The following is a 72,089-nucleotide window of genomic DNA, read 5'->3' on the forward strand; positions in this document are numbered from 1 at the left end:
CATAGACTTGTGTAGATGAAGAGGTCTGCTAAATAAGATTGTTCCAGCTTGACATAAGAAGATGAATTTTCTTCTGGAGATATTCCAATTAGATGGTAAGTTTGAGAGATCTATGGGTGAACTTTGGCATGACACTGATGTGAGATTTTACAGCCTTCAAGTGTCAGAAGTTCAGCAACACAAGTCTACTTATGCCGGCCATGATGGCCATGATCTATGAAATCCCCATCTGGAGGTGCTGACTAAAGGCTTCTACCCAGGCTGCAGCCACTCCAGTAGAATCATCCATCCTGGCATCAACAAAATTGTCTCCACAATGGTCCAGAAGGAGTTCTTAGAGAACAAAAATCATGTGGTTCTGGGTAAGTTAGATGAAAACTGGAAAGAAAACTGGGCACTCATTGTGGGGCTTCTAGAAAGAGAATATGATCAGGAATCAAATAATAATCACATCCTCAAAGTGATTTTAAAAATTAAGAACACGTTGACAGTATCTATTATACTGGAAATAGAAGTGCTTCAGTGCCAAGTCACTTCAGTCATGTCCAACTCTTTGTGGCCTCATGGACTATAGCCTACCTGGCTCCTCTGTCCATGGAATTTCCCAGGCAAGAATACTTGAATGAGTTGCCATGCTTTCCAAAAGTTTTTAAAGAATTTTCTTCCATTGTTAACTGGAGTTTTACCTTCTGTGGCCTGATGATGAGAATAAAAGAAATTCATGCTTATAGATGTGATAAACATCAACTAAAGGTCTCTTCTCTGGGATGAAGTTTCCCAGTGGAGGCAAGACAAGTGTTACTATCTCTTAAAAGTCATGATAGTATCCGTTTCAAAAACAATTTAGCACCCATCTGCTTAATTTCAGTAAAGTGTCATATAAAGAAAATTTAACTGTTTCAAGGATTGAAGAACTCCCAAACTTTTAAAAGATCATCACCATGAGAAAGAACATTTGGACATTCAGAGACTAACATCAGCACCCAAAGATGATATCCAATCATGTACTTTCATAGCAATTTGCAACTACATACAAATATCTGACGTTTTTTGCAACATTCAGTGTAGCAGTACATGTATACATAGACTAATTCTAATATTTAAAAATTCTAATTAGTTGGCATTAGTTTCTTCAATCAAAATTTAATATAAAGATGATTTCTGTTTAATTACATTATTTGCTAATATCTAATATGATACTTTGGCCACCTCATGCGAAGAGTTGACTCATTGGAAAAGACTCTGATGCTAGGAGGGATTGGGGGCAGGAGAAGGGGATGACAGGATGAGATGGCTGGATGGCATCACTCACTTGATGGACGTGAGTCTGAGTGAACTCCGGGAGTTGGTGATGGACAGGGAGGCCTGGCGTGCTGCGATTCATGGGGTCGCAAAGAGTCGGACACGACTGAGCGACTGAACTGAACTGAATATGTAAGTAGTGTTGTTGCTATCCCAAGCACAATACATATAGAAAAATAAAAAGATACTGTCTACCAAGAATTTATACTCTGATGGAAATACATGAATTGCAGATTAGAGATACAAACTTCAAATCAGAAAAGGCACCATCAAAGGAAGATTGGAAACAGGTCGAAATATTGATATCAGTGCTAATAACAAGGGATGTTTCTGAGTTTTCCATAAAGCAAAAAAGAGAATGATTATAAAGAGCTTTTGTCCATATTGAATGTACAGAGTGAAAAGCTATAATGGAAAGGAAATAAACATTAATGAGGTGAGGGAAACTGGACTTTATTGATTAACAAACTAAATAGGTAACTAACCATGTATGTTTATATTTGGAATCAAGAACCAGAATAGTTTTGGAAACAGCAATCATCTATATTTATATTTATTTAAATACAATGAAAAGGCTGTTCTACACATTAAAAGATTCAGAATGGTAAAAATGTGCTATTCGTGCCTTGTACAATTAGGAACTTTAAAAGAATCATACCAACAACAAGTGATATTTAACGAAAAATTCAACTGGGCATGATGATTATTGTTGTATAAGGCCAGTTCCTTAGGGTCATTATAAGCACCAGCTGTAGCCAGTCTTCCTTGACACTGTCACATAAACATACATCCAGTATGGAATACTTATGGGAAGATATGAGTTAAATGAAAAAAAAATTGTTAGAAAACAGATTATTGAATGTGTTATTATTATAGCATTTGGCTTGCCAAGAAGCCCATGATTAAATTATATTTTTTATTATTAAGGTAATATGAACATGTCCTTTACCTTTTTACAAATAAAATGTATTTTTTATTTTTATTTTTTTAATTTTATTTTATTTATTTATTTATTTTTTTTAATTTTATTTTATTTTTAAACTTTACATAATTGTATTAGTTTTGCCAAACATCAAAATGAATCCATCACAGGTATACATGTGCTCCCCCTCCTGAACCCTCCTCCCTCCTCCCTCCCCATACCATCCCTCCAGGTCGTCCCAGTGCACCAGCCCCAAGCATCCAGTATCGTGCATTGAACCTGGACTGGCAACTCGTTTCTTACATGATATTTTACACGTTTCAATGCCATTCTCCCAAAGCTTCCCACCCTCTCCCTCTCCCACAGAGTCCATAAGACTGTTCCATACATCAGCGTCACTTTTGCTGTCTCATACACAGGGTTATTGTTATCATCTTTCTAAATTCCATATATATGCATTAGTATACTGTATTGGTGTTTTTCCTTCTGGCTTACTTCACTCTGTATAATAGGTTCCAGTTTCATCCACCTCATCAGAACTGATCAAATGTATTCTTTTTAATGGCTGAGTAATACTCCATTGTGTATATGTACCATAGCTTTCTTATCCATTCATCTGCTGATGGACATCTAGGTTGCTTCCATGTCCTGGCTATTATAAACAGTGCTGCGATCAACATTGGGGTACACGTGTCTCTTTCCATTCTGGTTTCCTCAGTGTGTATGCCCAGCAGTGGGATTGCTGGATCATAAGGCAGTTCTGTTTCCAGTTTTTTAAGGAATCTCCACACTGTTCTCCATAGTGGCTGTACTAGTTTGCATTCCCACCAACAGTGTAAGAGGGTTCCCTTTCCTCCACACCCTCTCCAACATTTATTATTTGTAGACTTTTGGATCGCAGCCATTCTGACTGGTGTGAAATGGTACCTCATAGTGGTCTTGATTTGCATTTCTCTGATAATGAGTGATGTTGAGCATCTTTTCATGTGTTTGTTAGCCATCTGTATGTCTTCTTTGGAGAAATGTCTATTTAGTTCTTTGGCCCATTTTTTGATTGGGTCATTTATTTTTCTGGAATTGAGCTGTAGGAGTTGCTTGTATATTTTTGAGATTAGTTGTTTGTCAGTTGCTTCATTTGCTATTATTTTCTCCCATTCTGAAGGCTGTCTTTTCACCTTGCTGATAGTTTCCTTTGATGTGCAGAAGCTTTTAAGGTTAATTAGGTCCCATTTGTTTATTTTTGCTTTTATTTCCGATATTCTAAAGCTTTATATTTACAGAAAAATTACAAGAATAGGACAGAGAGTTGCTGAATATCCCATATCCAATTTCCTCTGTTTTTGATGGTATGTTTGCTACTGTTAATGAACCAATACTGATACACAGTGTTACTTCAGTCATGTCCAACTCTTGTGACGCTATGGACCATAGCCTGCCAGGCTCCTCTCCCCAAGGGATTCTCCAGGCAAGAATATTGGAGTGGGTTGCCATGGCCTCCTCCAGGGTATCTTCCTGACCCAGGGATCGAACCCACATCTCATGTCTCCTGCATTGGGAGGCAGGTTCTTTACCACAAGCACTAGCTGGGAAGCCCCGCCGATACATCATCATTACCTAAAATCCACACTTTTTCACATTCCTTTAGTTTTTGCATAACGTCTTTTTTGATATCCAGTATACCACCCAGGACGCTGTGTTACATTTAGTTGTCATGCTTTTTAGGCTCCTCATAGTTGTGACAGTTTCTCAATCTATGATTATCTCAAAATTAAAAGTTTAATTTAAATCTTTTATCCTTAATAGTATATAGTTCCATAAGATTTCACACATGCAGATAGTTTTATGACCACCATCAGAATCAGGATGCAGAATTATTCCCTCAGCCCTCAAATTTCCTAATGATATAAAATCTTTCCTCTAACCACAGTCCCTAATAACCACTGATTTTTTTTCTGTTCTATATTTTACTTATGTCAGAACATTCTATCTTATAAATGGAATCCTATAGTATGTTGTATTTTAATCCTGGCTTTTTTCTTAAACTAGCATTGTTTTTTTTCTCTCTCTCTCTCCCAGTTTGTGAAAGCGCTAGTTGCTCAGTTGTGTCTGACTCTTGGCAACCCCATGGACTGTGGGCTACAAGGCTCCTCTGTCCATGGAATTCTCCAGGCAAGAACACTGTAAAGGATTTCCATTCCATTCTGCAGGGGATCTTCCCAACTCAGGGATAGAATCTGGGTCTCCTGCACTGCAGGCAGATTCTTTACCATCTGAGCCACCAGAGAAGCCCTTCCAAGCTTCTAGCAGCATTCATATATGTATTTCAGCCTTCCATTACTCAGAACCTACTTAAACAGCAGACAGGTACAACACACTTTGATCTGAAATAGTGAATGAGCACACTCATTGGTAGGGAAGGTGGACTTTAATGGTTTTCAACATTTAAACCCCCCCCCAAAAGACAACCATATAGTTTCCCATCAATGTTAAATACACTGATAACTTCCTTCACTCTCAAAAATTCAGTCATGAAGCATTACATTTGACTTTCACAAGTAGATAAGTGACATTATTTGACATTAAACAGATACTCAGACTGCCGGGAGAAATATCAATAACTTCAGATATGCAGATGACACCACCCTTATGGCAGAAAGTGAAGAGGAACTAAAGAGCTTCTTGATGAAAGTGAAGAGGAGAGTGAAAAAGTTGGCTTAAAGCTCAACATTCAGAAAACGAAGATCATGGCATCTGGTCCCATCACTTCATGGGAAATAGATGGGAAAACAGTGGAAAGAGTGACCGACTTTATTTTGGGGGCTCCAAAATCACTGCAGATGGTGACTGCAGCCATGAAATTAAAAGACACTTACTCCTTGGAAGGAAAGTTATGACTAACCTAGACAGCATATTCAAAAGCAGAGACATTACTTTGCCGACAAAGGTCTGTCTAGTTAAGACTATGGTTTTTCCAGTGGTCATGTATGGATGTGAGTTGGACTATAAAGAAAGCTGAGTGCTGAAGAATTGATGCTTTTGTACTGTGGTGTTGGAGAAGACTTGAGAGTCCGTTGGACTGCAAGGAGATACAACCAGTCTATCCTAAAAGAGATCAGTTCTGGGTGTTCTTTGGAAGGACTGATGTTGAAGCTGAAACTCCAATACTTTGGCCACATGATGCGAAGAGCTGACTCATTTGAAAGGACCCTAATGCTGGGAAAGACTGAGGGCAGGAGGAGAAGGGGACGACAGAGGATGAGATGGCTGGATGGCATCACCAACTCAATGGACATGAGTTTGGATGGGCTCCAGGAGTTGGTGATGGACAGGGAGGCCTGGCGTGCTGCAGTTCATGGGGTCACAAAGTGTCGGATATGACTGAGTGCCTCAACTGAACTGAAGTCACATTTGATGAGAATTACATTTCTGAGCAATGATCCTCCTACATGCACCTGTTTGGAAGACTCATTTGTAGATTTGATTTAGAAACCACTTTGCTACTTTCACATCCAATATATTTTTCTATTTCCTGTGTCCTGTTTGTTAGGAGGTATAGACCTTTATCCCAACTGATACAAGTAGCCCTCAGATTTGCCTGTTGCCTTTCAGGCTTCCCTAGTGGTTCAAATGGTAAAGAATCTGCCTGCAATGCGAGAGACTGGGGTTTGATCCCTGGGTTGGGAAGATCCCCTGCAGAAGGAAATGGCTACCCACTCTAGTATTCTTGCCTAGAGAATCCCATGGATAGAGGAGCTTGGTGGGCCACAGTCCATGGGGTCACAAAGAGTCAGACATGACTGAACAACTAACACTGTAATTCTATAGAGCTTTATAGTCAAAGTTCTTAGTTTGCTACAAAACTTAATTCTCAAGTATGTGATTTTAACCAAAGCAGAGCTTACATTGACCCACAGGTATATCTAATTACCTTATTCAAATTTCATGAGATTTAGTTTCTAATTCAGTATTGTGGGCATTCAGCATTGCCTCAACACATATTAGGGCCCATTCCTATCAGATGATGTTTTGGTATATAAAATATTCTTGCTTGTCATTGAGTTAAATATTTCTTTGAGTCATCTTCCAAATATTCAAATGCATTCAGTTTACCTTGAAGGAGTTTATTAAGCAAAATCTATGATAAATTGGCTGGAGAAATAAAGACTTGGTGCTTGTCTTCAAGAAGCTCATAGTCCAGTAAAGAAGAGAAACAAGTAAACAAACAATCTACCATATTTTCTGATGAGTGGCAGATACTTTCAGGGGGAATCTCAAATAAGACACAAAGGTACTTCTAATGTGCTATGTTAGCAGTCACATCCATTTCCTATGTGACAAGTCCCTACACTTGGACTTCACTCATAATATACAGGAAAAGTATTTTATGCAAAAAAAGGAAAATGTGAGCAAAATCTGAGTTTTCAATGTCTGGAATATAGATTGTTGAGAGGATAGAGTAAACTTGAAAAATAAAAGTGATTATGCTATATGAATGCATAAGATTTGAAAGGTACATTGATGGCCTGGATGAACTTGGTGAATACTATTTTGATTTAACTACACATTTCATGGTAGGGTAAACAATTTTTGCATGGGAACTCAGCAGCCTAGGCATAGGTACACAGAAAAATGATGATGGAAAGAACATGATGACAGAGTTTTATGTTAATTTGTTGGCTAGTTCAGTTCAGTCGCTCAGTTGTGTCGGACTCTTTGTGACCCCATGCACTGTAGCACGCAAGGCCTCCCTGTCCATCACCAACTCCCGGAGTTCACTCAAACTCACGTCCATCGAGTCGGTGATGCCATCCAGACATCTCATCCTCTGTCGTCCCCTTTTCCTCCTGCCCCCAATCCCTCCCAGCATCACAGTCTTTTCCAATGAGTCAACTCTTCACATGAGGTAGCCAAAGTACTGGAGTTTCAGCTTTAGCATCATTCCTTCCAAAGAACACCCAGGACTGATCTCCTCCAGAATGGACTGGTTGGATCTCCTTGCAGTCCAAGGGACTCTCAAGAGTCTTCTCCAACACCACAGTTCAAAAGCATCAATTCTTCGGCTCTCAGCTTTCTTCACAGTCCAACTTTCGCATCCATACACGACCACTGGAAAAACCATAGCCTTGACTAGATGGACCTTTGTTGGCAAAGTAATGTCTCTGCTTTCCAATATGCTATCTAGGTTGGTCATAAGTTTTCTTCCAAGGAGTAAGTGTCTTTTAATTTCATGGCTGCAGTCACCATCTGCAGTGATTTTGGAGCCTAAAAAAATAAAGTCTGACACTGTTTCCACTGTTTCCCCATCTATTTCCTGTAAAGTGATGGGACTTCTATTTCCCATGAAGTGATGGGCTAGTTAGCTAGTTAGTTAAAAAGATAAGTTTTAAATCCCACTGTGTGAGGTTAATCTCATGAAATGGGAGCAACACAGTCCATTGCAATCAGTTCTTTGCCATCTTTTTTAATAAAAATATTTTTAAGACTGTCAACACCAGTTTTTAGAAATGAGTCATCCATACTATTGAATTACTAGCGATAACGGAAAGATCTCTGGTAAACTCTAGAAATTCATCTTTCATCAATTCCCACATATGGTGATTGTTTAATCTAGAGCATAAGCCTTAGAGACAAAGTAGAACTAATTCAGGCTTAACTTTTGGAATTGGAATTGGACAAGAAGAAAAGGCAGAAGCAGAGTGTAAAAAACAGAAACCAGAAAATCAGAAGCAGAAAAGAAACAAAAATGAAAAATGGGCAATACAAAATAGAAGTTGCTATCTGGTGCAAATATCAGAACTGACAATAGAGAAAATCCTATTTGAAAATCTAGTTTTGAAAATTTTCTTTGATATAGCTTGTTTGTTTTGTTTTGCCCCTATATTTGAGGAATGCAAAGAAGCAAAAATAAAGGTATCAAAAAAGGAGAAAATTTTTCAGTGGGTTAGGATTCTGTGTACTAAAACATAACAGAATCTAGCGTATGTTCTGCTGATAAAGTGAGTGAAAGTTGCTCAGTCCTATCTGACTCTTTGCGATCCAGTCCATGGAATTCTCCAGGCCAGAATACTGGAGTGGGTAGCCTTTCCTTTCTCCAAGAGATCTTCCCAACCCAGGGATCGAACCCAGGTCTGCCACATTGCAGGAGGATTCTTTATCAGCTGAGCCACAAGGGAAGCCCAAGAGTACTGGAGTGGGTAGCCTAGTCCTTCTCCAGTGGATGTTCCTGACCCAGGATTTGAACTGGGGTCTCCTTCATTGCAGGCAGATTGTACTGCTACTTGCAATTATTCATATAAAATATTCTCTTTTCTATGAACTATTTTCTTAATCAACTAGCTGAATAAAAACTGATTTTGTGTACTAGATAGAAAATTTCAACTTTTGAAGGATTAGAAGATAATAAAAATATAACAAATTAATTTAGTGCTTGATTAAGGCATTTAATGATTCAGAAGGCATTCTATCATGTTCATTATGAGGGATACCAGTTGCACTGGAAAATCAGAAAAAATAACTGACAGGAGACTTTATTTGAGAGGATATTAGCTAAACCACATTTTTGTTAAATTTTTTAGATAATGTGTTGAGGGTAAAAAAGCAAATTGGAAATTTAAATAACTTGCATCTTTCCTGTTGCAAAACCATTTAAACTACTTCATGTATCCTGCCATGTTGCAAATGGTTAATTACATAATGGTTGCCTCTTCTTGACCTTAGATTCCTTAGTTATAAGGAGTGCCTCTTATTTACCATTTTGCCTAATATTGAACTTCAAATATAGATTCTTAATTTGTTGACTGAAAATAATTAGCAAAAAGTTCATTTGAAGGTGATACTGGCCTATTAGAATGGAAGTGGATGAAGGAATTTCTTAGTAGATAAACCAATGCAAAATATTCTATTAATTTGTTTGACCCTCAGCGATATTGTTAAGGAACAACAGTCAGTATGAAACAATAGCAGAAAGAGAACTGATAATGCTTTTTAATGCAATTGGCAGCTAGTACAATGAGAACCTGTGCCACAAATGACTAGTCAAACTTGAATCTGATGGAAGATTCAAGGTAAGTTAACCCATGGGGTAGCATTTTATGTATGAGTACTACAAATATAATCAAAATCTGGAAAGTTTATGGTAAAATACTCAACCCAAAAATACAATGAAATCTAAATTTCTCCAACCTCTCTATTTTTACTTTTAATTCATGCACCTCCATGTTTCCCAGGAGATCTAATTAAAACATAAAAACATGAAAATATTGAAATAGTTCTACAGAAACGCATTTGTTTCTTAAAACACAACAACTCTGTAGAATAATAGATGCTATGTGACGTATCATTAGGGTAGGGTATAGGTCCCCAGCATTTATTAGGCAGTGTTGGAAGGGGCTTGGCATTATTTTGGCAGTTGCATAGTGGGTTTCAAATTCAGGTCTAAATGCATTTTAATCATTAGCAATTTAGCAATTATAATTTAGAAAGACAAATAAAAGAACAACAACTGTTATGACTATAGAAACATTTGAGTATAATTTTGAGCAATATGAATGTTTGAGCCACTTTTGCGTTTGTTGTTAGTAATTTTTATCACAATTATGGCAATAATAGCTAGCATTCCACAGCTATGGAAACTATTACTTCAAAGTGTTGACACATTCATCTTATTTCATTCTCATAATATATCCACATGGTAAGACCACCTCCCAACCATTTCATTCAACTCAGAAGGTCAGAAGTGGGAGCTGCAGGCTTAAAAGCATGCAACAAAGTCCTTTGTGCTTTCTCTATACCCTCAAAGGAAGAGAACAACGTATTAATACTGCATCCATGCTAATAACAGGGAGAAAACATTTTCAAGTTGGCTCCCATTTCTTTACTAAAAAACCTTTGGCTCCACTACTTTATCACTTTCTTAAAAATCTTTATGTTTTCTTTCCTGATACTGGGAATGATTGAAGGTAGGAGGAGAAGGGGACAAACAGAGGATGAGATCGTTGGATGGCATCACTGACTCGATGGCCATGACTTTGAGTAAGCTCCCAGAGTTGGTGATGGACGTGGAGGCCTGGTGTGCTGCAGTCCATGGGGTCGCAAAGAGTCAGACACGACTGAGCAACTGAACTGAGCTGAAATTCCCTCCTATCAAGCTGTCATTTCTCTGTTACTTAATTTATTCATTAAAAAATATTCTTGTATGCCAGTGTGTGCTAAACAAAGATCTAGGCGTCAGCCTAACAGTGCTGGAAGTTCTATTCTAGGAAATGCAGAGCTCGCATTAGTAATTTCTAGCCTCTTTTTCCAACTCATCAAAGCTCAAAATGTGCTATATTTTCATAACCCTAAGCATGAAAGAAAAATCTACTTTATTTGTATTTTATATGAAACATGTTTTAAATAGTAGTGTAAACTTTGTGTCCATGTGTTTCAGTATGTTTTCATGTGGAAACAAATAACAATGAAATGGACATCACTCTTTTCCAATATCTTCCTTTATGGTGGTGGTTGTTTAGTTGCTAAGTCATGTCCAACTCTTGCAACCCCATGGACTGTAGCCTGCCAGACTCCTCTGTCCATGGGATTCTCCAGGTAAGAATACTGGAGTGGTTTGCCATTTCCTTTATGGTAGTTTTTCCAGTAAAGAGAAAAAAAATTTAATTAACTTTATTATGTCTAAAATTTAAGCAATAATACTTTAACAATATTCTTTAGTATTATTAATAATAATACTTTATTAACAAAAGAAAAGTATAATAATAATGCTTTAAAAATATATCTCATACATCAAGCAAAATGTATGTTGTGCATTCAGCATAAAAATATATAGGAAATAAAGAGATATAATATGATATTTTCTAAGGAGAAAAGAATGTACTTTATAATTTTATTCTCTGTCCCACTGTTTCATTGTACCTATCTCTATATATATCAATAGAGCTGACCCATCAACAACTGGGGCTTTAGGAGCACTGACTGCATGGTGGAAAACCCATGTATAACTTTACAGTTGGCTCCCATATTCACAGTTTTGCATCTTTGTCTCAACCAACTTTGTAGTGCTATAGCATTTGTTGTTGTTCAGTCGCTAAGTCATGTCAGACTCTTCATGACCCCATGCACTGCAGCACTCCAGGCTTTCCTGTCCTTCATCATCTCCCAGAGTTTGCCAACGTTCATGTCCATTGAATCAATGATGCCATCCAGGCGTCTCATCCTCTGTCACTCTCTTCTCCTTCTGCTTCAACCTTTCCCAGCATCAGGGTCTTTTTCAATGAGTGGTTTGCCATGCCCTCCTTCAGGGGATCAGCCCAACCCAGGGATCAACCTACATCTCTCATGTCTCCTGCGTTGGCAGGCTGGTTCTTTACCATTAGCACCACGTGAGAAGCCCCATTGTAGCATTTATTATTAAAAAAAAAAAATCCCTGTATAAGTGGACCCATATAGTTCAACCTCATGTTGTTCAAGGGTTCAAGTAGTGATTATGTAAATGTTTGTGTGCATGTGTGTGTGCACATGTGCAAGGGTGCATTATATACGTGTATAGATGTGTGTATGAATTTGTATTTATTTATATACAGACAAGGGCTTCCCAGGTGGTGATAGTGGTAAAGAAACTTCCTGTCAGTGCAGGAGATGTCAGAGAGTGGGCTCCATCCCTGGGTGGGGAAGATCCCCTGGAAGATGGCATGGCAACCCACTCCAGTATTCCTGCCTGGAGAATCCCATGGACAGAGGAGCCTGTCAGGCTGTAGTCCATAGGGTCGCACAGAGTTGGACATGATTGAAGAGACTTAGCACGCACACACTCATACACATACATAATATATAAATGTTCATGCATGCACATTGCATATAGCATATTGGATGAATAAGAATATTTCCACTTTAATATCAATATAGCTAAATCTTGACAATACAGAATGTAGATATTCTCGTATTTGGCCCACATTGTTCTCATTCCTTTTTTATTGTCAGGCATTGTATTTCTTCCCCAAACAGTAACAAATACACAGAGAGTAAGGAGAGAAACAGGAAGAAAAAGTGACTTTACTATAAATCTATTTTTCTACTTCTGACAAAAGTTTTTCGAGCAGAGATGCTGGTGATTGGAGATAAGAGTGAGCTTTTATCTGTAGTTGGCATTTACCTTGTCTCTAGTAGTCCCTCCCTTCTTTGGATCACAAATAGAGTCTATCTAAAGTTTTCTGGATACCTTCCATATCACTACTTCATCCACTAGTCTAAAACTTTAGTTTTGGGAACTGGGAAGTACATTCTAAGATTATTCAATAATACCTGTCAATTTAGGGCCACATTTCTTCATTTAATAGATTAAGGAAACCACAGCAAATGTATCTAGCCCTGATGGATAATAAGTAAATAAGTGGTAGTGATTATGTAAATTCATTGCTATCAGCCTCCAGAAAACATACAAGAATTATTCCTAAGGAATTATAATAATTTAAAAATCTTATTAATATCATCATGAAACTAGGTTACTTTTTTTTCAGAATTTTCAACTTCCCTAAGAATATTTTGATCTTGATCTTGTGTCTTTATACACAGTGATATATAATCCTGTATATTTTCTAAATTTAGCTACATGGTTTAATAAAAAATACTTATATAAAAAGTTCCATTTGTTAATTCAGTAACATAGATCTTTTTAGTTGGATCTTCAAGTGGTCTTCATCATATTCTAGAAAATTATCAGGTATTACATTTTCTGTAAGAGTGTTTTTGTTTTATTTTGCTTTTACCATTGATATATTTATTTATTATATTGGAACCAAATAAGATTCGCACATCATATTTATAATGTCCGTTAAATCCTTGTTTATTCTTTATTTTCTTGCAATATATTTGTTGGGGGGAAAATGGGCTTTTTGCTGACCAGTGTTTTCCACAGTCTATATTTCATTGATTGCACACATTTAGGCTTATTCAATATATTTCTCTGTTCTCTATATTTACTATATACTGGTAATCAGAACTAGAGGCTTAATCTGATTAAAGGTAATATGTTTTTGCAACATTCCTTCAGGAGTGTTGTTGTCACAAGCAGAGACTTTGCCTAGCCCCTGTGTTCACTTTCCCCAGGACAAGGACCTTTTTCTTATTTCAAAAGGCAGATAATATCTGGTTGTCTCTTATTTTATGTTAATGACCATTATGATCAGTACCTGGATTATTCTACCATAGATTTTAAAAATACAAGTATTCTGTGGCCAACATATGCCTCAATAATTAGAAATAAGGCTATAACAACAATGCCACTGATGGCTCTGCAGCTGCTACAGAGTCTCCCCTAATTTGGAGATGCCAAGGGAGAGAAAAACACTTCAAACCACAGCATTTTTCAAGTACTAAAAGCATGTGTGAAGCATATGCTATGTTTAATTATAAAGGAAGAAGAATTAAAACATCATACTAAAAAGTGTGTCAATTTGACTGCTTGAATTCTGTATGAAAATGTCTTTGGACATGTGCAGAAATGGGATGGCTTAAAGGACCTTCCAGTGAAAGACAGCTTAGGGATGTGGGTAAAATAATCTTTACTTGTAGTTTTTATGGGGTAATGAGATGATGCGTAATTGCTATATTTTAAAACCTTTTAAGTGCTAAAATTTATTTATCCATTCATCTATCCATTTAGTGAATACTGAGTTCTGCTATGTGCCAGATGCTAAGAATACAACAATGATCTAATCAAGACAAACAAAGTCCATAGCCTCAAAAAGCTTACTTACATTCTCATGGGAAAGAAAAGCTACTTACAACCAAAGAAAAAGTAAGTGATATCACTTAATATAGTTGCAAATGTGATAGAGAATAATAAAAATCAGATGATGGACTATTATTTAATATCAGGATATATGGGGAGAACACTCTGGGAAAACAATATTTAATGACAGAACTAATGATATAGAAGACCAAAACTTAAAAATACCTGGGGGAGAAGTTCAAGAGGTGAAATCAATTGCAAAATCCTCAAGGTAATAAAAATTTTGGCCTGAGTTTAAACATTAAAATTTGGGGCTAAAAAAATGAGTTAATGATGATGTCATTTTTTGAGATAGTGAAAGCATTAGAATTAAAAGTGAAGGAGAGGGTATCAAGAATTCATCTGGGGAAATTCTCAGTTTGGGGGATCTTTTAGGCATCCATCAAGAAATATTGAATATGAATTTGGCAATTGGAGCACAGAATGAAAACTGGAGATAAATGCTTAAAATATTCCTGATCTTAAGTAGTTAGGATTTAAGAGATTCTAGACATTGACGAACTTTGATAGCATATTCAAAAGCAGAGACATTACTTTGCCAACAAAGGTCCGTCTACTCAAGGCTATGGTTTTTCCAGTGGTCATGTATGGATGTGAGAGTTGACTGTGAAGAAAGCTGAGCACCGAAGAATTGATGCTTTTGAACTGTGGTGTTGGAGAAGACTCTTGAGAGTCCCTTGGACTGCAAGGAGATCCAACCAGTCCATTCTGGAGGAGATCAGTCCTGGGTGTTCTTTGGAAGGAATGATGCTAAAGCTGAAACTCCAGTACTTTGGCCACCTCATGGGAAGAGTTGACTCATTGGAAAAGACTGTGATGCTGGAAGGGCTTGGGGGCAGGAGGAAAAGGGGATGACAGAGAATGAGATGGCTGAATGGCATCACTGACTCGATGGATCTGAGTCTGAGTGAACTCCGGGAGTTGGTGATGGACAGGGAGGCCTGGCATGCTGCGATTCATGGGGTCACAAAGAGTCGGACACGACTGAGCGACTGAACTGAACTGAATTGACATTGAACTTCAAGTCACATTGATGCAAAAGTGTCTCTGACTTTGCCCTCCTGTCCTTACCTTGGTCCCCAGCTCTCGTAATCAGATTCCAATCCTTGTCCCTTTGCCTGAATGCCTAAGCAGGTCACCTGCCTTTTACCTAGACCTTGCCTTAGGAGCAGAGACTTTGCCTAGCCCCTATGTTCACTGTCTCCATGACAAAGACCCTTTCCTAATACACTAGCCTTGCTTTGCTTTAAATGGTGAATCCCCCTACCTCTCCCTATTGAGGACCTTGGGAAGAGTGAGGGAATTCCTTACCTAGAGTTTCAGAAGATAACTTACCTGTAAGTTTAATGTCTGCATTTCGCTAAAGGAGAGCTGTTCTTAAATTCAGCCACCAGAGCAAAGGAGGGAGTGTAGGCAAGAGAATATCTGAGCTGGGGTACCAAACCAAACACCAAAGAGCAAGGAAGGAGAGATTGAAGAACAGCAAGTCAAAGGAGTTGAATGTCAAATTTCATAGACCAGAAAGGAAGACAGAAAGGCTATGTCTTTCTGTAGAATTAAATTTTTTAATAAGCTGCATCATATCCATCTGTACTTTTTATTAAAATGTAATAGCTGTACAATGTTTTATTAGTCTCTCCCATACAATGAAGTAAATCAGATACATGAATGGAAACATATATCCTCTCCCTTTTAAGCATCCCTACCTCCCACACCATTCCACCCATCTGGGTCATCACGGAGCACTGAGCTGAGCTCCCTGTGCTATATGGCATCTTCCGACTAGCTATCTATTTTACACATAATAGTGTATATAATTCAATCCCAATCTCCTAATTCATCCCACTGTATCCTTCCCAGTCTGTGTCCATATGTATAGTCTCTACGTCTGCCTCTCTATTCCAGCCTTGGAATTAAGGCAATGGCACCCCACTCCAGTACTCTTGCCTGGAAAATCCCATGGATGGCAGACCCTGGTAGGCTGCAGTCCATGGGGTCACTAAGAGTGGGACACGACTGAGTGACTTCACTTTCACTTTTCCCTTTCACGCATTGGAGAAGGAAATGCCGGCCCACTCCAGAGTTCTTGCCTAGAGAATCCCAGGGACAGGGAAGCCTGGTGGGCTTCCATCTATGGTGTCACACAGAGTCGGACACGACTGAAGCGACTTAGGAGCAGCAGCAGCAGTATTTCACATGCTAGTAAAGTAATGCTCAAAATTCTCCAAGCCAGGCTTCAGCAATACGTGAACTGTGAACTTCCTGATGTTCAAGCTGGTTTTAGAAAAGGCAGAGGAACCAGAGATCAAATTGCCAACATCCGCTGGATCATCGAAAAAGCAAGAGAGTTCCAGAAAAACATCTATTTCTGCTTTATTGACTATGCCAAAGCCTTTGACTGTGTGAATCACAAGAAACTGTGGAAAATTCTGAAAGAGATGGGAATACCAGACCACCTGACCTGCCTCTTGAGAAACCTATATGCAGGTCAGGAAGCAACAGTTTAGAACTGGACATGGAACAACAGACTGGTTCCAAATAGTAAAAGGAGTACGTCAAGGCTGTATATTGTCACTCTGCTTATTTAACTTATATACAGAGTACATCATAAGAAACGTTGGACCGGAAGAAACACAAGCTGGAATCAAGATTGACGGGAGAAAAATCAATAACCTCAGATATGCGGATGACACCACCCTTATGGCAGAAAGTGAAGAGGAACTAAAAAGCCTCTTGATAAAAGTAAAAGAGGAGAGTGAAAAAGTTGGCTTAAAGCTGAACATTTCAGAAAACGAAGATCATGGCATCTGGTCCCATCACTTCATGGCAAATAGATGGGGAAACATTGGAAACGGTGTCAGACTTCATTTGGGGGGGGGCCTCCAAAATCACTGCAGATGTTGATTGCAGCCATGAAATTAAAAGACACTTACTCCCTGGAAAGAAAGTTATGACCAACCTAGACAGCATATTGAAAAGCAGAGACATTACTTTGCCAACAAAGGTCCGTCTAGTCAAGGCTATGGTTTCTCCAGTGGTCATGTATGGATGTGAGAGTTGGACTGTGAAGAAAGCTGAGCACCAAAGAATTGATGCTTTTGAACTGTGGTGTTGGAGAAGACTCTTTAGAGTCCCTTGGACTGCAAGGAGATCCACCCAGTCCATACTAAAGGAGATCAGTCCTGAGTGTTCTTTGGAAGGAATGATGCTAAAGCTGAAACTCCAGTACTTTGGCCACCTCATGCAAAGAGTTGACTCATTGGAAAAAACTCTGATACTGGGAGGGATTGGGGGCAGGAGGAGAAAGGGATGACAGAGGATGAGATGTCTGGATGGCATCACCGACTCGATGGACGTGAGTTTGGGTGAACTCCGGGAGTTGGTGATGGACAGGGAGGCCTGGCGTGCTGCAATTCATGGGGTCACAAAGAGTCAGACACGACTGAGTGACTGAACTGTAACATTTTTCTAGATTCCACGAGTCAGCCGGCTGGCACATGCTCAGTTGTGTCCAACTCTCTGCGACCCCATGGACTGTACCCCCGACCAGATTCCTCTGTCCATGGAATTTTCTAGGCAAGAATACTGGAGTGTTGCTGCCATTTCCTTCTTCAGGGCATCTTCCTGACCCAGGGATCGTAGCTGTGTCTCTTGCATCTCCTGCATTGGCAGGCGGATTCTTTACCAACGGAGCCACCTGGGAAGCCCAGATTTCACATATATGTATTAATATACAAGACTTGGGGGTTTTTTTTTCTGTTTTTAAAATTCATCCTGTGGAAGGTTAATCCTGTGTGATGTTCCAGGACAGGTTCTGTGGTTCAGTTTTTTCAGGAAACACTACTTACCTGATCACCACTTGGAGCATCCCAACACCTAGTAAAATATTAATAAAATATTAATACATTCTGAAGTTCCTTGAGTTTTGTCCAGAGACTTTTTTTTTTCTTCAGGAAACACCTATTAACAGCAATGTAAATTGCTGAGGAGCAGTATTAAGGAAAGGCTGCTGTAGATGGATCTGTCAGAAGAACTAGTCTATTCCCACATCCACAGCCAGATCAGTCAGCCAGATCAGGCTGTGAAACAGCCATGTGTTTCAATCAGAAGGTCTACAGGCCCTCTCCCTGATGATTTAATTGACTGCTGCCCACTGATTTCACAGGGTGTAATAAGAACGCTGCTAATATAAGAACCCTAATGCTGAGGGCATCCAAGTGAATCACAAGTCCGGTCCATGATGCTTTCACTGAGCACTCTGTCCTCACTAGTTTTCCTCTTTTCTAAACTCCCATAATATTCATAAGCTCCCATAATACTCATATCAGATGGCTAACTATTCAATATTTAATCATACACAGACTTGTATTTCTGGCTCGTTGCTTCTGGTCCATACAGCTAACCATTCTCCACTGTTATGGACGTGCTCCATATGTTTCAGTCACAACAAACTCTCAGAGTCCCTGAGCATCCCTACCTCTGTGCTTTTAAATAAGCTGCTTGAGATATTCTTCTCCCTTCATCCCACCCTGGCCAGTTACTACTGGCTCTTTAAGGCCACATGTCACCTGAACTGCAAAAGTTCCCCTGGCAAGGGACTCACTCTGTGCTCTGTGTTCTCGTGACATTTTCTATAAATCACACTGTCATATTTAACACTTTAAACTTTTCTATACACATCAGAATCTGTGACTATCTCCCATCTCTTGCTTGGAAAGGCAGAACTGTTTTCTTCAACTGTGGGTCTGCTTTGAAAATCTTTTTTTCTCCTGGGATGTTCAACTCCTCCGGAAAAATAAGAGTGAAACCAACTGCCTTGAGGGAAATAAGAGGCTGGTATATCAATAATTGTTGCTTTTGAGTGACTATTTTCATTTTTAAATTAAAATTGTATGGAGAAAGAAGGGCTTTGGTCCATAAATTTTAATTTTAACTCACTTGGACATTCAAAATAGAAGGCATTTTCTTTATTCTTGATTAAACAGTGTGTTCTGTTGTATAAGACTTCACATTCTCATTAGCAGGAAGAATTTACTAAATATCTAAATGAACTAAATTTTAGCCCAATTCAATAATTAATTTTCCTTAAGGAGGAGTTGTCCATCTCTTGGGCATAAAAGTATTCAGTCACTGGAATAGCCTCCAGATCTCTTTTTCCTGTCATCTAAACACCCGGTGGGCTGCAGTCTTTAGGGTCGCACAGAGTGGGACACGATTGAAGTGACTTAGTAGGCACCCAGGCAAACTTGATAAAGAGACTCAATATGCTTCAGGAAGTGGAAAGTAGGGCTTAACTCTGACTTTATGCCAGTCCTTGGATCTTCAGGATGATATATCTTTGGCATCTCTGGTGGTCTCATACTTTACTGACAGAGGTGAAAAGATCTGCTGTGAGTTTGACTCAGAGTCATCTCTCTGGGCTTCAGCAGTAGTTTGAGGGGCCCTCACTTCAACTCAGATTTAACTGGCACTTGTTCCTGGTCCATCCTCTACCTCATCCCTTGTCATGGATACCTACCCACTTTCTCCATTGGGAGATCACTATCCCACCAGTGTTCATCCTCTGAAGGATGCATGTGTGTGTTAGTTGCACAGCAGTATCTGATTCTTTGTGACCCCATGGACTGTAGTCCACCAGGCTCCTCTGTCCATAAAATTCTCCAGGCAAGAATACTGGAGTGGGCAACTAGCCTCTTCTCCAGGAAATCTTCCCAACCCAGGAATCTAACCTGGCTCTCCCTCAGTGCAGGCAGATTCCTTACTGTCTGAGCTGCCAGCGAAGGCCCAAGCTACTGGCTCGCAAGTCAGCATCCATATGTCATTGGAACTGAGGATGGTCTGGCAGGTCAAGCTGCCACTCCTCCCTCCACTAAACTGTGCTGCCCAATATGACTGATGGGACAGAAATAATCGTGAGATGATCTCCTTGCTATTATACAGGGCGTCCCTCACAGTAGCCATGTCAGCTCTCTCTGTGAGCTAGACGTTTATCTGGCCTTTCCATTCTTCTCCGTTTCTTTCCATTCATTTCTTTAATGCCTTAGTTCAAGAAAGTGTCTAACTTTCACTCTTTTTTCCATTTATCTTTTCTTATATAAAAGCTAGTCTGATGTGCCTGTCTATTAATATGCTTAAAGATGGAAACCAAAAATAGAATGTAGACAGACATTTTTCAAGAAAGTAACTTAGATTGAACATAACTGTCTTGCTGAAAAAAAAAAAAATTTTAAAGATAATTGGCTGAATATTAAAATTCCAAATTTTCTCTCTCCTCCCCATATGCCCAGGGACATGGATACCATGGGTCAAGTAAGGTGAAAATCTTGTACTCAAGAAATCTAAGGTAAAAAAAAATCACATTAATATTTGTTGAAACATTTTTTCTGTTAAAAAAAAGTGAATTTTCTCTCTATGGAGAGGTAATCTCTGGACAAATAGCAATGCATTACTGAGTGTTCATCCAATAAATTTTACTAAATACCTACTATGTATTTGAATTGTGTACAGCTTCATTTGGGGGAAATTCCTTCTATATGGGTTATTATAAATATAGGCATATTCTCACCCTCCTACATTTTAATCTTTGGGTCAGATTTAAGCAAAAGAATGAGTAGCAAGTAAGCAATATAATTCTACAAACAGATTTTATTCATAAATGATGCTAGATAAATATTTTTTAAAATAAGTTGAAATACAAAAGGCAATGACCATATTTTCAAGATTGAATAGTGACTTCATTTCACCAATCCATGAACTTATTCTTAGGTCTTCTGCAGTTTAAACTTCTGAAGTTTAAACTAAATTTCCCAGCATCATTTCTGTTTTTCCATCTCCTGGTGCCATATGAGACAACGTTACTCCTTATTTCTTGTTTCTTATCTCACATGAGTGTTTATTCATTGAACCAAGAATATAACTTGACAGGATCTTGTGAGAGCATTTTGTGAAACTACAAGAGAGAACTGCTGCTGCTAAGTCGCTTCACTCGTGTCTGACTCTGTGAGACCCCATAGACGGCAGCCCACCAGGCTCCCCTGTCCCTGGGATTCTCCAGGCAAGAACACTGGAGTGGGTTGCCATTTCCTTCTCCAATGCATGAAAGTGAAAAGTGAAAGTGAAGTCGCTCAGTCGTGTCCGACTCTTAGCGATCCCATGGACTGCGGCCTACCAGGCTCCTCCGTCCATGGGATTCTTCAGGCAAAAGTACTGGAGTGGGATGCCATTGCCTTCTCTGACAAGAGAGAACTAGTCTGTTATTAAACATTTCTTACTACTTTTTACAGACTGAGGACTAGTCTTCAGAAGAAAACTCAAGCATAATAGCTTTCATAGCTAAGAAAACACCTGTTTCTGTGTGACTTACAGGTATTGGCATATACCTGCATTATAATAGAATTCTAGCATTGATAAAGAAAGCCATTAGCTTTCCTCATCTCTGTTTAAAAGGAAGTCTATATGCAAAAAAGGCAACATTTGGAAATGTGTTAAGAACTGATTATATCAGAAAGCATACAAGGTAGTCTAAAAAATAAATTACATTCATGCAGAATTTTCTCATTTCTATTTGATTTGTACTGCTTCCCAAATTGCATCTTCTTTTTTATTTTTAATTTCTTTTCTATCTGTTATGATCTAGCAGTTAGGAATAAATGTTATCTGGTTATGAAGAAACATGTTATTATACAAATTCAGTAGATGATAAATAGGTTAATGGTCATGAGAGTTCACTCATAAAGTAATAGCATGTTACCACCTTGATAATCCTCCTGGAGGTTTTACTAGGGCTAGAGCCAAGTAAAAGAGAGTCCACTAAAGAAGCTCATTACCAAATCAAGGAAATCTGGAAGTTATCCCAAGCAAATTTCTTTAAAGAATAAATGTTTTCCAACTCCTGCTCCTCATTATGAAAAATACACTCTTTGGCTCCTATCCTACCCTTTCTTTCTACTCAGCATTGCTAATTCCATTTCACCCCTAAGCAAATTATTCTTTCAGATTTTTTTAACTATGCTCTTTTATATATTTTCACCTTTGGTTTAGTCACTAAGTCGTGTCCTACTCTTGCGACCCCATGCCAGCCTCCTCTGTCCATGGGATTCTCAGGCAAGAATACTGGAGTGGGTTGTCATTTCCCTCTCCAATTTTCAACTTTTGAGAGGAGCAAATTCTTAAGTAAAAATGGAAGAAAACTTTGACATTAAGTTAGGAAGTTATTGGGATTGGGGCACAGGATAAATGCCTCTGTGCTTTTGATATTACATGATGCACTTGACTATCTACTCTGACCTTATCAACATAAGTCTGGATAATCATTGAAGTTTAACCAAGTAAACTTAGAACACTGTGCTCAGACTCTTTGCCCTCAAAACTAGGGAATCTTTTAGAGAAGACCTACTCAGAATGTGCTCCATTGTCTACTGTCAGTCCCCAAACTCTTTGTGTCCAGACTGTGTGTATTAGTGTTCCCCAGAGAAACAGAACCAATAGGCAATAGATGATAGATAATATAATATTTATTATAGGATTTGGTTCACATTATTATGGAGGCTAAGAAGTTTTGCAATCTGCCATCTGTTAAGTTAGAAAATCTGGAAAGCTGATGATTTCATTTAGTCTGAGTCCCAAGGCATAAGAAATCATAATATAAGTCTGAGTTCAAAACTCTGAGAATTTGGGGTCTACAGTAAAGATTTCATCTGAGTCCAAAGACGCTCAAACCAGGAACACCAATGGTCAGAGGACAGAAATTTTCCCTTATTTCTGATGAGAAACCAGTTACTTCTTTTTTCCTGCACATAAATTACTTTTCTTTTTCTGCTTTTAAGATTTTTCTCAGTGTCTTATCTTTAAACAGTCTGACTATAAAATATTTAAATGTAAATGCTTTTGTTTCTCTGACCACTGTTTATAAAGCTTCTTTGATCCATAGATTAAAGTTTCCCATACATTTGAGAAGTCTTTGGTCATTATGTTTTCAGCTACTTTTTGTACCACTTCTTTTCTCCTCTGCAATTCCTACTATATGGGTATTGCTATGTTTGATGTTCTCCCACAGGTCTCTGAGGCTCTGTTCATTTTTCTTCAATACTTGTTGTGCACATTAAATGATGTTTATACATCTATCATTAAGAGTCTTCAAAGAGTCTTTCTTCCACCATTTGAATATTTTATCATGCTCATCTAGTGAAATTTTCTTTTCAGTCATTATAATTTTTAGTTCTAGTGTTTTCATTTCATTTTTTAAATATGTATTTCTACTTTCAAACAAGTGGCCCCTATCAAGTAATTTTTAGTCTCCATTAACTAATTTTCCCCAAGTATGGTTTACACATTCCTTTTACTTATATGTTATGACCTGTTATAAGTTTATGTCTTGGATAATACATTATGGATACTCAGCTCTGACTTCCTCCTTAAAGTGCGTGTGCTTTTGCTGTTATTCATTTACTTTATAACTTGCCTGGATTTAAACTCCCATGGTGTATAGCCACTGATGTCTATTCAATTTTTTTTGTTCTTATTTTTGTTTTCTTGGTTTGTTTTTTTTTTTGGCTGAGCCAGGTCTTAATTGTGGTTCTCAGGATCTTAGATCTTCGATGTAACATGCAGAATCTTTTTGTAATTGGGTCAGATGAACTCTTAGTAGCAGCATGAGGGATCGAGTTCCCTGACCAAAGATCAAACCTGGGCCCCCCAGGTTTGGGAGTGCAGAGTGTTAGCCACTGAACCATCAGTGAAGTCCCCTTATTTTTCTTTTTTAACCCAGCTCCTGAGAAGTGTTTTTGTTGTTGTTTAGTCACTAAGTTGTGCCTGACTCTTTTGCAATCTCATGGACTATAACCTGCCAGGCTCCTCTGTCCATGGGATTCTCCAGGCAAGAATACTGGAGTGGGTTGCCATTTCTTCCTCCAGGGGATTTTCCTGACCCAGGGATAGAACCAATGTCTCCTGTGTCTCCTTGCATTTGCAGGAAGATCCTTTACAACTGAGCCACCTGGGAAGCGTCTTTATAGCTTAGTGGCCTGTCAATGTTTGGGTAGAGGTTGAGCTTGAACATATTGATTCCATTAGGCTTTTACCTATTACTGAAAGGCTGCCTCTGTGGAATGCATTCAAATTTCAGCCAGTTCTCAAATCTGTCTACATGTTTACTCTCTGCTGGATCATCTGAATCTTCCATGCCCTTGTGCTTATTTCTCCAATCAGTCTGGAGGTCTGTGGAGTTTAGCAGGCCATATTATGGATCTCTTTTTTCTAAATTTCTTCCATTCAATTGATGACTTATTGACATCTCAACCTTGAGCTAACAGACGTACAGTTTTCTCTGTTAATTTCCTCCTCAAATTGTCACTTTTAGTAATAATGTAAACATATTCTAGCCTTCATGCTAAATCAAGTCAGCTCTTTCTGCAGCATGGTCACAGATTTTCAGGACTCCTTGAACCCTGGAAAAACTGTCACTTCACCTGAAGGGTACAAGGCAGATATGAGCAGTCACAGAGAAGAAGGTTGCAGTCGCACTGTCCTTACCAGGGTTCTGGTAGTGTTTTATGAATAAGTGCTTCTCATTTTTTTTGGTTTGCTTTCGGTTTACCTCCAGATCCCTGAAGTGGTCATTTTTTTATTATTCTTCCCAGTTTTGTACTTGCTGAGGAGAATGCAGTTTTTATCTTTTCATGCCACCATACCAGAATTTTCACCTTTGGATACTGAATATAGGTTTCAAATACTTTTTGTGAGTGTATTTGATAATAGGAGTAGGTTTTTTAATATACTCATCAGATTCTGCAAGGGGTCAGTTCAGTTCAGTTCAGTCACTCAGTCACGTCCAACTCTTTGCAACCCCATGAATCACAGCACACCAGGCTTCCCTGTCCATCATCAACTCCTGGAATTCACCCAAACTCATGTGCATCGAGTCAGTGATGCCATCCAGCCATCTCATCCTCTGTCCTCCCCTTTTCCTCCTGCCCCCAATCCCTCGCAGCACCAGGGTCTTTTCCTATGAGTCAGCACTTCACATGAGGTGGCCAAAGTATTGGAGTTTCAGCTTCAGCATCAGTCCTTCCAATGAATACCCAGGACTGATCTCCTTTAGGATGGACTGGTTGGATCTCCTTGCAGTCCAAGGGACTCTCAAAAGTCTTCTCCAACACCACAGTTAGAAAGATGGTAACAGTAACCCTGTATACGAGACAGCAAAAGAGACACTGATGTATAGAACAGTCTTTTGGACTCTGTGAGAGAGGGAGAGGGTGGGATGATTTGGGAGAATGGCATTGAAATATGTATAATATCATATATGAAACGAGTCACCAGTACAGGTTCGATGCACGATACTGGATGCTTGGGGCTGGTGCACTGGGACGACCCAGAGGGATGGTATGGGGACGGAGGAGGGAGGAGGGTTCAGGATGGGGAACACATGTATACCTGTGGCAGATTCATTTTGATATATGGCAAAACGAATACAATATTGTAAAGTTAAATAAAATAAAAATTTTTTTAAAAAGCATCAATTCTTCGGCACTCAGCTTTCTTCACAGTCCAACTCTCACATCCATACATGACCACTGGAAAAACCGTAGCCTTGACTAGACGGACCTTTGTTGGCAAAGTAATGTCTCTGCTTTTCAATATGCTGTCTAGGTTGGTCATAACTTTCCTTCCAAGGAGTAAGCGTCTTTTAATTTCATGGCTGCAGTCACCATCTGCAGCGATTTTGGAGCCCAAAAAAATAAAGTCTGACACTGTTTCCACTGTTTCCCCATCTATTTCCCATGAAGTGATTGGACCAGATGCCATGATCTTAGCTTTCTGGATGTTGAGCTTTAAGCCAACTTTTTCACTCTCCTCTTTCATCAAGAGGCTTTTTCATTCCTCTTCACTTTCTGCCATAAAGGTGGTGTCATCTGCGTATCTGAGGTTATTGATATTTCTCCTGGCAATCTTGATTCCAGCTTGTGTTTTCCAGCCCAGCGTTTCTCATGATGTACTCTGCATATAAATTAAATAAGCAGGGTGACAATATACAGCCTTGACGTACTCCTTTTCCTATTTGGAACCAGTCTGTTGTTCCATGTCCAGTTCTAAACTGTTGCTTCCTGACCTGCATACAGGTTTCTTAAGAGGCAGGTTAGGTGGTCTGGTATTCCCATCTCTTTTAGAATTTTCCACAGTTTATTGTGATCCACACAGTCAAAGGCTTTGACATAGTCAGTAAAGCAGAAATAGATGTTTTTCTGGAACTCTCTTGCTTTTTCGATGATCCAGCAGATGTTGGCAATGATCTTTGTTTCCTCTGTCTTTCCTAAAACCAGCTTGAACACCTGGAAGTTCTGCAAGGGGTACCTAAGCATAAATATTCAAAATTACATGACTTTTACGTGTATAATGGGGCTTCCCCTGTGGCTCAGATTGTAAAGAATCTGCCTACAATATAGGAGACCTGGGTTTGATCTCTGGGTCAGGAAGATTTTCTGGAGTAGGAAATGGCAACTTACTCCAGTATTTTTGCCTGGAGAATTCCATGGACAGAAAAGCCTGTTGATCTACAGTCAATGGGATCACAAAAAGTTCACATGATTGAGTGATAACACTTTCACTTTCACTGCATGTATAATGTAACCCTGAGAAAGTTGAAATTGTTAGTCGCTCAGTCATGTCTTAATCTTTGTGACCCCATGAACTGTAGCCTGTTAGGCTCCTTTGTCCATGGAATTCTCCAGGCAAGAACGCTGGAGTGGGTAGCCATTCCCTTCTCCAGGGGATCTTCCAGACCAAGGTAACACTACAAGGACTCCATAAATAACTGCTGATGAGAGTGGAAGTGAAAGAATCTGGTTAATCTGCAAGTGGGTTTTCAAACTTCTAAGGGAATGAAGAGTAAAGCATCAGAGGAATGGGGAATGCATAAGGAACCCCAAAGCTTTTGGTTCCTATCATCTGGTGAACTTTACCCTCTTTGACAACTCATAACATCCATATCCCAAAGCTTCCTAACTCCAGGGAACAGGGCCAAGGTCTCCATAGCTGATGAAAAAGCTCCCCCAATACACATGACATACAAAGCCTCTTCTCTATTTGATTATTTTCCAGCCAAACTGTAAAGTCCAAATGATGAGACCCAAGTAGAAGAGGCACAAAATGAGGATGATGAGAACATACTCTATTGCTGAAGATGGGTTAAAAAAAAATAGAAAAAAAAAAGTAGTTTAAAGGCTGAAGGGGAAGTGGTTAAGAAGATGGATTCAAGCCTCAAGAACCCCATGTTTGTTTAAATGCACCACTTAGAAGCTGTGTAACATTGAGCACTTGAGTTATTTAGTTAACTTTTTTGAGCCTCATTTTCTTTCTGTAGAAACATTAAGATAGTGGTATCTATTTTATAGAGTCTTTGTAAAGATTAAATGAGTGGATCTATATAAGATGCTAACCATGTTAAGATTTCAGTGCACAGTAACTACCTCATCAGGTCTTTTTCTGGTGGTCTGTACATCTTTAATTGTCAGCTTGAAAAATGGGAGAGGAAGTTCTATGGCATTTAGGAAAAACTATGGTATCAGCAGACACACTTGAAGCACAGAAAACCTTTGGACAGTACACAGAATGCTTGGGTTTTTTATGGATATTTTTCTCTAGAAATTCACTTGCTGAAAATGCTCATCACCTTTGACATCTATTCAAATCCTCTGAGAAAATGAGACTAGCATTCCATGACCTGTGTCTATCGTGCAATCCTTGAGACCTTCTTGTCAAAGGACCTCATTAAATATGAAGATATAAAGAATTTATTTAATCAACTATCTTTTTGCAGTTGGTAGTGACAGAGGGTATAGAATGAGGGAAAGATAAGACTCACAACTAATGCAATCCTTCTTCCAGCCGATAATTACAGAATCTTTCCTACAAACACACATGCCTATGTTTGTCGAAAATATGCACTGTTGTTTCCTATATTTTAGAACTGCTATTCTGCCCAAATAGATAATATAAACAAAGCTTTAAGATTTTGTGAAAAAATAAATAAAAGTAAAAATCAAAAACCAGTCCTTTTATCTGTGTATGTGTTTATTTGAGTTTTTTTTTTTCCTGTGGAGTGGGGATTGTGATGGAATTTTTTACTATTCATTCCCACAATATAATAATTTAATCTGAGTGCTTTGTAATGATCTTTACCAACTCTAAAAGAGAGTTCTAAATAGACACACACACATATAGAGAGAGAGAAAGAGCTTTTAGCTTTCTCTCTTTTCTCCTTAACTAATATTTCTCTACTCTCATGCTTTAGTATTGTGGATGAATACTAAAGTTATTATCTTTTAAGTTAAAAAGGATATTTGCATATTTAATATTTGCTTTCATTTTTGATATAGTTTTAGAAACACAAATTTTATTAACATTGATTTCTCTTTTCTCTTGCCTTTAGCTAATTGTTTAAAATTAATCTTCTCTTTTCTCATGGTATGACTGAAAGCTTTTCTAAAGCAAATTTAAAGTCTTAGTTGACTTAAAACTTATTTTTTACTTGACTTCCTACTTTCATCAGCATTCAGAAAAAGGGCTGAAGTGGAACATTTTAATATTTTGGTTGACAACCTTTCGACCTCTTTTCCTATTTTATAAAAAATCTCCATTGCTTATAATAGTAGTAGAACATGGTGTCTTAACCCTGCCACCAGAAACTGAAGGAGGGTGTACTTTTACCTCCCTGCTCCTTGACAGAAGCATTTGATACTTTCTTAGCTGATTATCTAGGGTTTCCCTGGTGGCTCAAATAGTAAAGAATCTGCCTGCAATGCGGGAGACCTGGGTTCTATCCCTGGTTTGGAAAGATCCTCTAGAGAAGGGAATGTCTACCCACTCCAGCATTCTTGCCTGGAGAATTACATGGACAAAGGAGCCTAACAGGCTACGTACAGTCCATGGGGTCACAAAGAATTGGACACGACAGAGCAATTTTCACTTTAGCTGACTAGCCATTGCCACTAAGTAATCTAGAATCTGGAGCAAGCACCACAGAGATGAGTTAACAGCTAGAATGTGTCCTTTATTGCCATCAAGTCCATAATGAAGGCAGCAGCAATATCCTGGCCCAATCACTCTTGCTGCCAGAATCTGGAATGTTTTATTTTCAAGTCTCCCACCAATTCTGGGTTCTTAAATAAATTACCTGTTTATCTCATATACACCCAGAATTTATTTCTGTTTAGAAACAATTCAAATAACAAAAGTGTTCTTCTCAAAACCATTATAGTGGATTTAATCAAAACACTGCCTAATTCTTAATACTGCTTGTGCAGCTTTATACCTTCATTAACTCACTCATTTGGAGCATTCATTTATTGTACATCACTATGGTTTGGTGTATATATATATACATGGGTTAAGCATGGGTTTTACTATTAGGCTGAGCTTACCTGGTGGCTCAGCAGTAAAGAATCTGCCTGCAATATAGGAGACCACTTCCAATACAGGAGATGCAGGTTCAATCCCTGGGTGAAGAAGATCCCCTGAGAAGGATATGGCAACCCACTCCAGTATTCCTGCTTGGAAAATCCAGTGGACAAAGGAGTCTGGCAGGCTATAGTCCAAGAAGTCACAAGAGTCGGACACAACTTAGCAAATAAACCACCGCCACCACCACTATTAGGCTGGTCTGAGTTTAAATTCTGACTTCAACAATTAATATGTAATTTTCAGTAATGTGTGGCACAAATAAATACTTTATTGTGAAACTCACTGTATAAGAGACAGAGAAACAAGTTTGAGACCAGAAAATGCATCACTAACTCTGCCTCTAAACAACATTATAATTTAGGGTAAATAATCAGCTCTGATCTTATTGACCTCATCTACAAAGAAAATGTCCAGGATGATTTTTCGAGCCCATTTCTAGTTCTAAAATTTTATAATTCACATAAAAATCCATTTCACGTTTCAAAATTGTGACTATATTTTGCAATCATTCCCTACGTGTTTGTATATTTTTGTGCAGAGGTACCTGATGTTTTATATAAGCTCATTTTTTGGTCAGTTCCCCAAAAATACCAGTAACATAGCATTTCATGGAAGAGGTCATTTATACCTAGAGGGATAAGCAGCTTGCATGGCTTCCAGACCCTGCAAGTCTGGGTCTACTGACCACACCTCTCAGAACAATGTGCCTGGAACTTTCTATGTTCCCTTGTGTCTTACCTGATTTGCCTTTAATTGACAAGTGTCAATTTACTTTATATTTCCCAGGGAAACTTCCTTAAGCATCTCCTATCTCTCTTCCTAACCGAGGTTAGGCTTCTCTTGATGGGCATTTTCAAATATTTTACTTTTGTGCAGCAGTCATCCCAACTGTATCTCAATAATCATTTTTATCATTGCTCCATTAAGCTCCATGAAAGCAGAGTCTTGTTATTAATTATATTTCTAGTACTTTACACTCTGCCAAGTCCATAGTGGGTACCCAATTTGTTGAGCTGAAAAAGTGAAATTTACTTCCAAAACAAGCCTGGGTGTCTGATTCCAGCTTCCAGCTCCCACTACTCAATTGTGATGATTTACACTTTAGACATGTATCTTGTGCAATAAAACCTTACTGATATTTGCCATGATTTTGGGTCACAGTTTCTTTCTTTCCCTAATGTCACGGGAATCACGAATGATATATCTTGGCCAGTATCTCAGCCTGCAGCTGCCTTCGCTGTTCTCCCAGTGGCAAGCTCATCCATCTTTTGATAATTTGGGTAGGCTATCATGATTCTGTTTTGGATAATTGATGACAACATAACGTGTAAGGACACCCTGGGGTTATGAGCCAAGACATGGGAGCATTTCCAGACTCTATTACTCTAATTAAAGGAATAACTCTCTAAGGGTAGAATTCACAGTTCTCAGGAACTGGTCAGTGACATTGGCATTTGACTAAGGCCCATGGATAATGCAAAAATGAAAGCCAACATAAATCATCTCTTTATAAGAAAATGAACAGCATTGTCAAGGAAATAAAAAGTGCATTTGTAAGTGCTTAAAGTGCCAAATAATTTGTAAGCTTCCCAAATCTTTGTAAACAACTAGAGGGCCTGATATTTTATAGGTACTCAATCAATGTTACCAAACTGTAGATTGACTAAGATAGATTTACTTAAGAGAGCTATTTCTCTACTATGTATCCCTTACTGATACTAAAGTCTTATATAAAGAGTATTAATTTAATTCAAAATAGTGAATGAAAAGAATAAATGTTATAATAAAAGAAACAATGTCCAAGATACATAAAAATGTCATTAAAGGGCATAAAATGCTTCCAGTCTCCAAGGATAAAATGAAGTACATCCCATCTAGGTGACTAAAATGATAACAGTAAGGTGCCTGACACACGGTGTGTCTGTGTTCATTCATTCATTCACTGAAATGTGATCCTGATATGTTTTATATATCAGCTTAAGAGTTCACTCTCATGGCTCTACCTCTTCCATTCCAATGTAAACCAATGATAGTTAAAATGGAGACAAACAGTAATAAGCTCACAGTCACACTCAAGCATAGAATAAACTTTAGCAAAGCAGAAATGCAGAGAGGAAGGTGGAGACCTGATGGCCCCAGGTCCATAAACTAGCAGAGAGAGCTAGGTATTATCTCACACTGGATAATGGGACTATAAGTACCCATCTAGAGGGGACAATGCCCCTTTTTAAAGGTGAGAGCTGAATTCAGTTGGAAGAAGAACTTGAATCAAGCTATTAATACCAACTGTGATACTACTAACATGACTTTCTGGGTCTCTAGTTTCTGTTAACACCATGTCTGTCTTTTGAACTCCTTTTTGTTCTTATAGTCTCATCATTTTCTTTCTTTTTTTTGTTAATTTTATTTTATTTTTAAACTTTACATAATTGTATTAGTTTTGTCAAATATCAAAATGAATCTGCCACAGGTATACATGTATTCCCCATCCTGAACTCTCCTCCCTCGTCTCTCCCCATACCATCCCTCTGGGTCGTCCCAGTGCTCTAGTCCCAAGCATCCAGTATCATGCATCAAACCTGGACTGGCATCTCGTTTCATACATGATATTTTACATGTTTCAATGCCATTCTCCCAAATCATCCCACCCTCTCCCTCTCCCACAGAGTCCATAAGACTGTTCTATACATCAGTGTCTCTTTTGCTGTTTCGTACACAGGGTTATTGTTACCATCTTTCTAAATTCCATATATATGCGTTAGTATACTGTATTGGTGTTTTTCCTTCTGGCTTACTTCACTCTGTATAATAGGTTCCAGTTTCATCCACCTCATCAGAACTGATTCAAATGTATTCTTTTTAATGGCTGAGTAATACTCCATTGTGTATATGTACCATAGCTTTCTTATCCATTCATCTGCTGATGGACATCTAAGTTGCTTCCATGTCCTGGCTATTATAAACAGTGCTGCGAAGTCTCATCATTTTCTTTCTCTCTCCTTTTCATAAGAGTTTTCCTCTCACTCTTCTTCCCATATCCATCTTTTCCCAAGTCTCACAAAATTCCTCACACTTCCTAAGAGGGAAATAGAGATTATTATTTGACTCAGGAAAATTAAAATTGTGAAAACATTGGCCACAAAAGAAAATATTAGAATTGATGTATAAAATCAATTTATTTTTGTAAAAAAACTTACTAATGAATCAAATTTTGTTAGTAATTTGAGCAAATATTTGCAATAATGAAAATAACTTTATTTAATTGATATTTTATTTTTTACACTTGACCTTTGTTGATTATCTATTTTATATATATGGAAGTGTATACATGTCAATCCCAAACTCCCAATCTATCCCTAAATTTAGTAAAATAAAAATAAAAAGTGTTTATCTATGACATATAGAAAATTAATCAATAAAATAGAGTGATGTAAAGGAATCCTTTCTGGGAAAAGCTTTCTAGATAATATTTATTTGAATTTATACAGTTTAGATTAAAATGTTTCTTTCAAAGCACTCTCAGGGTTAAAATAGTGTCAGCTTGAAATGACATGGAAAACTATCACTCAAGAATCCATAGGAATTACTCAAAACTTAACTTTAGAAGTCAAACAAGATGACCTCTATAACCACTTGTACTTGTGAAACTTTGCTTTTCCTATTTCCCATTACTCCAATAAAAAAGGTTTTTAGTAGTTAAAAAGGCAATGATGTTCTTTAGTAAATCAGTACATTTTACAAACCCAGGCGTTTTATTTTTAAACTCCCACAGCTCAATGGTGTGTCTTGAACACAGACTGATCTTTAAGGAAATTAGAAACACATGGGATTTTGCAATCAGTTTCTCAAGCTGAGATTGTCTCAACTTAGAGTTAACAGAAAAAGCTGGTCTGGATGAAGCACAAGTTGCAATCAAGATTGCAGGAAGAAACATCAATAACCTCAGATATGCAGATGAAACCACCCTTATGGCAGAAAGTGAAGAAGCACTAAAGAGCCTCTTTATGAAAGTGAGAGAGGAGAGTGAAAATATTGGTATAAAACTCAACATTCAGAAAACGAAGATCATGGCATCCGGTTTCATCACTTCATGGCAAATAGATGTGGAAACAGCAGAAAGAGTGGCAGACTTTATTTTTGAGGGCTCCAAACTCACTGCAGATAGTGACTGTAGCCATGAAATTAAAAGACGCTTATTCTTTGGAAGGAAAGTTATGACCAACCTAGACAGCATATTCAAAAGCAGAGTCATTACTTCGGAACAAAGGTCTGTCTAGTCAAGGCTATGGTTTTTCCAGTGATCATGTATGGATGTGAGAGTTGGACTGTAAAGAAAGCTGAGTGCCAAAGAATCGTTGCTTCTGAACTGTGGTGTTGGAGAAGACTTTTGAGAGTCCCTTGGACTGCAAGGAGATCCAACCAGTCCATTTTAAAAGAGATCAATCCTGAGTGTTCATTGAAAGGACTGATGTTGAAGCTGAAACTCCAATACTCTGGCCAAATGATGAGAAGAGCTGACTCATTGGAAAAGACCCTGATGCTGGGAAAAATTGAAGGCAGGAGGAGAAGGGGAAAACAGAGGATAAAATGGTTGGATGGCATCACTGACTCAATGGACATGAGTTTGAGTAAACTTCAAGAGTTGGTGATGGACAAGGAGGCCTGGTGTGCTGCAGTCCATGGGGTCGCAAAGAGTCAGACATGACTGAGCGACTGAACCAAAACTGAACTGAAAAGGGAAAGTAGTATATAATGGAAAGAAAAAAATAAGTTCTCTTACATCTTCATTTCTATTTTTAAAACTGGTATTGTTTTTTAATCAGATCACAATTGCCTGAAAATGTTCATTCCCAGTGGAGAAAATGAGAATGTTTCAACCTTGTAAAGATGCATAGTTGCTCAAGCCAGAGTTGGCTTTCCCTATTGGGGAGATTGAGGTACATGATTCAGTCAGGCCATCAACAAGGCCCAGCTGTGTTGAGGTGTATCCAACACATGTTGGAAGGCTGGGTGCTCCTCAGATTGGTTATAGAGGGCAAAAATTTTCCTTTCAACTTAGAAAAGGAAAAAAATTGCCAACTATTACTTCCATTTAGGAAGTCATTGAATAGACATTCTACTAGTTCTTGAGAGGAAAAAGAAAAAAAAGCCCAGATTCACCCAGAAAGAAAGGCCAGTCATTTCTTCCACTCCATATCACAGATTAATGTATATTCAATAACCTACTCAAAACATCTTCTTCACACTTCAGAGAAAAAAACATAGCCTTGCTGAAAATGCATATGTCTGCAGCCTTACCCCTTTGGGATGTCCTTTTGGTCTTGTCAATCCATTGCTCTCCTTGTGATGTTCTTCTTATCCGTCACCACCCCTCATATCCCAGAAGCAATCTGCATCCTTTTTTGGTTACATTCTTTTTTGTAACACTGATCAGATCAGTCGCTCAGTCGTGTCCACCTCTTTGTGACCCCATGAATCACAGCACGCCAGGCCTCCCTGTCCAACACCAACTCCCGGAGTTCACCGAGACTCACGTCCATCGAGTCAGTGATGACATCCAGCCATCTCATCCTCTGTCGTCCCCTTCTCCTCCTGCTCCCAATCCCTCCCAGCATCAGAGTCTTTTCCAATGAGTCAGCACTTCACATGAGGTGGCCAAAGTACTGGAGTTTCAGCTTTAGCATCATTCCTTCCAAAGAAATCCCAGGGCTGATCTACTTCAGAATGGACTGGTTGGATCTCCTTGCAGTCCAAGGGACTCTCAAGAGTCTTCTCCAACACCACAGTTCAAAAGCATAAATTCTTCGGCGCTCAGCCTTCTTCACAGTCCAACTCTCACATCCATACATGACCACAGGAAAAACCATAGTCTTGACTAGACGGACCTTTGTTGGCAAAGTAATGTCTCTGCTTTTAAGGGAAAGTTAAATGTCTAAGTGAACATATCTTATATGAATCTCTTAATATAGCAATTGTTACTTAGGTAAGGATTGGATTTTTAGTTGTGTTATATTTGTAAGCAAGGTCACTGCTGCCTCATGATGGAGAAGGACATCTCAGTATGTCCAGGTTCTTTCCTTAAGCAAAGCATTTTTATGAGGAATGTTACATAAGTGGAAAATGTAAATGTGTAGATGACTCTTTATAACCTTGTGTGCAAGGTTAGTGGATGTTTTCAGGTACTTAGATAACTGGCTCACAGACAACCATTATTTATTTTGAAAGCAAAAGGTTCTCTCACTGAACATACTTTAAAGAGAATCAAAGACATCTGTATTATCTTTACATCTCCCACAACTGAAATTATCACAATTCTAAGCACATTAATGGAAGAATGGATGACTTACCAGTCAAGGCTGTATCTAACTGCCAAAAACAAAAAAACCTGATAAAATATGATCTAAACAAGTAGAAATTTTATTTTTTCCTCACAAAGACAAAGACCTCCTAAGAAGTAGTTCAGGAATGATGTGTTAGTTTCAAAAAATAGTTCAGGGATGGTGTGATGTTACCATAATGAAACTTACATATCTTCTAATCTTTTTCCTCCCCCATCATCCTTAGTATTTGGCCTCAGGATGGCAGCAATGACACTCTGTCTATGTTATAGGCAGTAGGAAGTGTAAAAGCAAAGAGTAAAGGAGAAAGAGATCTGAGTCTCACTCTGGCTCTCTTTATCTGAAATGCAATAGTTTTCCTAATGGCCTTAACCAGGATTTCAACTTTTCACTTACATTTCATCTGCTAGGATGAAGGTCTCATGACCAAACCTAGCTTTAAAGTAGCAACTGGGGAAATCAAGATTTTATTCATGCATATCGCCTCCTTCCAAATAAAACTGAGTATGAAAGAAGGGCATAAAAGTGGCATAGGACTCAAAGGAAAGAAAGAAGGAAGGAAAGAAGGAAAGAAAGAAATAAAGAGAAAAAAAGACTGAATTAATATAGAATGGGTAATTAAAGATGAGAACTGTCTGGATAAAGATGACTGATGGGTGGGTGGACAGCAGGTTGGAAAAGTATGCTTTAGTATGGCAGAGAAGACCCTTCATCATCTTGTCTCAGAGACTCAAATGTATCTGCATTTTACTGAAGAAGCCATGTGTGTGATTGTTGACACATATATTTCCCCATACCTGGAATGCCCATTTCTTCCTTGTTTGTTACAAAGATTTGCCATGAGGACTCAGTTCAGGTATCATCATATCCACATGAAAGACTTTTCCTGCTCTCTCAGATTGTTGTGTTATTTACCTACTAGAAAGTGAGCTCATTGAGGACAAAAATTGATTTATTTTCCTTTGTATTTTCAACTCTTTTTTTTTCTTTTTTTAATTTTATTTTATTTTTAAACTTTACAATATTGTATTAGTTTTGCCAACCATCAAAATGAATCCTTGTATCAAGATTTTGATGGCTTGTGTACATGCATGATAAGTCACTTCAATCATGTCCAATTCTTTGCCACCCCTGTAGACTGTAGCCTGCCAGGATCCTCTGTCCATGGGATTATCCAGGCAAGAATACTGGAATGAGTTGACAGACCCTCCTCATTTTATGGCTTCAGTTCCGTTCAGTCGCTCAGTCATGTCCAACTCTTTGCAACCCCATGAATCGCAGCACTCCAGGCCTCCCTGTCCATCACCAACTCCCAGAGTTCACCGAGACTTACGTCCATCGAGTCAGTGATGACATCCAACCATCTCATCCTCTGTCTCATTCCTTCTCCTCCTGCCCCCAGTCCCTCCCAGCATCAGAGTCTTTTCCAATGAGTCAACTCTTTGCATGAGGTGGCCAAAGTACTGGAGTTTCAGCTTCAGCATCATTCCTTCCAAAGAAACCCCAGGGCTGATCTCCCTAAGAATGGACTGGTTGGATCTCCTTGCAGTCCAAGGGACTCTCAAGAGTCTTCTCCAACACCACAGTTCAAAAGCATCAATTCTTCGGCGCTCAGCCTTCTTCACAGTCCAACTCTCACATCCATACATGACCACAGGAAAAACCATAGCCTTGACTAGACGGACCTTTGTTGGCAAAGTAATGTCTCTGCTTTTGAATATGCTATCTAGGTTGGTCATAACTTTCCTTCCAAGGAGTAAGCGTCTTTTAATTTCATGGCTGCAGTCACCATCTGCAGTGATTTTGGAGCCCCAAAAAATAAAGTCTGACATTGTTTCCACTGTTTCCCCATCTATTTCCCATGAAGTGAATCACTTACTTGGTTCCAATTTCATATCTGAAGCACAAATGTTATATGTTTCTGGTTAATATGTGTGAAAGAATAGCTATCTCACATCATCTGTTAGAGCTAGGGAACCTACTCGAAACCTTTCTCATTAGCTTTGAAGCAGCTCAAATATATGAAATAATGGTAATCAGTGCTCCAGGGTTACAATTGATAGAGCAAATTTTAAATAATCAAATAGTTTAGAGTCATGAAAAGTAACCAAATGTTCAGAAAAGCTAAGTCCTCGAAATAAGAATAGTGAGCGCTGTGCTGAATGAGTAGATACACGCCTCACTTAAAGAACTTCAAATGCAAGGATGTTTAACCACTGTTCTGGGGAAACAAAACTCACCAGTGGCTAAATTTGATCACTATGCCAACAGTTGGTAACATCTAGCAAAGGATATTATCATTAAAATTTTAGCCCAACGTTCCTTAAAAAGAAAACCTCTCAATCTCATAGACCACATATTATAAACAATCTCAGAAAACATGCTCAAAAAGATGCTTACTTTTACTTCTAATAGAATCCTGGTGAACTTTTTAAGAGAAGTCACTTGTAAATCATGTATCTGGCTCACTGAAATATTTTTTCTACTATTGAGAATTGCTGGATACAAGACAAATTTTGAAAGGCATTTGCAAAATAATATGACATATTACAGAGGCTCAGGAATGATTTTTACTTTTTATTTTTTTCAGCATTTTTACTTCATATTGGAATACAGAGGGTTAACGATGTTGTGATAGTTTCAGGTGCATAGTAGGGCAACTCAGCCATGTCTATACACATCTCCGTTCTCCCCCAAATTCCCCTCCCATCCAGGCTGCCACACAACATTGAGCAGAGAGGAATGATTTGTATTCAATGCATGAATAAATGAAGTAGTGACTCTAATTTAGTTTTTACAACCAGGGTCAGTCATACACTAACTTCCTGGAAGTACATAACATCCCTTAAGTATTTGTTTAGTTGTGAATGGCATTAATGAGTTTAAAAAATGAATTAATTTTTTTAAGTCTGTGGCTAGTCATGTACTAGTCAATCTCACAAACATTCATGGTACCTGTGATAGTTTAAAAGGTTGCTTCATTTCTTTACCTCTTTCAGAAATCACACTTTCTCATGGCCTCACTAGAGTGAGAGACGCTTTCCTGATCCTTTAACTGAATACCAAGTTTTTTGATTTGCTTTGGCTGGTGGCTTGAGGACAAATGGCATTATGCCATCTATGACCATAGGCAAACATTTTCTGTGTTTTCACTCCTTTCTTTGTATCAAAGACATTTGTGGGGGTGGGGGGAGAACTTAACATGTAAAGGTTTAATCAGTTTAAGGAAAGGATCTCTTTTCTTCTTTTATTTTAGATTTTAAGGAAATTCAAGCCACATTTTTAAAAATTCTAACATAAATACTGATACTGGAGTCCCATTAAAGAGCTAATAATACTTTCAGTAAATTTTGTTTCCTATTGAAATTTATTATGAAGCTTTTTCCATGAACCTTATTATTTGACAGGCAAGAGATTATGGAACATAATTTTAGAGAATATATGAAAAATTAATGACCTTAATTTATTCCACATTTTTCACCCTAAAAATACCAATGTCCTCTAAATATTCTGTACTCTTTCAAAAAAAGGACATTAATTCTTCTGTTACATAAAGGATTTTTTCCACTGGCCACTTTGATTCAAAAAATAATTTATGAGGGGAATGGAATTAGCATTCTATGAGAAAAATTCAATACAAAGCATTGTTTATAGGGTATTTTACTCTATTCCTTTCTATAAATTACTGAATAAGCATTATTATTTGAAATTGGAAACTTGAGGCTCAAGGAGTTTAAGTAAGTTGCTCTAAATCATGTAGCTAGGAAAATACACAGGTGAGATTTGAAACCAGAGCTGTCTGACACAAAAGGTTTGCTTATTTAACAGAACTACATCATAATGTCAAAAAATGAATTGGGAATGAAAGGATTAATAAATTTAAAGTAAAGTAAATCACGCCAGAAAGAATATAATCTCCACTGTGAAGTTTTTGGGGAAAGAAATTGGTTAAGAATGAAACTGGGAACTCTCAACTGTATTCAGAAATAAGGAATAGAGGAAGATATTAATATTTGAGGCTTTCCTTGCGTCTCAGTGGAAAAGAACCCACGTACAATGCCGGAGACACAGAAGACATGGGTTTGATTCTTGGGTCAGGAAGATACCCTGGAGGAGGAAACGGCAACCTACTCAAGTATTCTTGCCTGGGAAATCCCATGGACAGAGGAGCCTGGCTGTCTACAGTCCATGAGGTTGAAAAGACCTGGACACAACTGAGTACACATCCACACATATATTAATATTTTGGATGAAAAATTCCCCAGTCCAAGAGGTTTATGCTGATGGGACACATGTTCTCCATCTCCAGAAGTTGACAAGTTGACTATCAGCTGTAATGCTATGTCCCATGGTGCAGGAGACAAGGGGAATCTGGGTGATACCAAGATGTAGCCTTAATAACATGCATCATCCAGTTGAAGAAGACATGCACTTGTACAATTTTTAATAAATATACAGAAGAGACTGGAATGAATTTAGGAATACAACTCTGTGAATGTTCACAGAGCAAATCTTCTAGTATGATCATCACCTAAGTCAAAGTAAGAACATCACCACCACCTGGAAGTCTCCAGTTGGTGTTCTCTCCCTTTCTTTGTCTCTTCCTCCTTTTCAACTACTAACTTTGCTTGTGTAACCACATTTCTGGTTAACATTTCTAGTTTTCTTGAGTTTCATTTACATCGACTCATATAGTATGTTTTGTGTCTGGCTTCTTCACACAATATTATGTTTGTGAGATTTATTCTTCTTTTGTGTGGCAATTCATTCTGTCTGCTGTATAGTGTTGCTGCTGCTGCTAAGTCGCTTCAGTCGTGTCTGACTCTATGCAACCCCATAGATGGCAGCCCACCAGGCTCCGCCGTCCCAGGGATTCTCCAGGCAAGAACACTGGAGTGGGTTGCCATTTCCTTCTCCAGTGCATGAAAGTGAAAAGTGAAAGTCAAGTCGCTCAGTCATGTCTGACTCTTCGCAACCCCATGGACTGCAGCCTACCAGGCTCTCCATCCATGGGATTTTCCAGGCAAGAGTACTGGAGTGGGGTGCCATTGTATGAAATTAAAAAATAATATATGTATCCATTCTAATGTTGACGGCAACTTTTCATAGTACTTGCTATTATTAATAATGCCATTATTAAAATTTTAATACATTCATTTTGGTGCATATACATGTACATGTTTTTTGGATAAGAGTGGGAGTGAAATTATGGGGGGAAAGCATGTATGTGTTCAACTTTAATAGATAATAACAAGCAACTTTTTTCAAGTATCTGTAACATCTGAGCTGCCATAATAGAACAGGAGAGAACCAGTTAGCCCACATTTATGGAAAAATTTGCTATTTTAATTTTTAGTTTGAAAGTTGTGGTGTGTAGCCCCATTTAGGTTTTCATCTGAATATCCCTGCACCTTTGTTTATGTTTATTAGCTTCTTGGATAATACAGTTTTGAAAGTATATTTTCACCTTACTTGAAAATTATTTCAGTTGTTTTGTTCTCTTGGACTTACAGATCTATATAAGTTTTTTAGACATTCTAGATCACTTTGATAGTGACGTTATTTGAAAGTGTTTTCTCCAGGTCTGTGGCTGCATGTTTACTTTCTTTCTTGGGTCTATGAACAAAATAAATTTAATAGCCAAATTTATCAATTGTTTACTTCATGGTTAGTGTGTATTGTGTCCTGTTTAGGACAGCATTCCCTTTCCCCAAATCATGGTGATACTTTTCTGAATTAACTTCTGGTTGCTATATTGCTCTCATTAGAGTTTAGATCAACAATACTTCTAGAATGGTTTTTGTATATTAGATGAGATTCATGTCTACTATGAATTGTAGTCAATTGGCCCAGCCCCATTTATTCAAAAGATTATCCTTCCTGCCACTGCTTCTCAATGATACCTGTGGCATAAATCCAAGCATTTCATTAAACTGAACTCACTTCCATAGATCTATTTCATCATTCTAGTGCTGATATAGGCTCCCCTTGTGGCTCACACAGTAAAGAATCCTCCTGCAATGCAGGAGACCTGGGTTTAATCCCTGGGTTGGGCAGATCGCCTGGTGGAGGTCATGGCAGCCACTCTAGTATTCTTGCCTGCAGACTCCTTATGGACAGAGGAGCCCAGTGGGCTACAGTCCATGGGGTCACAAAGAACCAGTCACAACTGAGCGACTAAGCACAGAGCACTGTTGATACTACACTCTTTAAATACCATATTTTTATAATACACAGGGAAATAAGTCTTCCCATATTTAATTATCAGGTTTGCTTTTTTCCATTCTTCTGTCTTGTGCATTTCATTTTACATTTTAATATTTTTAAATTTTTTAGACAATTTGGAAATAATTGACATCCTTTCATTACTGATTCTACTAACCCATAACATAAAATGTAGATGTGAATTTTTAATATAGATGTATTTTTAAAATTTTTTCTTTCAACTATATTTTATAGTTTACTGTATTGAAGTCTTGTGCCTATTTTATCCTGGGTATTTGAATTTTCATACTACTGTAAATAGTATCATTCAAATAGAATTCTCAGAGTGTTGTTGATGGTATTTAGTTATATACTTGATTTCTAAACATTAATATTATATCTAGCAAATTTGATAAATTCTCTCATTAGTGTTAATAGTTTATGTGTAGCTCCTTTTGGAATTTTCCATGTGTGATATAATTGTCTGCAAATAATAGCAGTTTACTTCTTCTTTGCCAATGCAATATGCTTTCCTCTTCTTTTTCTAACTGGCTGGGAGATTCAGTGAAATATTGAGTACAAGTTGTCATAGGTAGCATATTTTTCTCATGTTTCTAACTGAACACCTGACCATTATGAATCTTTATGTTCTTTTTTAGAGTCTAAGGAAAAGAGAGTCCCTTATGAGTAGTTGTCCAAGAATTCTGTTTTTTTCTTTAAATTTTAAATAAATGTTGAGTTCTTGCAAATGTTTTGCCTAATCTTTTGAGATGATCATTTGATGTTTTATTCAATTATTGTGATGGGCTACATTGATTATATTTTTCAATATTATCTTTCAGACCTGAAATAAACTCAACTTCACTGTGATTGTTTCCTTTTCTTCTATATCACTGGATTCTATTGGCTAAAGTTTGAGGCAAAAATTTTTACATTAATGATAACAGTGACATTGTTTTCTCTTCCTGTAATGCCCTTCAAAATCATGACCTAGTAAATAAATTAGTGGATTTTTTTGTATGTAAAAGGAGACTTTGTGTAATTTTCCTGTCCTCCTGTGATGTTAGGAAGAAGTCACAGTGGCAATCATCTGTGCCACGTATTCTGTTTGCCTTATTTTATGGTTTGTTTTAAATGGGTAGATTTTTAAATTATGGATTCCACTCATTCACTAGATAGTAAATAATTAAGATTTTCTTCTGTGTCAAATTTGATAAGTTGGGCTTTTTTCTAAGAGATTGTACATTATATCTACATTTCCAAATTTTATTTACACAACAGTTGTTGATAATATAGTATTAACTATTTAATGTTTAGTGGATCTGTTTCAACACACCACTTTTTATTCCTGGTATTTGCTGTTCGTACCTTCACGCATACACTTTTACTCTTTTTTCAGTGACTAACGTTACCAAGGGTTTATCAATTTCTTTTTTAAAAAATCAGTTTTGGGTTTTGCAGATTGCCTCTATTACAGATTTCTTCTTCATTGATTTATCCTTATCAATATTATTTGTTTTCTTTTACTTTTCAAATTTTCTCTTTTTTCAATATCTTTGGAGAGATAGTTACATTACAATTATTCAGCAACTCTGCTTTTCTAACATGTATCTAAGTATAGGAATTTCCCTATTAGCTTTGGTTTTTGTTATAACTTGCAAATTTTTATATATCACAGCTTCATAATCTTTCATTTCAAAATGTTTTTTCCTTATTTTTTTACAATTCTCATTTTTCATGGGTTATTTTTAAATGTATTTCTTAAATTCAAAAACATGGGAATTTTCTGGTTATAGATTTGTACTTTAATTTTAATGGGATAGATTAAAGTTCTAAACTCTAAATTCTTTCAATTATTCAATTTTGTTGTGGCTTACTTCATGGATTAACCAATAGTCAATTTTGTAATCTATATTGTAAATATTTCATATGTACTTCAAATATCTGAAATATTTTTCCAGTTATTGGTTGTATCATTCAACATATTTTGATTGTCGTTTCATTTATTGTGTTATTTATTATCTTCTTTACCCTTAAGAATTTCTTTTTGTCAACTAGTTCTGAGTTTCTCTGAAGTATGTAAAAGTGTCCTACTATGGTGGAGGATTTGTCCATTTTCCCTTTTATTTTTGATCTCTTCTGTTTTGTATAATTAATTTATAACTTTATTTTTAGATACATGCCAACTCAATATTGTTATTTTTTCTTTAGGGTTTACAGATATCATTTTAAAATACCCATCTTTATCTCTATTAAAGCTATATGAGCTTTCTTAACTCACAGAAAGGGTCTTTCCTGGAGGCTCATATGGTAAAGAATCTGCCAGCAATGCAGGAGACCTGAGTTCAATCCCTGGGTTGAGAAGATCCATTGGAGAAGGGAGTGACTACCCACTCCAGTACTCTTGCCAGAAGAATTCCAATGAACAAGGAGTTTGATGGGCTACAGTCCATGGGGTCACAAAAAGTCTACACCAGCCTCTATCCTTCTCAGAACTCCATAACAACACTAATAATTCCCTAGTCACCTTGAATCCTTCATCCTGCCAGAGCTTATTCATCCTGAGCTTCTCTGACTATACTGCAGGATTATATGGCTGGAGGGAGGTGTTACTAAAGGGTGAAGCAGGCACATGCATACAGTACACCAAGGCTCTAAAGCACTGGTCAGGACTTCTCTTGCTGCAAGAATTTTAAGGAGCAGCAAATGCTACTATTTTAAGTAGTATTGACCATTAAGTCCATAAGTATTGTTGTTATTGTTTTGAATCCTTATTCATATATCACGCTATCATCTTTCTAATTACACTGAACTTCCAGGATGATGTGAATTTGAGGTGATTAGATAATATCTCAAAGTTCCTGATAAATTTGTGGTTCAGCTGATTGCCCAGACTCTACTCTTCTTATGGACATTTTCAGGATCTGATGATAGTTTCTACGCTACTGTTGTTATCTGAGTTGACCCTATGAATATTTTTCATTTTTGAAAGCTGTCAGGGTCCTCTCCCCTTTTGAAGTACAGGTATCAAATGATCTACCTAGCTTATGTTAAATCATCCCTCAAGTATTCTTTACAGCAGCAGTAAACACTCTCTTCATCTGAATCTTTCCACTTATCTTGGTTGGTGATGTCTCTTTTATGAGAGATTGTATAACAGTTACTTTCAACAGGATCCCAGCTTGAGGTTAAAGTTTTTCCATATTAGGATTCAGCTTATTATTATTATTTTTTTTTTAATTTATTTATTTTTATTGAAGGAGAATTGCTTTACAGAATTTTGCTGTTTTCTGTCAAACCTTAACATGAATCAGTCATAGGTATACATATATCCCTTCCCTTTTGAACCTCCCTCTCATCTCCCTCTGCATCCCACACCTCTAGTTTGATACAGAGCTCCTGTTTGAGTTTCCTGAACCATATAGAGAATTCCCATTGGCTATCTATTTTACATATGGTAATGTAAGTTTCCATATTACTCTTTCCATACATCTCACCCTTTCCTCCCCTCTCCCCGTGTCCATAAGTCTATTCTCTATGTCTGTTTCTCCATTGTTGCCCTGTAAGTAAATTCTTCAGAACCATTTTTCTAGTTTCCATATATATGCGTTTAGAATACAATATTTATCTTTCTCTGTCTGTCTCTGTATGTGTTTATGATACTTGTAAGCTAAGTCTTTCAGGGCTCTAGTTAGACAACAGAAGATAAAATTCTTGAGAAAAACCTTTTCTATGAGGGAAGAAGAGATCAAGTTTACAAACGTGGTCTAAGTACCATGCACCTGCAGCAGAGTGAAGCAGTAAGCAGTACTGGTCCTTTCAATCATCTATTGGCCCAAATCTAAGATGCATGCCTGAGATCAAATATTTAGCTAAGAACAATGACATATAGAAAGAACTGTTTCAGAAAGAACTTGTGCCAAAACCTTCCACAGAGATGCCTAACTGGACAAGCTACACTGGGAGAATGTGTATTTGTTGCATCTTTGACACAGAGAATAGAGCTTTACTCTAGAAATGGTGAGCATCAGAAGCAGCTGGTGTGGTACTTGGAAGGCAAGAAGCCATAGCAGTACTTTTGCAAGTAATAATTCATAACTGTTGCATTAGGTTTTGTAGCTTTGGTAGATGCCACCATATAAGCCAGAGCAAGAGAAGGGAAATACTGTTTATGCCATGAAATCGCCAAGGTAACTGGCCCATGGAGCACATAGGAGACATTCCTTGGAGAATTTTCATAACTTTCTGGGAGAATTTAAAGAGAATGAAGTTTTTCAGAGCTGAGAGTTTATTACATCATAAATTTTCATTATATTACAATATTGTTGTTCAGTGGCCAAATCGTGTCCAACTCTTTGCAACACCATGGACTGCATATACGATGTTTTAGTATACTACACTATATTTAAATATGTCAAATATTTAGTATGTATATACACACACACATTTATGGGCTTCCCAAGTGGCACTAGTGGTAAACAATCTGCCAACCAATGAAATGCAGAAGACACAAGAGATGCGAGTTTAATCCCTGAGTCAGGAAGATCCCCTGGAGAAGGAAATGGGAACCTGCTCCAGTATTCTTGCCTGAAAAATTCCATGGACAGAGGAGCCTGGTGGGCTACAGTTCATGGGGTCACAAAGAGTCAGACAGGACTGAGCATGCATGCATGTGCACACATATACACATAGACCAAATGGATAGATAAATAGATTTGTATATATAGGATATTTTATATATATACACACTATAGATAACCTCTTCACCAACACACACATATACTTGCATACACACTAGGTTGCAGTCACTTGGGGTATAGTTATATGTGCTTTAAACATTGGAATATCCAGGATAAGGGGCTAGCAGCTTCAAACAATTAAGATAAATGCCTTCTCCAGAAAGTTTATGAACTTATACTTCCATATTAGTATGTTAATGATGCAAAAAAATTGAATTTTTCTTAAACATAAATCATACTGATTTTATGTGCATGTTGCCAATATTTAGATAAGAAATGTAAAAAATCAACTCCATGTTTGCTTTATATCTGGCTTCTCTAAAACACAGGTTTGAAAATTGGATAAAAGTATAATAAAATAAACTGATTTATTTATGCCTTATGTCACAATACCCTAGTATCTGATAACATTGGGATTATAAATATCACCCATCTACTAATAGGGTCTATTTAGAAGTATAATTACTATATTGATCAACACTGCTTCTGCTGCTGTTAAGTCGCTTCAGTCATGTCTGACTTTGTGCAACCCCATAGATGGCAACCCACTGGGCTCCCCCGTCCCTGGGATTCTCCAGGCAAGAACACTGGAGTGGGTTGCCATTTCCTTCTCCAATGCATGAGAGTGAAAAGTGAAAGAGAAGTCATTCAGTTGTGTCCGACTCTTAGCGACCCATGGACTGCAGCCCACCAGGCTCCTCCATCCATGGGATTTTCCAGGCAAGAGTACTGGAGTGGGGTGCCATTGCCTTCTCTGAATAGAGTCTATTTAGAAGTGTAATTACTATATTGATCAAACACTACCTGGCTTATTAGAGGTTGTAAGGGAGACCCTGGATGTTTAATTTTGACTTTCATTTCAAATACTTTAACATTCAAAATGGAAGTTTCATGTAAAAAGAAATAAAAGGAAATAAAATAATCAGAAGAAAGTTTTGTTTTACTGTAATATACACTTCTTTGCATATTTAAAACTACACAAGCTGATCATTAATAAAACAATTCTATTAGAGACTAGATGTTAATAGAAAAAATGTTTAGTTAATCATTCATTGTGATTAGATTTCACATCTCTAATTCTTTATCTCAAAACAAATGTTTTCTTTACTTTCTTCAAGAACAAAAAGAATATTATCATATAATATAGAATGAAAGCCATGATGTACTGCTACAAACTTTGAAAAGGAGTCAAACTCACTTAACAGAAAGAAAACAGAGCAGCAGTAGAACCATCACAAAGACTACTCAATATTAATTTTAATTTTCAATATACTGTAAGTCCAATAATTTGCCCAAATATGTAATGACCACAGACAATAAAATTTACACAAAAATCTTTGCTGCACCAACATCAATCACTTTCTCAGACATACTCCCCAGATTGTTAACAGAGGAAAATTTTCAAAGAAAACTGGAAAAGAGCAGAGTGATAGACTTCAGCTTGTACTTTGCTGACTTGAGGGGGCTTCCCAGGTAGCTCAGTGGTAAAGAATCTGTGTGCCAACAGGAGACATGGATCCAATCCCAGGATCAGGAAGATTCCCTGGAGAAGGAAATGGCAACTCAGTCCAGTATTCTTGCCACAGACAGAGGAGTCTGGCAGGTTACAGTCCATGGGGTCACACAGAGTCAGACATGGCTCAGCAACTAATCAGTAGTAGTTGCTGACTTGAAGTTATAGACATGATTTTAAATTATAGAAATTCCATCAAATTGTGCTAGAAATGGATGCTATGTATGTAGTGAGAACTCTGGGTGTGGACCTCATAGCTCTGTGGGGAAGGCTAAGGGGTCTCACACTTACGATGGCCAGAAATCATATGTGTTGAATCACAATCACTTTAACACACTGTGGAGGTAAGAGCTGTTTACGCTCAAACACCAATGTCCTCAGTATAGTTTTGGCAGATCATTATATTCCCAAAAACAGGCTACAAAATATTAAGACAAACAAATGAAAAAAATAAAAAATAAGACAAACAAATGAAAAAAATAAAAAATAAGACAAACAAATGAACACAATTAAGTCTTCTCATATAATTCTCCAAATGTTTCCCATCTGTTAATCATGTCTATCTACAATTAAAGACTTGGAAAGCAAGAGACAAATGACCTAAATTTTTGACATTTTCAATTACATTTGACAAAATATGGAGAGTATACCAAATTGCTCCTTTTTTCTCTTATAATTTTTCACAAGTTGATTATAATTTTAGTATTGTTCATTGCAGATAATAAAGAAATCATGGGGGAAAAATGAGAAAAAGTTTACTTGCACTCCCATTACCCACAGAAAGTCTCTGTTAATATCTTGGTGCATTTTTTGAAGTTCCACACCCACCCATCCATCACTTCTAGAAAAACTTGTTCAATTTTTTGTTTGCTGTGCTTTCGTATAATTGGAATTATACTCAGTTCAGTTCAGTTCAGTCGCTCAGTCATGTCTGACTCTGCGACCCCATGAACTGCACCACACCAGGCCTCCCTGTCCATCACCAACTCCCGGAGTCCACCCAAATCCATGTCCATTGAGTCAATGATGCCATCCAACGATCTCATCCTCTGCTGTCCCCTTCTCCTCCTGCCCTCAATCTTTCCCAGCATCAGGGTTTTTTCCAATTAGTCAACTCTTTGCATAAGGTGACCAAAGTACTGTCGTTTCAGCTTTAGCATCATTCCTTCCAAAGAAATCCCAGGGCTGATCTCCTTCAGAATGGACTGGTTGGATCTCCTTGCAGTCCAAGGGACTCTCAAGAGTCTTCTCCAACACCACAGTTCAAAAGCATCAATTCTTTGGCGCTCAGCTTTCTTCACAGTCCGACTCTCACATCCATTCATGACGACTGGAAAAACCATAGCCTTGACTAGATGGACCTTTGTTGGCAAAGTAATGTCTCTGCTTTTGAATATGCTATCTAGGTTGGTCATAACTTTCCTTCCAATGAGTAAGCGTCTTTTAATTTTTCACATATTATTAAATATTCTTTGGTATCACAATTATATAGTTGTATAATTATCTGTTTGTGGCAGAAACAGTTAACTCTTTATTAAACATGTATACTTCTTTTTTTATTGTGTAGAGTTCCAAATGGAAACAACCCTTCTGACTTTCTTACATCTAAATTGTGTCATATGACTGAGTTTTGCCTGATGAAGTATGTACATAAACAGTGTATGCTGTTTCTCGTTCTAACACATAAGAACCTCCTCTACACACTGCCACTCTTTCATCTTCCCCTATATGCTAGTTTGAAATAAATGCCCAGAGACATCTAGGAAACCACATGGTAAGAGTGGCAGAACTTCCATCATCTTGAGTCCTTGAATGACAGCATGAAGTGAATTTCCAGCTCTTCCCTCACCTGATTTGTGTGCATGCTAAGTTGTTTCAGTCATGTCCAACTCTTTGAAATGCTATGGACTGTAGCCTGCCAGGCTCCTCTGTCCATGGGATTCTTTTGGCAAGAATACTGGAGTGGGTTGACATGCCCTCCTCCAGGGGATCTTCCCAACCCAGGGATAGAATCCATGTCTCTTAGGTCTCCTGAGTTGGAAGGTGGGTTCTTTACCACTAGCACCCCTGGGAAGCCCAATGTGCATACTTTATGTCAGCAAAAAATACCTTCCAGTCTGCTAATCTATTCTGGGACTTGGAGTTTATTGTTAGAGCAGAAACATAAATTTAATAAATATACTTTCATTTCTAAATGGGGAATACATTAGTTCTTTTATTATTATTAAATGTTTAGTGATTCTTCCATTTTTATTACATGTAGTTATAATTCTCTTATTTAGAGAGGAATCTTTGTGTATACATGTCTCTTTGGGACACATTCTTAGAAACTGTATTGTTTCAATGAATGAACATTTTAGGCTACCAATACACATGGCCAACTGACCTCAAGAAAAGTTGAAAGAATGAACACTTCCACAAGTTATATGTAAGAATGCCTGGTTCCCTGAACACTCAATCTTTCCCAGGATTTGCCAAACTCATAGATAAAACATAACGTTTATATTTCTTGTATTACACCTTAGGTGTTTTCTTTCTTCCATTTTTCCTTTTCCATTATAGCTATGTATGTTTCCCAATTTATGCTCAAATACAAGACTTATGTCTTTATACTGTATGCCCTGAGCCAAATTAGACCAAGACTGCCCACTGATCAATATAATCTGACTCCTAAACTTGTGTGTTAGAGTTGTTTTTTCTGCTGTAGTAGATTTAGCATGCCACTATGAGTCTCAGCATAGTTCTGCTATAGTCTGTTCTTCCTGGTCTGGACTTGGGCCAAACAGTCTTTCCTTTAGATCATCAGTTGGGATAGAAGACCTCACCTGAAGTCCAGGTCTTCAGGATGATTCCTTAACAACCTGTCTTACCTTTATAGTCTCTCTTCCTGGGGGCCATGTATGGTTGCATACACTCCTAGCCAATTATTTCAATAAAGTTGCCCTATATAAGCCTTGTCACTACCTGAAGATACTTGATGCTTTCACATTCTTTCATTTACTCATTCATTTATGAAGTGTCTCCTAAATTAGACATGTGAGATACATTGATGTTACCATAATAAATAAAATCATGGTTCTTTCCCTCACAGAGCTTAAAGTCTAGTGTATGTGAAAGGATAGAGACATGAGCTATCAGAAGAAACATATATTACAAAAGAAAGCACATCGGTAAATATATAATTACCAAAGACAAAGCCCAGACAAGTAAGCAGATTGATTTTATCAAGATTATTGTCATAGAGTATCTCAGTTTCAAAGATCGGAGCATCTCAATCAAGTGGTTTTGCCTTAGACTTTTATCAGGAGAGGTAAACAGGTTGCCCTTGGGGTGGCTTATAGTTGGAGTTGTGTAGGCTGGGAAGTCACAGTCAGATATCTAAAAGGAATTGTTTTTTGCCTATGGATAGGTAGTTTCAGGATAATTACTTTAAAACAAACAGTTCTAATCTTTGCTAATCAATCATGATCTTAGCCAATCAACCATGAGAAAAGAACAGGAAGCTGGTGTTACTGGTAGATTCAGATGTTGAAATCCTAACACCTAAATGTGATGATATAAGAAGGCAAAGACTTTGGCAAATCCCCCATGAATGGGATTGGTGCCTTTATAAGAAGAGACACATGAGCTTGCCACCTCTCTCTTCTCTCTGTTATATGAGAATACAAGGCAAAGATGGTCATCTACAAGCCAGAGTGGACCCTCACAAGACACTGGATCTGCCAACACCTTGATTCTTGAGAAATGTGAGAAATAGTTATATATGTAAACATTAATTAGCTATTTAACTTTAAAAATTCTATCTACTAAGAAACGTCTTGTTTATCCCACATTTTAGGTAGAAGCTTAGAGCATCTTTTTTTGTAAGAAAGAGGTTGCATCTTGTTAGGTGGGAGCATAAACTTCTGGCAATTCTATGGAAGTCCAAATATGTGTAGCAGGATCTGAAAGGATGTCAAGCAGTTGAAAGGGCAGAACATGCTGGACAGTAAACATTTGTCTCTCAGCTTCAAACTCAGTTTTGCAATGCTGAGGATGAAACTCTGCACACCTCATCTCCAACTTTGTACCTGAGCCCTGTTAGTTTCTGTCAATAGGAGCTCCTGAGGATGACAGGAAACAGCTGGACTTTCTCCTCAATCCCTGTATCTATCAGTCTCACCACAGCAACTACTCTCGCGCCAGGTAGCAGCAGTGGATTTCTACTTGCAGTTTTCTTCAATTTCTAAAACCAGCCTCATGATCCCTAAGAAATACCAGCCCTTGTCAGTTGACACCCTCTCCCAGAGTCTGGATCCCAGTTCTGCAGGGTTTCTCCTCCAAGATCCTACCCTTCACAGTTGCTTCCTGTGGTTACTTTCTCTAGGATATATCCCCTTTGACCATTTTGAGTAACAACTTGATAACAAATCCTTATATTAAATTATCTCTGTTAAAATAACTGTTTTGGTTTCTTTCCAGTTAATAGTCAAAGAAATATATGACCTCAAACTCAGACTATTTGTGTTCAAACCATACATCTTCTACTTACCAATTCTGTTAACCTCGGGTAGATGACTTAACCTCCCCTTGTCTTGTCTGTAAAATGGGGTGTAATGAATGTCTCTACTTTATGAAGTTGTAGTGAAGATTAGATAATGTAACTTTTAAATAAAATTAGAAATGCACTTGGCCTGAATAAGGGCACAGTACATTTTTTCTGTTTGTATTGTCATTTGCCATGTAAATATGGGACTTCACAATATTTTATTGCTAACACATCTCACATAAAAGTGTGTGCATTTCTCATTATAGTTTGAAAGAGTTCATCTGACCCCTGAGCTGCAATTCTGCAAATAATCTTTTCTTATTGAACTAAATCCATATGTGCTTAGGATAAGGTATGTGCTGTGAGAATTAATTAGTGTAAGCCCTTTCTCTGTGGGCTCTGAGAAAGGCAGTGCTTTTATTCTTGGGATGTGAAAATGCTATTTCGACTGCTTTTGCATATGAAACATTAGTAAATCAGCAGGGAAAGCATATGAAATACATGAATTAATTTTATTTTTTAATTACTACATTTAGATTTGTAACACAAAATTCATAACACAACCCTGGGTCATTGCTGTCAAATTACTTGTCAAAAATATATTTGAACAGGCTGACGAACCTGTGATCAGAGGGAAAAGCCAAAGTACAGTCCAGGGTGTGAGCTTATCTAATGTTGCCAGCAGGATTGAAATATTGTGAATGTAAAGAAATATCCCCCAGGTTTGCCCCAGTGACATCTCTCTCCTGAGCTTCTGCACCCTATGTAATCTGTCTTTAACGCGCCTAGTTCTCATCTAGAACTCACAAAAGAGTGTGAGCAGGTATGTTTCCTCTCTGGAAAATTGATCTCTAAACATTCTTTCTTGCTAATCATTCTGATTTACTGAGCACCTCTATATGACCTCTCTGTGAACAATCTCATCACACACTTTAGACTTTTGGAAATGCAAATTCAAACATAAAGAAGATACTATTTTTAACCATCAAACTGGTAAAAATTAAAAAGATTGATAACAGCTCAAATGGGCAAGCATGTGGGAAAAATGGACTCTCATAATTTGCTGATGGGTATATAGATCACTATCAATTTTGGCAGGTGATCTGACAATAAACAAAAATATTAAAATGTTCACGATTTTTGAGCTCAGCATCTGTACTTTTAAAACTTTACCATACTGAAAAAAAAGCTCCAGAACTTAAGGATGTAACTATAAGAACATTTGTTTCAGGATCTTTTTTGTGTGTGTGGTTGAAAAGGGGAAAATCTAATTTTCCATAAATAAGTTATATTCAAATAAATTACAGAGCATCTAGATTTTGTGAAATTTCAGAACTGTTAGAAATATTTCTATTTATTTCTATCTAGAAATATTAAAAGTGTTCCTGGGAAGGATATGAATGTTAAGTGATGAGAATGTGTTGGAAAAGAGTATGTATACTCCTTGTTGATATCACAACACATGTACAATTTTGTCAGGGAAAAAAAAAAAAAAGAAGAGATAAAGAAAATACCTACATATGACTTTTCCTATGTATGTGTAAGTTTAGAAGCACAAGAAGGATAGACAGCATGCAGATATTACTGGCTATGTCCATGTGTGTGTTTGTAGCAGGGGCCCGGATGAGTCACTGTCATTTATTTCCTTTCTGAGTATTTATAAGGTTAAGACTTGTTACAACAGCCATGATTTTCATTTTTAATTTTTAAATCAAACAAAATAATAAAATTTAAAATTTTATTATGTCAGATAAGAAGAATAAATCTAAAAACTTTCTAAACTTCCACATCTGATCAGGAGATAATTTAAGTGGACCACCCTTATGACAGAAAGTGAACAGGAACTAAAAAGCCTCTTGATGAAAGTGAAAGAGGGGAGTGAAAAAGTTGGCTTAAAGCTCAACATTAAGAAAACGAAGATCATGGCATCCGGTCCCATCACTTCATGGGAAATAGATGGGGAAACAGTGGAAACAGTGTCAGACTTTATTTTTGGGGGCTCCAAAATCACTGCAGAAGGTGACTGCAGCCATGAAATTAAAAGACGCTTACTCCTTGGAAGGAAAGTTATGACCAACCTAGATAGCATATTCAAAAGCAGAGACATTACTTTGCCAACAAAGGTCCATCTAGTCAAGGCTATGGTTTTTCCTGTGGTCATGTATGCATGTGAGAGTTGGACTGTGAAGAAGGCTGAGAGCCGAAGAATTGATGCTTTTGAACTGTGGTGTTGGAGAAGACTCTTGAGAGTCCCTTGGACAGCAAGGAGATCCAACCAGTCCATTCTGAAGGAGATCAGCCCTGGGATTTCTTTGGAAGGAATGATGCTAAAGCTAAAACTCCAGTACTTTGGCCACCTCATGCGAAGGGTTGACTCATTGGAAAAGACTCTGATGCTGGGAGGGATTAGGGGCAGGAGGAGAAGGGGACAACAGAGGATGAGTTGGCTGGATAGCATCACTGACTTGATGGACGTGAGTCTGAGTGAACTCCGGGAGTTGGTGATGGACAGGGAGGCCTAGCGTGTTGCGATTCATGGGGTCGCAAAGAGTCGGGCACGACTGAGCAACTGAACTGAACTGAACTGAGCTATGATTCCGAAGTCATGTCAGGGGTTTATCTACAGTTCCTCTGGTCTTGTAAACCAGCAGAGTTAGTACTCTGGGGGACAGCATTTTTGGTTCCTTTAGAAATCACATCCCAGGGCAAGCTGTTTGTTTCATGTGGGATTCAAGCGTTAGCAAGAAAACAAACAGAAAACACTTAAGCTGATGTCTTTCTGCAACATTTAACCACAATGAGCCATGTCCAGTAACACCTAAGAGTGGTTGGATAACTCCATGCACCATCTGGAGCAGGTATAGAAGGTTATTACCCAACACTGAGAAGATAAGAGGAAGACAGGCTACTTATCACTTCAGTGTCTTTTTCAAGGCCCGGGCTTCTTCTGGGCAGAAGAAACACCCTGAGTTCGTGAGACAGCACAGCAGCCAGATCCATGAGCTTAGGTAAGTGCAATGTGTAAACTGTATGGAACCGTGTACCCATCAACTTTGCATGTATGGGAGTTAAAAGGAATGATAGCTGGGGAAGACTTGTTTATTCAGTGGTTTGTTTTTTATGCAAATGCTATCCTGTAGGGAAAGAGGAATCCATGTGGAATTCATAAGCAGTTTTAGACGCTGATGAAAAAAGCAATAAGCCTCTGTGAAAAGCCCTGCATATCCCCAGGGACCTCATCTTATGAGCATTACTATGCAATGTGAATTAAATCTGCTACACAGAACAGCCGCCTGGTGCTTTGGAATTGATTACCGTTATCCCTGGAGGCTGAGGTTTTCCACATCAGAGACTTGGCATCGAGGGATCAAACTACGGGAACTACAGGGCTTACTGATCTTGGTGCCAAGGGAGTGTGGAATGCTCTTTGGGTGAATGGTGAATGTTAAGAGCATCAAGGTATTCCCTGATTATGAAAGTTGTGGGCTAAATTAAGATTATATCAATTTGGGCAGTCCAGAGAGGACACCTGTTGTGAAGATACAAAGAAGGGCAGTGGTCACAGAAATTATTTTAAAACCATGATAACTGTATATCAAAGCGCTAAATCAAGCAGAGTAGGCATCTGTAATGAAGTGTTCATACATCCAGCAAGAAGATGCAAGAAGATCCATGCAGCCCATTGTGGAAACTGCTGCACTGTGTGTTCAGAATAAGAAAATAAAAGGAGTAAAGTGAATCCATCAGAACCAAAGTCCACCCAGTCCAAATCTGAAATGGAAGGGGAGAGAATTTCAGATTTCCTGTTTCTTTAATCAAGCCAATTCATTTCCCCTTGAATCATCATTGTGTAATTCATGTAGATATGGGATCAAAAGTGGTTCATGAAAGGAACAAAATCTTGTCACATAAAAACTAGCTTTTGCAATTTTCTTTCTCCAAGTATGATCCAGAAATGGTTCTTGTTGTTAGTCAGGAAATGAAATCATTGCAAAATGAGAAAGCATAGAGAAATAGCAAGTGCAGCTAAAATTTCTGGCACACTTAATTGTAATTTTTAAAAATATCTTTAGTTTTGTCTTTAGGATGAAGATCTAAATGTCAAAGCAATTGTTATTGTCAGGAAATGAGTAATTAAGCAACTTTTCAGCCAATGTCAAATATTCTCTGTATCCATAAGCCTGTGTGATTACAAACAATTCTCATAAAGAAGTTTTTCTTCCCTCAAATGACTCCCATCCTCGAAATTCTATCACATTCACATTCTCTCCTTTTGTGTTTCTTTAAATTTGATTTTAAGCTCCTCATCCAACATTGATAATAGAAGAACTAGCTGGTATGTATTCATTAATTTCTTTTAATTTAGCTTATTTTACTTTTTGTTATTTAAATAGTTTTGTGAGGGTCTAGATGTACCCCAAGTCACACAAAAGAATAATGAACAATAAAAACAGAAATAGGATTTGAGTCTTAATTTGGTGCTTTTCTAACTAGTTCCCTGTGATTTCCATAGATATCCTCTCCCTTACTCAACCTGAAGTGCCTAACATTATTTCCGGAAGTAGCCAAATGCAGTGTTTGATGTTTAAATTGGCACCAAATGGCAAAGAAGTCACACAGGCTCATGCACACATTGCAGAAAAGAAAGCACCCTGTGGAGACTTATTTGTGAACTGGACTTTGGACAGTGAAAGGAAACCCAGCCTAAGAGAGATCGCTCTGAACACCTGGCAGCATACAGAGGGAAAAGGAGGAAGCTGTTTCTAAGGATGGCCAAGGGGCAAAATCAGGCAAAGATTCAAAGTGTTCCCAGGATAGCAGGTCACACAAAGCTCCTCATTGGTGCTCTCTGCTTGTGTTGAACACAATCAGTGGGGTTATCTGTGAATTCAAAGAACACCCTCTCCATCCTCAGGGGTTCAGGTCTGGCCATTGGCAGGTCTAAGAACACTGAGGATTCCCTTCAAGCTGGCTGCTTCAGTGCATAAATGCAAGCAGAAAGGCTAATAAGCCCGGGCACAGAGCATGGAAGATCGTCCCACACACCAGCCAGAAAGCTGACATTTGTTTCTAAAGTTCTCTTTATCTCAGGGTCAAAACTCCTAGGGCAGAAGTGAAAAAAAAGAAAGAAAGAAAAAAACCTTCTCTCAAATAGTTGCCTTGTCTACAGAAATGGATCCCAACCTTTTGAAGCATGAGAATTCTCTTTTAAAATAAAAAAGTTGTGAATTTTTCCATGACACTAGTTATATTCGACTGTTGGAGAGCATTGATAGTGACAAACTCTTATAACTATATAAATTCAATATTTTAAGCTTATGAAATTCTTCACAAGAACCTCTATATACTATTGATGAATTGTGCAATGTTGGTGTGAAGTGGCATATTTATTTCGACTATAGAGGAAGCTTTATTTTTAATTGAAAATAATTTGTGAAAAGCACATTTAGTGGGAAATAATTTGAACTTTTCACCATTATCTTTGTTTTCCTGCAGCCTTAACTCCCTTAACCCCTAGACTCTGTTTCCACACAATGTCGGTCATCGTGTTGGTGGTGGCCTTGTCAGGAGTAAACCTAGAACTGAGACATAGCTGTCGAGTTATTGGGCTTTAGGTTTTATTGTTTTAACTTCAGTATGGGAATATTTGGGGCTTCCTTGGTGGCTCAGTGGTAAAGAATCCACCTGCCAGGGCTGGAGACACGGGTTCGACTTCTGGGTCGGGAAGATCCCCCAGAGAAGGAAATGGCAACTCACTCTAGTATTCTTGCCTGGGAAATCCCATGAACAGAGGAGCTTGGCGGGCTATAGTTGATGGGGTGGCAAAAGACTCGGATGCACCTTAGCAACTCAACAACAAAAACAATGGAAATATTTAAATGTTTACAAATGTAGAGCAAACAAAAGTGGTCTTTGGGTAGGCGTCACTCTGCTTCAACAATTAGATAGATTTGCCAAACTTAGGTCATGTTTTTTCTGACACCTTTTTTCTCATTAGTTTAAAAGCAAACCCCGGATATGTATATCTTCCAGAAATATTTTCCTAGTGTTTTCATTATTGTTTTGTTCCTTGGTTGCTGATATTAAATACGATGTCATTAACACATAAAATGTAATAACTTCTTGCTATTTCATAATACCCAATCCATATCCAAATTTGCCTGATTGTCTCAAAACTGTGTGTTTTTTTGAGTTAGTTTAACTCAGGATTGAAGTAAGGCTCACATATTGCATTTAAGTTGTCTCTTTCCTCTCTAACAATCTAGGTCATCTGTCTCAGAGTGTTAATCTCAAGCTGGATGTGGCTGATTCTTCTTTGTGTGATCTTTAACCTGTTCATCGCTCCCCAGTAACTTCTGTAAACTGGTAGTTAGCTAGATTTAGAGGCTTGAATAAATTGTTTTCATTTTCTTTGCAAGCACAGGTGTACTTCTATTTATATCACACCAGGCATCATGTATATGCAGTAGATCCTTTTTTAGCATGCTAGATTGAGTCTTATATTTCATAAAGTATTAAGTCAAGAGAAACTGAAAGAACATGCATTGAAAAGGATAAGTGTTTTTTTCTTAATTGGGGAGAAGGAAGGGATGTTACCAGAGGAAGCTGAATTTGATGGACTAGGACAGAGCTAATTAGAACCTGCTTCTTCCTTAGACTGAAATTATGAGGGGAACAACATCAAAGCTCTATATCGGTTTGAGATTCTGATGGAAAAGGTGTCTTACACCCTGCTTTCCACATTGTATTCTATGAAGGCACTTTATCTCAGAGATAACTTCCATTATAAGATGAGTAGCCTTCAATGACCTATTGGCATCTTTAGAAAACTGGAAATAAAACTGCCATACGACCCAGCAATCTTAGTGCTGGGCATACACACTGAGGAAACCAGAATTGAAAGAGATGCATGTACTCCAATGTTCATCGCAGCACTGTTTATTATAGCCAGGACATGGAAGCAACCTAGATGTCCATCAGCAGATGAATGGATAAGAAAGCTGTGGTACATATACACAGTGGAGTATTACTCAGCCATTAAAAAGAATACATTTGAATCAGTTCAAATGAGGTGGATGAAACTGGAGCCTATTATACAGAGTGAAGTAAGCCAGAAAGAAAAACACCAATACAGTATATTAACGCATATATATGGAATATAGAAAGATGATAACAATAACCCTGTATACGAGACAGCAAAAGAGACACTGATGTATAGAACAGTCTTATGGACTCTGTGGGAGAGGGAGAGGGTGGGATGATTTGTGAGAATGGCATTGAAACATGTATAATATCATATGTGAAACGAATCGCCAGTCCAGGCTCAATGCATGATACAGGATGCTCAGGGTTGGTGCACTGGGATGACCCAGAGGGATGGTATGGGGAGGGAGGTGGGGGTTCAAGATGGGGAACACATGTACACCCATGGCGGATTCATGTTGATGCTGGAAAAACCAATAAAATATTGGAAAGTAATTAGCCTCCAATTAAAATAAATAAATTTATATTAAGAAAAAAAAAAGAAATCAGTCTGAAGTTCACTCAACTGGAGTGCAGAAGTTAGCAGAACATGCTAAGGATCAGAACATGGAAAGGAGTTTTTATGCAGGTTTGCTAAAGATGTCTATCTGGATCAAGTGCTTGGAGGATAGAAGTTTGGGCAGATGTTCACATTAAGACTGATAACAGCCATGACCTACAATTCTCTAATTCTGTTTCTCAGTAGGCAGTCAGTGCCTACCTAATTCTGTTTCTCAGTAGGCTCTCAGTGCCTACTGAGAGCATTATATATGACCAAACACAAGGTGATCCCAATGTGGAAGCAATTTCCTTTTTTTCCCAATGAGATCATCTTTTAAATGCACGTTGGTCAACTTGAACGTATAAACTTTTATGAATATAGAAGAAATCAACAAGTATCCACTTACATAATATTTAATTTGTTAATTACACACTCACATTTAAAAATCACATATAGTAATATTTTACTTGTATCATGAAACAGTTTATTCACATTGTTGACATACCCCTTCAACACAAGAGATGAACTCTGCTGACACGTCACCATTTTTGGAGGAATCTCTCACTCGATTCCATAGTACACCGCCTTTACTTCCATAGAAACGTTTGAAGTACAAGTTTTGAATCTTGTGCAAAACTGTGTTACGGGAGATAATATCTTATCCAAGGCTCCAAATATCCTTCTGCAAAACATTAGTTGCTTTTATTCTTATTGAAATTGCTATATATTTTGAGTCTCATCAACACAACCATTTAAGCTTTATTTTTCAAAGATTTTTTTAAAGTTTACCTATGTTTTGACCACTAACTTACAATTATGATCTACTGTCCCCCAACTAAGATAAATCTGTATTAAATTAATTTGCCTATTCTGTAATGTCCATATGTGTGTGTTAGTTGCTCAGTCATGTCTGACTCTTTGTGAACCCATGGACTATAGTCTACCGGGCTCCTCTGTCCATGGGATTTTCCAGGCAAGAATACTGGAGTAGGTTGCTATTCCTTTCCCCAGGGGATCTTCCTGACCCAGGGATTGAACCTCAAACTGGTATCTCCTATGATTCATGCATTGGCAGGAGGATTGTTTATCACCATGCCACCTGGGAAGCCCAGAAGCAGATGAGAGGAAACCATAAACAAGACAAAAAGACTACTCTCAGCATGGGAAAAAATATTTGCAAATGAAGCTACTGAAAAGAGATTAATCTTCAAAACATATAAACAGCTAATGCAGTTCAACTTCCTTGGTGGTTCAGTGGTAAAGAATCTGCCTGCCGATGAAGAAAATGCAAGTTCAATCCCTGGATCAGGAAGATCCCCTGGAGAAGGAAATGGCAACCTACTATAGTATTCTTGCCTGGGAAATCCCATGAACAGAGGAACTTGGTGGGCTACAGTCTATGGCACAACTTGGCGACCAAACAACAACAAAAAATGCAACTCAGTATCAAAACAAACAACCCACTTAAAAAAAATCCAATTAAAACATGGGTGGAAGACCAAAATAGACATTTCTCCAAAGACAATGCAAATGGCCAACAAACACATGAAAAGGTGCTCAATCTTACTAATTATTAGAAAAATGTATCAAAACTACAATAAGGTATCATCTCACCTGAGTCAGAATGACCATCATCAAAAAATCTGCAAACAATAAATGCTGGAGTGGGTGTGGAGAAAATGGAACCCTCATACACTGTTGGTTGGAATGTATATTGATACAGCCACTTTGGAGGACAGTATAGAGATTCCTTAAAAAACTAAAAATACAACTGCCATCTAACCTAGAAATCCCACTCCTGGGTATGTACCTGGAGAAAACCATAATTCCAAAACATACATGCACCCTAATGTCCATTGCAGCACTATTCAGCAATAACCAGGACATAGAAGCAACCTAAATGTCCATCAACAGAGGAATGGATAAATAAGATATGTTGCATATATACAATTGATTATTACTCAGCCATAAAAAAGGATGAAATTGTACCATCTGCAGAGATGCGGATACACCTATATACTATCACACTGAGTAAAGCAAGTCAGAGAGAGAAAAACAAATATCATATAACATCATTTATATATGGAATCTAGAAAAACAATACAGGCAAATATATTTGCAAAGCAAAAATAGAGACACAGACATAGAGAACAAACATTCAACACCAAGAGGGGAACACCAAGGGAGAAAGAGAGGGCGAGATAAATTGGGATTGACATATAAACACTGCTGCTGCTGCTGCTAAGTCACTTCAGTCATGTCCGACTCTGTGCGACCCCATAGATGGCAGCCCACAAGGCTCCTCTGTCCCTGGGATTCTCCAGGCAAGAACACTGGAGTGGGTTGCCATTTCCTTCTCCAATGCATGAAAGTGAAAAGTGAAAGTCAAGTCGCTCAGTCGTGTCCGACTCCTAGCAACCCCATGGACTGCAGCCCACCAGGCCCCTCCGTCCATGGGATTTTCCAGGCAAGAGCACTGGAGTGGGGTGCCATACTGCTATGTATAAAATAGATAGCTAATGAGAACTTACTGTATAGCACAGGGAAACTCTATTCAGTGCTCTGTGGTGATCTAAATGGGAAGGAAATCCTAAAGGGGGGGAGATATAGACATACATATAGCCAATACACTTTGCTATACAACAGAAACTAATACAACATTGTAAAGCAACTATACTCCAATAAAAATTAATTTTAAAAAAGATAGAAGGGGTGGGGAGAGAGTAAGAGAAAGAAGGAGAGGGAGAGAAACTATGATTTTTGAGTGATGCAAAGTAAGAGAACTTCCTCTGTTCTAAGATACAACTTCAGAGGAGAAAGCCTGCATTATATTTGGTCACATGTAAGCAATGACTTCTCCCCATCAGCCATGTGAAAAAGTAAGCCCATGAAAGCAGAAAAGAGAAAACAATATATCTGATAAATTTTTAATCTGAAAAAAACTGAGGATTCACTGATTTTGACTAATTATTCTTAGAAGCAATTGAATTAAATATTTTACCATCAGGCAGAATAGAGACCCTTGGTAGAAATTAAGATATTATAGGAAAATAAAATAAATTCATAAATTCTATTTTTCACAAATGAACATATGACTGAAAATCTGTAACTACTCCATGTATACTGGGGTGATTACAATAGAAGAATTAATAAAATTTACTTCAGTGCAATGAAGATATATTGAGTTCTTCTTAACTTTCAGATACTGGGCTAGGAACTAAACAGAGAAAGATGACAAGACAGATCCAATCATAGCAGTTTTCAATTTTCTAATCATATCCTGTCTTTTCTAACACTATCTTAACAACAAACCCTAATTCTAGATTCTTGGATTTGGCTGCATTCATGAATACTTTCAGAAGACTCAGCATCTACCCTTTAATGCCATTCCACTCTTCTTATTCATTGTAACCAATACTGATTAGGTAGAGATAATCGTTAATGAAATTAAAGCTTCTGTCAACACTATAAATTAAATCATCCAGTCATTGTCCTAATTTTATTGGAAATACTACTCCTGCAAGTAATGGCAATGGAGTGCATACAGAGAAGTTTTTAAAAAGTTTAGTGATGTGTTAGCTAAGCCTGGCTTCCCTGATAGCTCAGTTGGTAAAGAATCCGCCTGCAATGCAGAAGACCCCGTTTCTATTCCTGGGTCAGGAAGACCCACTGGAGGAGGGATAGGCTAGCCACTCCAGTATTCTTGGGCTTCCCTTTAGCTCAGCTGGTAAAGAATCCACCTGCAATGCTGGAGACATGAGTTTGATCCCTGGGTTGGGAAGATCCCCTGGAGAAGGGAAAGGTTACCCACTCCGGTTACTTATATACTACAAAGATAATTTGCTCAGTTATGCTTTCAAAATTAGGATAAACTTTATAAAGACATTAACTTGGAAGTAAAATAACAAGAAAAGATGTGACAGAATAGCAAAACAGATGGAGGGAAAGAATACTCTGAATTAGATACTCCTGTTTGAAAGAAAAAGAGGCAAAGTACCATTTTTGAGAAAATGTCCCCAACTCTGCTAAATCTTCATTTACAATTTAATCTGCATTAAAATGGCATAGAATAAATGTAATCTGCTTTTAGAGAAAATGAAGCTGAAGCCTAGGAAATGTATTTTAAGCAGAGTTATATAATTAGTAAAAAGCAGAACTGAAATTTTGACCCATGTCTATCTCTTCTAAGACATATTCTATTCCCATTATAGAGATTACAAAAATTCAGTTATTTGACTTTGTCATATATTTATTACAGTGGACTATCTTTATTCAGATTTATATTGTGTTTCAAAAGCGTTCAGTATAACCACTTATGATAATCATTTGGAATTATCAGACACAGGAATATTACTCTAACCTAGGTTCTCAACAGAGAAGACTCTGGATTAATGTGAAAGCGTCCTCTCATCTTCAGACACTGTGAATACCAAAAAGCACATTTTTGTATCACTGCATTTACACCTCCAAAACATATAATAAATATGCAGAAGAAAGAACAACGCCCAAGGAATAGGTGAGCTAATCAATCAAGTGAAAATACAAAAGCTTCGGTAGGAAAGTCTATCATGTGCAAAGCACTAGGCTAAGTGTCAGAATCATCCATCCAGAAAAACAAAATCTGATGGAGCTACGGGCTAAGACCATAAATTCTGAACTGCAGTAGGGGGAGAAGAAAATTGAAGTTTAAGAGAGTACGTTGTTGAAATAAACTAAATAGTATGTCAGAAATCACTCCTGAATATTCATTGGAAGGACTGATGCTGAAGCTGAAACTCCAATACTTTGGCCACCTAATGCAAAGAACTGACTCATTGGAAAAGACCCTGATGCTGGGAAAGATTGAAGGTGGGAGGAGAAGGGGATGACAGAGGATGAAATGGTTGGACATGAGTTTGAGTAGGATGTGGGAGATGGTGATGGCCAGGGAAGGCTGGCATGCTGAAGTCCATAGGGTCTCAGAGAGTCGGACTTGACTAAGCAACTGAACTGAACTGATGTCAGAAATAGGTAAGTACATTTTTATAATAATATCCATGTGACAGTATAACAAAAACATGCAAAGAACTGTTTAAGATGTTTAGAGAAGCTCATAGGGGATGGACACAAAACTATTAGAAGGGATTACCTGTATGGCACAACTGTAGATCCCGAAGGTACTGTTGTGAAGTTAATATTGCAGTTTTCATTTTTTAATGTGCCCTTTGGCTTCCAACTAGGATAGAACCTAGGATGTATCTTCAATGGCTTTATCCGGATATATTACTCCTAGCTTTCCATTCATTTATTCAGTAATCATTTATTACACATCCACCTTGTGCTCTTTATTCACAGATGCTACCAATATAGACTGCGGGTCTGTTTTGTAACCAAACATCAAGACAACTGGGGCACAGTTTTGGAGTTCATGTCCTATTGATGGATGTAGACACTTATCTACTAATTATACTGTTAATTATTTACTTGCAACTTCTAAGAGATAAGACAGCTGTGTGGTCTGATCCGGTCCAGAAAGACAGGACACCCTGAGGATGTGAAGCTGAAATCTGAATGAACTAGTCAATGAACTGTGAATTAAGGCCAGGAGAGCCTTCCACTGGGGATGGCAATGTTGAAGCTGCCACATGAAGCCCAGTCCCATTAGAGCACACACAGAAAGAGGCAGAGGAAGGTGGGAGGTGGTGCTGAAGAGATCAACATGCACATCCTTGTCAGCCGCAGTAGGAAGTTACAATTTATACTGTGAGCAAAGCAGAGCCATTGTGCTGGTCCAAGGGAGGATAGGAGACACAAGTGTTTACCCTCTCACACATTCCTCAGTAACGAGTGCAGGATGAAGCTACTGAAAGGCAGGCTAATATGAATAGGGTGTTTATAATGAGCAGGGCACTCAACATGTTTTATTTATATAATTCTCACCAAAAAATAATTATCATTTCCCTTATATGGAAAACTAAATCTCAGTAGCTGGACATAGATCCTACTTCCTACAAAGTAGGTGATATGTGATGTCTTTTCTGCTTGACTCCAAGGCTTGTACTCGTTCCCTTTTCATCCCTTTCTTGTGCCCACTCCTTCTTAGCAAGAAATTCTACCATCTGTCTCCTGTCACTCCCTCCTCTTACCAAATCATCTTTTTTTACCCCACTTTCACACCAGCCACATTCCTTACAAAAAAAAAAAAAAAAAAAGCAGGGACTTGATCTACTTCATTTACGGATGTATCCCCAGCGCTCATGAGTGCCTGGTAATGTCACATGTTCAATAAATATTTGTTGGGTGAATTCCAACATTCTATCTTCCACCATCTGTCCTTCTCTGGTTCTTTCAGTGTTATTTGACAGTTAAGTGGTAAAAATTTATAAGTCCACATTGTTAACTTTGACTTCTAACAGGAGCTCCAGTTGGTATTCCTAGGCACCTCTTAGTGCCCGCCAGTACTTCTATCTCAACATACTTCTCTTCTGTGCTTCAACAGTTTTATCTGATCTTTCCTCATTTATTTAAAATTATTCACCTTTTCCCCAGGAACTTAATCTCAAATTCTAAGGTATCTTCATAGCCTTTTTATTTCTACTCCTCGCATCTAAATAACTCAAATGGGATTTCTCTATGTCTAGCATATCAATGTGACTGTAACCTGAACTCTTTTCTGCCAACTCACATAGCCATATATCTTCTAACTCTTTGCTCTAATTCCAAAGCATACTTCCTCAGGCACAGGTCATTTTGATATTATCCTGAATGCGTGCTTGCTAAGTCGCTTCAGTCATGCCCAACTCTTTGCGACCCTATGTGCCCGCCAGGTTCCTCTGTCCATGGGATTCTCCAGGCAAGAATACTGGAGTGGGTTGCCATGCCCTCCTCCGGGAGGTCTTGGGAGGCAGATATTTAAAAGAAAGACTAATATGGATGGGATGTTTCCAAAGACTGAGACACTCAACATACTTTATCTAATTGCTCTGATTCCAAAAATGCTTTCAAATCAATAGTCTAACTTTCCTGAGTGTTTGAGAACGCACATAGGAGAGACCACAACCAGCATGAACCAACTTGTAGACCCTGTTGGCCCTTTCTCTTCAAACATGCTGGGAGTGACAGCTTCTCCATGTTCAACTTCTATATCCCACATACCATCCTGCTGCCTCTCAGTGTGAATAGCCCTACCATGCTGCGTGTCTTCTCCTGAATTCCTGAAAGCCCAATGTATGACATCTTTTTTTTTTTTTTCCATTTTGATACAACCCCTAGATCTCCAGGTTCTTCTTATTCTTTCTCTGTGAGATTTTCACTTTTCTATCTTTTTATTATCACCATTTCCTACCATTGGCCTTCAGAGAATCCTTGTCTGAACAGTTCCAAGCTTTATAACTCCATCCCGAGATTTTACCCCCATACATGTCTCTGTCTCTACAATACAGATTTGTTCACTGCATCCAAAAGTTAGGACTCATTAGCATGGTGTTTAAAGTCTAGCCACTAATGGACATGAGTTTTAGCAAGCTCTGGGAGTTGGTGATGGATAGGGAAGCCTGGCATGCTACAGTCCATGGGATCACAAAGAGTCATACACAACTGAGCGACTGAACTGAATGGGCACCAACTTCTATTTTCATTACCTCCAGCCCACCTTTCTACTGTCTGTGGCTCTTTGTGTAACACTCAGAGTGTTGGTCATCTCAATCCCATGGTCATTCTCTTTAAAACCAATATATTCACTGTTGTGGTCATCTTTTTCCCTTTCCAAAAATGTTTGCCTCTTTTCAATTCACATTCCAACACCAATATTATTTATGGAATTTTGAGAATTTTATTTCATTGTTTCATGAAACCCACCCTAAACCTCACATTCTATTTATTTTTCATTGTCAATACCTTGTAACCATGTCTATTAAAATACTCTTTACAACTACTTTAAAGTACACTCTGCTTTATAATTTATACTATGTATTTTTCTCCCTATATTTTAAGATCTGCGGAAGCTAGAAAATGTATCTTATTTTTATATCACAGAATCCTTGATGTATACTAAGTCTTCCATCGTTTTCAATATTATTTAATTAAAGCATACTGGAAAAATGTTTACCTGAACACTAATAACTGTTATAGGAACTATTATAAGAATAGTTTCAGCTTACTTACTAAGCTTTAGGAGCAGAATTGTTCTCCATGAAATCAACTTCAAAGGTTAATATGATGTTACTTTTGTTTTGTTTTGCTTTCCAGCTCTTTCCACACATGTGAGGGGACTAGAGTCAATGGGGAGTGGGTGGAGGGACAGAATGATGGCACAAGGACTTTGCAAAGTAGATCCAGTTGAAATACCCTATAAGCTTCTCAGTGGTTGGAAAACCCAACCTGAAAGTCTTCTCTGTTGCTCAGCCAATAACTCCAAAACATGAAGATAGCTACTGGTCCAATTACAACTCATTACACAAAAATATATAAATAGAAACACCCCAGGAACAACTGAGCAGTTATTTTTAGTGGTGGGCAACTGTACTTCTACTTGATGAGAGCATGTGCATTTCACTCAATTTGCTCTTGGTTCCCCATAGATAAGCACACTGTGTGTGTCATATGTTCACTGCTCACTGAATTACATTTAAATGTTCAGTTTCCTCTAAAACCTCATTTTACAGCCAAAACTTAAAACCAACTGGATATATTTTGCTCAATTCTCCCTGACTCCTGTGGCTTTCTGATTTTGCATTTAGTGTGGCTTGTGTGGATGAAGAGTAGATTTCAGAAGCTTTGATTTACAATTTTTAAAATTTTTTTCACTCTGAATCTTGAAGATCTCTGCTAGGCAGAGGTGGTTTGAATGGACTAAACATGTTATTTCCCTTTTACCTGTCTATTAGAGCATTCCCCTTCAAGCTGAAGTTTTTAACATAGTTTGGACCACATAATCATTGTTGAGTGTCTTGGGCTCTCTCGTATCTTTAGCTGTTGTGTTATCAAGTGGTGAGAATACATCAATTGCCAAAGGAGAGATATACTCAGTTTGTAATTAACTTCTCTTTCTCCCCTTATTGCCATATTAAAATGGGAAACCAAATCATTTTAATTTATCTTATATGAATATGATCATTCAAAACTTACACATATCTTTTCATTTCCACATTTATACCAGCAAGTTATTTTGTTTTTGCTTCCAGGAGAGTAATTGAGTGACCGCAGGGCAGTGTGTGAGCATTTGGGTTCTGCTCTGTCTTCGGCCATCTGCATTAACAGATATATCTCCTTCTGATATATTAAGGGAAAACAACAGTCCAGATTAACATATTAAACAATGACATAATAAAGTTTATAATTTCTTCCTCAAGTTGCTTGATGATTAAAGCCAAAGACAGGTTTAAGAGAGACTGTTTTGTGAGTGATGGATATAGGATAAGAAAAGAAGAATATCTATAAGCTACTAAAAATTGATGTTACATGCAGTATATTATTCTTTTCAACTTCTGTGTTTGAAATATATTTGATATGGAGGTAAAAGAAGTATGCAGCTGTCACAGCTTCAACTCATTGGTGATGTCTTTCACAGGGCTCAGTATACATTATGGATCTGATTTTTCTTTGCCCCAGTATCAAAAGAGATCTGTAGCAGAACAAGATAGAATATCAAATGGCTTGGAGAACAGGAATTGCTACTTCCCTTAGCTTCCACAATCAGTAGCCATTATAGGTACCAAAATGTAGGCTTTAGAAGACTATTGTGGAAAATGATATACTGTGGGAATGAAAGGCAAACTTTCTTTCTCTCAATCTCTCTCTTGCTCAAATCTCTCTCTCTCTCTCTCCTTGTGCTTGCCTTGAAACCTCTAAAAGAACAAAACCTATTTTTAGTCTCTTAAACAAGTGAAAGCAACTGCTCCCTCCCCCAGCACTCTGCAACACACAGAAGGTCTATTTATCAATATTTGGCTTGTGACTATTTTCATCAGACTTATCTTGTAATTTTGTTAAACATGCATATTCCAGGATCTTATGCTATATACACTATATTAGAATTTCTTGTTTTTTGAAATTGAAATCGTCTGACATAAAATTAATAACAATCTTTTCTGGTCCCTGGAATTCACCAAAGATATATATTGTATGTGGCTATATTGTATGTATTTATATATATACATATGTGTGTGTATCTCTTCCAGTTGATCAAAATATTAAGAGTCTCACTTCCATATTCTGTAGCTTATTCCAGACTTTATATACGATGTCTTCTTCCTTTCATTTTCTCTTGTTCCCAAATTGTTCTAATTTATTTCCTTTGTCTCCAATAGCAATAATAAAAGCAATTTGTCTCTACTTTCAATATCATAAATATCCTTTTCTACACTAGAAAGTTCTGCTTAAGTTCTGTTTGAGCTCTCTGTTATAAGGAAGAGAAAGAACATGCTGGGGAAAGTTTTATGTGTAATTGGTTCATGTGTTGAAATTTTCACTCACATATCAGGTACATAGATTCTCTGGAAGTGAAGGTTAGAGCTCATGTCTTTGCTCCTCTGTTCACTTATTACATCTTAAAAATTCCTTTAAAAATATCATATCTTCCAAGTCTCTAATATTTAAGTTGAAGGGAATGCTGCAAAAAGTTATATAAAATAAAACCAACAAAAATTTTCACACTTGTGGCATATTGATCAATAGTACACATTTTAAAAAACTTTTTATTTTGTATGTGGCATAGCCAATTAACAATGCTGTGATAGTTTCAGGTGAACAGTGAATGGACTCAGCAATACATATACATGTATTCATTCTCCCCCACGTCCCTTTCCCATCCAGGCTGCCAAATAACTTTAAGCAGAGTTCAGTAGAACATAATTTTTATAAGGCCATAAATAGAGAAATATAAATAGATCTGATACATATATTAAATCTATTTCTACTACACTAAATATTCAAATAATTACTCTGGAAGTCAAAACATGTTCATCTCACCACATCTGGGGGCTTTTAGCAAAGTATTAAATTAGCTGCCAGCAAAGCTACAAAGCATAATAAAAATCAAAAGATACCAAGGATTTTACTGAGAGACTGCTTCAGTTTACAAAGAATGGAACAATGAGGATATAAACAGCAAGGGATATGTGAAAGTGAAAGTGTTAGCTGCTCAGTCACATCTGACTCTGCGACTCCATGCACTGTAGGGATTCCCCAGGCAAGAATGCTGGAGCGGGTTGCCATTCTCTTCTCCAGGGGATCTTCCCAAGCCAGGGATCAAATCCTGGTCTCCTGCATTGCAGACAGATTCTGTATAGTCTGAGCCACCAGGGAAACCCTAGTTTTCAATTAACAAAGAGGTGAAAAGACAGCAGGGGATATAGATGTGAGCTATTCAAGACAAACCAGAGTTCTACAAAAAGACTGTCCTTGGAGAGGAAGGATCATGCCCAGCCCTACAGGTGGGCAAGGGAAGGATAAGGAGTTATAGGAGGCTTCTAACGTGGAAGGTTCCATGGAAAGGTAAGCCTTTGAGCCTAGGTAAATAAAGGTATGGTCTAAGCAAAGTGCTTTCTCAGACTTTCTACCAGTGAGTCATAAATCCTCTGAATGTCTCAGGCAAATGGAGAGTCTAAGAGTTGTTAAAAATCAAACCCTGAATATACCAAGGCACACAAGCAATCTGTCTCCTTTCTATCTTAAAAAAATAGCTGACGTTTCAGGAGACATTCAGTAATGAACCTATAACTGAAGCAGCAGCAATTTCCAGGCAGAAGGACTAGAAAAATCCATGAGGGATGTTTCTGAGGTGAAAGAAGGTTTGG

The sequence above is a fragment of the Bos indicus genome, chromosome 2 (genome assembly GCF_029378745.1).
Source record: "Bos indicus isolate NIAB-ARS_2022 breed Sahiwal x Tharparkar chromosome 2, NIAB-ARS_B.indTharparkar_mat_pri_1.0, whole genome shotgun sequence".
NCBI classification, from domain to species: Eukaryota; Metazoa; Chordata; class Mammalia; order Artiodactyla; family Bovidae; genus Bos; species Bos indicus.